Source organism: Hordeum vulgare, chromosome 5H, assembly GCF_904849725.1.
Source record: "Hordeum vulgare subsp. vulgare chromosome 5H, MorexV3_pseudomolecules_assembly, whole genome shotgun sequence".
Classification (NCBI taxonomy): domain Eukaryota; kingdom Viridiplantae; phylum Streptophyta; class Magnoliopsida; order Poales; family Poaceae; genus Hordeum; species Hordeum vulgare.
In genome coordinates, this window is record NC_058522.1 from 529,843,449 (window position 1) to 529,915,537 (window position 72,089).

Below are 72,089 nucleotides of genomic sequence, written 5' to 3' on the forward strand. Positions count from 1 at the left end.
TCCGGTGTCAGTGAGTTATATGATCTCATGGTCATAGGAACAAATACTTGACACGCAGAAAACAGTAGCAACAAAATGACACGATCAACATGCGACGTCTATTAGTTTGGGTCTAGTCCATCACATGATTCTCCTAATGATGTGATCCCGTTATCAAGTGACAACACTTGCCTATGGTCTGGAAACCTTAACCATCTTTGATCAACGAGCTAGTCAACTAGAGGCTTACTAGGGACAGTGTTTTGTCTATGTATCCACACATGCACTGTGTTTCCAATCAATACAATTATAGCATGGATAATAAACGATTATCATGAACAAAGAAATATAATAATAACTAATTTATTATTGCCTCTAGGGCATATTTCCAACACAAGGCCACCCGGTGTGTCGACGAACCCGATAGGAGCCGCGTATCTCGTTCTCAGGACACATCGTGTATGGATAGTGGAGAGTAGACAAACGCTCGAGTTGCCCCGAGGTGGCACCGCCGACTACTAGGTGGGTGGACCAACACTCATGCCGAGCACTGGCCCGGGGGTTGATTAATTATCCTCGGGGTCCGGAAAGTCCCTATGCAATTTTGTTGGGTTATTAGGCAAATGTAAAACCAAAGTTGGGCCTTGCCAGACCAGCTTTAATCTAGAACGAATTATCAAGGGGGTCCACATAAAAACCCCGATCGTGTTAGCAACGCTCAATTATGGAACATAACACCGGTGGCCGAAACTAAGGGAGCAAAGGTGGAACAAAACACCGGGCTAGAAAGGTCGAGCCTTCCACCTTTTACCAAGTACATAGGTGCATTAAATTAAATAGCAATTAATATGGTGATATAACAAGGAACCCATGTTATCACATGGAAGCAACTGCACCTGCAACTAGCAACGCTAACACATTGTTAAGCAAGCAGTAACATAGCCAATCAGTGGTTGCTAGGTTGTGAACAGGTTGAAGGTTTTCATGGCAATGTGGAAAGGCTGATATTTAACATGTGGTAGGCAACGAGACATAGCGACAGAAACGATAATACTAGCATGGCAATGATAGTAATGGTATCTTGGAAAATGGTCATCTTGCCTGAGACCCCGCTTGGAAGAAGAATGACTCCATGAAGCAGACGAACCGATGTAGTCGAACGGGTCCTCACTTTCCGACACGCTTGCGGCACTCTATCGAGACGAAGCAAACCCGGAAACAAGAATCAACACACGATATTCACCACAGTACATGCACGACAAGATGCAATCCACATATGATGCATGATCGATTGAATTTATGCAAGACATGGCATATCAATTCACAACAATCAAACACTACACATTAAGTGAAGTTTGATATGCAACGAGTTGCATATCGACGAAACTCCACATACGGATTATTTTGTTCTATCCCGATTAGGTACACGACACCTCCGCGTTCAACACACGTACGGCTCGATGATGTCTCCTCCTTCTTGATCAAGCAAGAGATGAAGGAGAAGTAGATGCGATCTCAACCAGCACGACAACATGATGGAGAAGATGGTGGAGTAGTGCCAGCAGGGCTTCGCCAAGCGCTACCGGAACCGATGTGAGGAGAAAACAGAGTTATGGAAGAGGTACGGCTGCCACATGGGCGTGGGAATTGGTGTGTTCAGCCCCTCCCTCTCCTGCACTACGTATAGGAGGCAAGGTGGTGGGTTGGGTTGCATACCTAGCCCCTCCTCCAAGGAGGGGCGTGGGCCTAGGGAGGTTTCCTCCCTCTCCAAGGCACCTAGGAGGTGCCTTCCCCTTTAGGGACTCTTCCCTCCCAAAAGCATGGGCCTTGGGGGCTGCCCCAACAAGGCTTGGACGCCCCCTTATAGCCAATGCACATCCTAGGGGCTGAAGGGACCCTTCCGGACTCCTCCAAAAGCCTCTCGAACCTTCCGGAACCTTCCCGATACAATACCGATAAAACCCGAAACTTTTCCGGTAGCCAAAATAGGTCTTCCCATGTATAAATCATTACCCCTAGACCAATATGGAGATCCCCGTTGCATTCGGGATCTCATTCGGGACTTCGAACAACATTTGATCACCTACGTACATATCCCAATACTACTCTAGCATCACCGAACATTAAATGTGCATACCCAGCGGGTTCGAGAACTATGCAGACATGACCGAGACACCTCTACGCTCAATAACCAATAACGGGACCTAGATGCCCATATTGGTTCCTACATATTCTACGAAGATCTTTATCGATCGAACCACGATGTCAACGATTCAATCAATCCCGTATGGAGTTCCCTTTGTCCATCGGTATGTTACTTGACCGAGATTCGATCGTCAATATCTACATACCTAGTTCAATCTCGTTACCGACAAGTCTCTTTACTCGTTCCGTAATACAAGATCATGTGACTAACTCCTTAGTAACATTGCTTGCAAGCTTCTTGTGATGTTGTATTACCGAGTGGGCCCTAAGATACCTCTCCGTCATATGATGTTGTATTACCGAGTGGGCCCTAAGAGACCTCTCCGTCATAGGAGTGACAAATCCCAGTCTTGATCCATGTCAACTCAACAGACACCCTCGGAGATACCTGATATGTCTCCAACGTATCTACAATTTTTGATGGTTCCATGCTATTATCTTGTCAACTTTGGATGTTTTATATGCATGAATATGCTATTTTATATCTTTTTTGGGACTAACCTATTAACTCAGTGCCAAGTGCCAGTTTCTGCTTTTTTCGTGTTTTTGACCCTTTTTCAGACGGAGTCCAAATGGAATAAAACTTTGCGATGATTTTTTTGGACCAAAAGAGACCCCCGAAGGTTTGGAAGAAGGCCAGAAGAGCCACGAGGGAGTCACAAGCCCGGGAGGCGCGACCCCCCTAGGTCGCACCTACCAGGCTTGTGACCTCCTCGTGGGCCCAAATGACGTAATTCCACCGCCATAAATTCCTATAAATACAGAAACCCCCAAAAAGAAACCTAGATCGGGAGTTCCACCGCCGCAAGCCTCTGTAGCCACCGAAAACCAATCTGGAGCCCGTTCCGGCACCCTGCCGGAGGGGGAATCCATCTCCGGTGGCCATCTTCATCATCTTGGCGATCTCCATGAGGAGGAGGGAGTAGTTCTCCCTCGGGGCTGAGGGTATGTACGAGTAGTTATGTGTTTGATCTCTCTCTCTCTCTCTCTCTCTCTCTCTCTCTCGTGTTCTTGAGATGTCTTGATCTCGATGTACCGCGGGCTTTGCTACTATAGTTGGATCTTATGATGTTCTTCCCCCTCTCCCTTCTTGTAATGAATTGAGTTTTCCCTTTGGAGTTATCTTTTCGGATTGAGTCTTTAAGAACACTTGATGTATGTCTTGCACGTGTCTATCTGTGGTGACAATGGGATATTCATGTGAGTACTTGATGTATGTTTTGATGATCAACTTGCGGGTTTCGTGACATCGGGAACCTATGCATATGGGTTGGCACACGTTTCGACTCTCCGGTAGAAACTTTGGGGCACTCTTTGAAGTTCTATGTGTTGGTTGAATAGATGATTCTGAGATTGTGTGATGCATATCCTATAATCATGCCCACGGATACTTGAGGTGACAATGGAGTATCTAGGTGACTTAGGGTCTTGGTTGATGTGTGTCTTAAGGTGTTATTCTAGTACAAACTCTATGATGGATTGAACGGAAAGAATAGCTTCGTGTTATTTTACTACGGACTCTTGAATAGATCGATCAGAAAGAATAACTTTGTGGTGGTTTCGTACCCGACAATAATCTCTTCGTTTGTTCTCCGCTATTAGTGACTTTGGAGTGACTCTTTGTTGCACGTTGAGGGCTAGTTATATGATCCATTTATGTTATCATTGTTGAGAGAACTTCACTAGTGAAAGTATGAACCCTAGGCCTTGTTTCCACGCATTGCAATACCGTTCGTGCTCGCTTTTACTATTTGTTACCTTGCTGTTTTTGTAATTTCAGATTACAAAAACCTATATCTACCATCCATATTGCACTTGTATCACCATCTCTTCGCCGAACTACTGCACCTATACAATTTACCATTGTATTGGGTGTGTTGGGGACACAAGAGACTCTTTGTTATTTGGTTGTAGGGTTGCTTGAGAGAGACCATCTTCATCCTACGCCTCCCACGGATTGATAAACCTTCGGCCACCCACTTGAGGGAAAATTGCTACTGTCCTACAAACCTCTGCACTTGGAGGCCCAACAACGTCTACAAGGAGAAGGTTGTGTAGTAGACATCAATACCTACAAAGCATATTTATAGTCAACCATTTATGTTGCGATGTTTGATACACACAAGGTACTCCTCCAGTGTGAGTGAGTTGCGGGATCTCATGGTCATAGGACCAGATACTTGACATGGAGAAAATAGTAGCAATAAACTAACATGATCATATGCTACGTTCATAGTTTGGGTCTTGTCCACTACATAATTCTCCTAATGATGTGACCCCGTTATCAAATGACAACTCATGTCTATGGCTAGGAAACCTTAGCCATCTTTGATCAACGAGCTAGTCTAGTAGAGGCTCACTAGGGACACAGTGTTGTCTATGTATCCACACATGCATTTGAGTTGCAATCAATACAATTATAACATGGATAATAAACGATTATCACGAACAAGGAAATATGATAATAACTAATTTATTGTTGCCTCTAGGGCATATTTCCAACATACACATTCTAAGAAAACTAGCAACGGCGACAATATGTTGCAGAAGAAAAACCGAGTTGTCTTGAAAGAGGAGTAGTAGATAACTAAGGCACATTTCAGGAGTACCTATTTCAAGGTTTTGGCCCACTCAACCTCGCTATATTCCATCCTTTTTGGCTATGAAGATGATTCAATTGAGTTCTTCTTTAAGCTTTTTTCTGCATGCATATAAGTTAGGTACAATCCCTTTGAAAACGAGGTCATTTATGGTAGTGCAAATGACCTAGGTACCTAGGATGATGATTTCCATGGATAATGGAACATGTAGAAGGTGCTTCGGCTGCTTGATTTCTTCCTGCAAACCGGGGTATGTTGGAGACCAAGTGTGGCAGAGATATGTTCAATATATCTAAGCAACGAGCAATGTAGGAAACATGTGATCCCTAGTTTCGATCACTTGAAGGCCACACATGAGTAATATTGTATAAAAGTGTTTTCTCTGCAAGAGAGCTCTTGTGTTTAACCTGGTATATGCCAGTTGGCAGAAGATCTTAACAAATTGTGTTCTTTGTCTGCTCTCTCGCATTCTTACAATGACGTGAGCCCATCACCACGACTCGAAAAGGGTGACTAGAGTGTTCTTCTTCATTCCTTTCCCATGTAGACTTCTCAGCCACGGTCTAGATCTTAGATCAACGGTTCATGTGTGTTGAATTTATGGGCTACAACTTTTTTTAGGTAAAACCCCCCTCATCTATTGATTCATGATGTTCATACCGCGTTTTGAACCACGAAAGGCTTGGTTTACATTTGGGTTGTAGATGTAACCAACTCGCTATTAGGATAATTACAGTCATGTGGGATGCCAAACGACACATGACGGACAAACTCCAAAGAAATAGCAAATCTAGCTAAAGCATGAGCTTCTTTATTACTCTTTCTACTCTCAAAACGAAAATTGCATGAATCGAAAGCAACTCTTCCAGTTGTGATCTCCCTAACGATAGCTTCATTTCCTCCTCCAGTACCTTCAGCGATATCTTTCATGACTGATTGACAATCAGAGGCAATGATCAGATGATGCTCATCAAGGTCGAGCGCCAAAACCATAACCTCCCTACACGCCAAAGTTTCAAGTATCGGCGGGTCTGTGATTGCAAAGACCATGGCCGAAGCGCCAAGATACTTGCCTGTCTCATCTCTGCACACCACAACAACTAAGCATCTGCCATTGTGGGCAGAAACAACAACATCAACCTTGAGCAGACTTGATATGTGGTTGTTTGGCTTGATTATGCTGGGGCTTCCCGGCCAAAGCCAGCTCCTCGATGAACCTCTTAACGAACAAATGGGTTGTCATCGGAGATGGGAACTCTGCCTCGTGAATTTCCTTGCAGCGTGAAAACCAGATCGCCCAAAGTGTGACCGTCAGCTGAACAAACTCCTCGTGCGATAACGATGCCTGTAGGGAGAATAACCAATTATGGGCATGAACTTCACTTGTATGCAGCATATGCTCCACCATATCTGGGTTTGCCAAAGCCCACACGCAACACGAGGCCGAACACTCCAGCAAAGCATGCTTCGATGAATCCTCCATACCACACAAAGTGCATCTTGGATTATCAGCCATATTATGCCGAGCCCTGACATCATTAGTTGGCAAAGAGTGCAAGGACAACCTCCATAAGAAAATTTTGAGCTTTGCACGCACGAGGGTTCCCCAGAGAGTTGTCCAATCCTTTGCCGTCTCGTCGATAGTTGAGGAGCCCGCTGCTTCCTCAACAGCCACCTCTTGCGAATTTCGTGTGAACCATCATCCTGTACGCAGAGTGAACGATGAAAATGCCCCTTTGCTCCTTGCTCCATGACCAAAAGTTTGGAACCTGGCGCGTGCACAAAGGAATTCCCAGGATGTCCGCAGCATCCATAGGTAAGAAGGTTTGTCGGACCATCTTTTCCTTCCATCTAGTTGATGTCTCATCAATAAGCTCACTAACCATAATAGGTGCCCCATACGGAGGAGAAGTGATGGGCCTCATAGAAGTCTCTCTTGGAAGCCAGTTGTGATGCCAAATATCAGTGCTAGCACCATCACCAATCCTCCGAATAAGTCCTTGGGCCAGCACATCTCTCCCTTCAAGAATTCACCGCCAGATCTGCGATGGGTGACTCCCCAAAGAAGCTTCCAAGATGGATGTTTGAGGGAAGTAAACACTCTTCAAAATTCTGGCGCTTAAAGACACGGGTTCATGAAACACCCTCCAGGCTTGCCGCGCTAGCAATTCTAAGTTAAACAACTCCATATCACGAAAGCCAAGCCCCCCCCATGTGCCTCGGCCAAGACATAACATTCCAACAAACCCAGGTGACCTTGCGAGCTCTATCCTTGCTCCCCCACCAGAACTTGCGAATAATGGTGTTGATATGGGCTACAACTAGACTACCGACAAGACAACACTCCTCCATGCAAAAAGGACTTGGCCCAACAACGACACATCTTCAATTCTTCCAAAGCAATCCGTTAACAAGGTTCTTGCTTTCTTCCAACGTGACTTTTATGCTTTCACATGTTTTAATTGGTTAGTTGTGTTTGATCAAACATGTTGTTTGACTAGTTAGAGCATCTACAGTCGGACATTGCAAATATGACCCTCTAAACGCCCGCGAATGCGTCCGGTCAGTGACCGAACGTGTACCCTATTTGTTCGTCTGTGCAGCCATATTCCTTATTTTCTTCCTTATATGTTCGATCACTTGCACATGATTGGTGGGGAGGAAGAGAGAGAAAGAAAAGAATGAATAAAGAAAAGAAAAAAAGATGGTCCGGGATGGGGCCGCGTCCGATGTGGCGGACTGACCGGGCGCGTCCGTGAGCCCTCATATCCATCTCATATTTGAGATGAATATGAGGGTTCGCGGACAGTCCAGACGTATAGAGATGATATGATGGGTCTGATTGGGTCACTTTTTTCCTTCTCTCTCTTGTCCGGTCACTGAACGGGTGCGTCCGCGGGCGTATGAGAAATCATTTAAGGCGTCCGGCTGTAGATGCTCTTAGGGGACAAAGTTGAGAACGAGACAAAGTGACCATGCCATTTAAACCAAAGCTAAATTTTAATTTTGAAGCTAAAAAACAATAAAAACTTCAGCCTGGATCCAAAAAAGAATCATACACCGCAAATGAGAGAGGAACTAGTTGGCGATCCCTCCTTGGGGAGCCTTCCAACGATTACCCTCATGCACGGGCGCTTGAGATGTTCTCACACACCGCCACGTGTTGCGCTCGAAGCATTTTCTTTTGATTTATTTTTGCGTACCTGTTTTCGGCTTTTTAAGTATGTTTTTTTGGGTTTTTTTCATGTTTCGATTTTTTCGACCGACCTTTCTTAGCTTTTGGATGACTTTTTTAACACACACATATATATATGCACGGGAAAACATGTTTTCTTTTTATTTTGGAAATCACGGTTATCTTTGCACGAGAGGCATAGATTTGCTTCCGCTAGAGGCATGCATGTGCCTCTTGAAAAAAAAAGTTTTTTTCCTTCGCAAGAGGCACGATTTTGCTTTTACCAGAGCCATAACCATGTCTTTCGAAAACGAAAAAAAACGCATTTTTTGTGTTTTTTTTCTTCCGTGACACGCACGATCGTGCCTTTCGAAAATGAAAAAAATTGTTTTTTATTATTTTTTTTCTTTCACAAGAGGTACGATTTATCTTTCGCAAGAGGCATGACAGTATCTCTCGATAACGAAACAACGCATTTTTTTATTTCATTAGAGACACGATTTTGCTTACGTGAAAGACACCACCGTGCCTCTTGAAAACAAACAAAAAAATGTTTTCTTTTTTTTTACGAGCGGCATGTTTTTTTTTACATCTGGGTATTTTCGTCCGTTTTTTTATAATATAATTTGTTAAAATCTATTAACAGAAAATCTAGTTTTGAAGATCTTGACGTGAAAAGTTCAATTATGAAAACGGTTCGAGATTTGGACGATAAAACATTTTTGAAAATACGAATTTACGTAAAAAGTGAAAACTTTCAAATTTCGCGCAAATGAAGGCGGCGGCCGACGGTTACACATCCGGGCCGGCTGTAATAGCGAGAATGCCCATGGACCTAGGCCACCCGACCCTCTCCCGGCTTTCACTTTCTTTCTTGTGGAAGGCGTAAGAGCAGACTGACACAACCAACCCGAACCCGAAGCGGCACTGCGGCAGCCAAACAACTCTGAAACCTCCCAGGACAGACGACCCAACTCAGAAATCGCAAGCCTTTGCTTACTCCCCGGAGCAGCACCAGATGGCCGCGGCAATGGAGGTGGACGCCGGCGGGGAGAAGCCGTCGGAGAAGGACCTCTTCCTGGCCGCGGAGTCCGGGGCCGCCAGCGTCTTCGCCTCCCTCGCCTCCGCCGACCTCGCCGCTGCCCTCTCCCTCCGCAACGAGGACGGCCGCTCCCTCGTCCACGTCGCCGCCGCCTCCGGCCACCCCAAGGCAAGCGCCGCCGCCTCCCCGCGCGATTAGCCCCCGAATCTGCTCGGCCTCCGGGTTTAGGGTTTTGACCCTTTTGGCTCTGGGTGGCCTGTTTGATGTTTTAGGCCGTCACCGCGCTCGTGGCTGCGGGGGGCGACGCCGTGGCGAGCGCCGTGAACGGGAAGGACGAGGAAGGGTGGGCGCCGATTCACTCCGTGGCCAGCAGCGGCAACGCCGAGATCGTCGACATCCTGCTCGATCACGGTATGAGACCCTGCCCTTGTACTTGCGTGAAATTGTGCTATTTGTGCTTACAAGCTCCCACAATTAGTTAGTGAAATTGGTGTAGGATGAATCTTCTAATGGCACTGCTTGCACGGGTTGGGTTATTTCTGTGTAGTGCGATAATTAGCAGGTATTGCTCCTGGAAATGTTTGTTCTTAATAGGGCAATTTGGTCGAATTGTCGTTGCCTGACTGATTTATCCTGGATGACCGATGGTTCCATGATTTTGTTTGGATATGCTCAACTTCCTGTGCAGCTGATAAAGGCAAATTTAACAGGGTCGTCAATTTTGGAACTGTTTATTTCACCATGTTCCATACAGTATTTGGATGCAAAGTAACTTGAACAGCTAGAATGATTGCAGCAGGGTGTTGAACATTACTCGAAGAAATATTGGGTCTTGGGTAGTGATAAGGACTCATTATTTCTGCTGTGCTTTTTTCTCTCAGGCAAACTTTACCATGAATATCACTACAGATCCTGATGTCCTGTTTTTAGTACTTATTCAGTACTTCTCCTATTGTATGACACTCTAGTTTATATATGTGGCAAGATAAAATAAGGCTGATATGCTTGCCATGAATAGAACTGATGTGAAGTAGAATGGTATACATCTTCATTTCTGAATATGTTTCCTATCAGAGTTTAATCCATCTGAAAAACTTGACTCTATCTGATATCTGGCCTAACTAGATACCAGATGTTGCTTGAAAATCCTTTGTGTAAGACAAGCATACGCGCCTTGATTTTTGTTTTTTTTGGGGGGGGGGGGGGGGGGGGGGGTGAAGAAGCCACACTAATTTATCGTTTTTTTCTTGTTCGTTTACCTTTGTGTTCTTTATATGCAGTATATTGTGATGAAATTAGCAGCTATCCTGCTACTTCTGTAAAAAGGTCTCCCTGCTGTAGATATATCTTCTGTTATAACCATTATGCTATGCTTGATGTTTTTAACTGAATTCATACTCCATTCGTCTGTATGAATTTGATATTGCAATATTCTAATCTTCACCTTTTTGCGAGTTCCTGGTAACAGACATAACTATAGTTATAAATTTAATATATGCCAGGTGCAAATGTTGATTTGACTACTGATGCTGGCCGAACTGCTCTTCACTATGCTGCTAGTAAAGGGAGGCTTCTCATTGCTCAAACGCTGATAGCTCATCGTGCAAATGTCAACAAGAAAGATAAGGTTTGTAAACTTCTAATGATCTAGAAGGAATACCATGGATGGACTCTCAAATCTGGTTCCATGTAATTTAAGTGCTTATGGCTGGTTGTACAACCACCTCAAGCCCATAAAGAGAATGAAACGTTTTTATAGGTAGGGTTGTGATATGATCTACGAACATAAAACTACAAATGAAATTGTATGAGAAAGCTGAAATATTTACAGTGTATTTTTTCTATAGAAATTTACTTTAGCAAGACATTGCTGTCCTCTGGATGCCATTCAGGCATAGAAGTTGACTATGATGTAGGCAACCATCTATATCTACAAATATTATGTTAATTTGAAGTATTAACTGTCAAGTACAGTAATTTCCATGAAATACATTTGTCCACTGCTTTCTACACTATCATTGCAGCGTGTTTGAAGTAATCTGGCAGACATGTAAAACATTGAACTACTATCTTGTCAGTTTGGCTGCACACCCCTGCATAGAGCTGCGAGCACTGGAAATGCTGAGCTGTGTGAATACCTGCTTGAAGAAGGCGCAGATATTGATGCAGTTGACAAGCTAGGACAATCACCTATAATGCATGCCGTCATATGCGAGGACAGAGGGGTAATATTTCCTTTGCTTTCATGCACCACCTGATTGTATTCATAGCTTATGTTGATACTTTTTCAAATGGTTAGAGACTTGGAGCTTCTGTATATATTTTTATGTGTTGCATGGTTGGTACACCTTGACTGTACACTTAAGTTGCAGTTGGAAGTTCGGGGCAATGGTAGTATTTTCAGTTTTTCACTGACTTGATGTTCAAGTATGCTACATAGAGTAGTTCATTAGCAGCCCATGTGGTTTCAAAAGTCAAGGAATAATCCTGACATCTCCACGAGTTGATTCGTTTCAAAAATTTCCATCTACACTGGTTCATTGTCCTCTGATATCCTTTGTAAATAGATGTGGGTTATTCGATATTGCTGATTCTTGTGCTATAATTGCTTTTTCTAGGTTGCCCTTCTGCTGATCAGACATGGTGCCGATGTTGACATTGAAGACAAGGAAGGCTACACGGTCCTTGGCCGAGCGTCTGATAGCTTCAGACCTGCACTGATTGATGCAGCCAAGGCAATGCTCGAAGGTTAAGGATGCTTTGCTGCCCTAAGGTAAAAGATAGATGGGAGAATGTCTGGAATAGAAAAGCTGTGGTCGTGTACCTCGTCGTATAAGTACGAAATGTTTCCCTCCAAAATCAGATTGACCAGGCAGACATGATGATGTTGGTGGTTAACGATTCTCGTGTTGACTTTGTGTTCTGCTTTTGCGTTTCTTCAGATGGCTTACGGACGACCATCGTAGTTCAGGACAAAACTGAAAACCCAGTTCTCATTGCCATCTGAACTTTTTAGGCGTTGTTAAACGGATGCGAATTACAGTACTATGTATTGCTGAACGCCTGCATTCAGTAGATGTGAACTTGGTCTGTGTGCGTTCGTTTAGTAGTTCGTGTATGGTTCTGTAGCGTGGGGTCCTTTTGCAGACGAGTTGTGTAGTACTACTATACTAGGTCTAAAACTGTATCCGGAAGTTGGCAATAGCCGCAATCTGACGGCAATTTTGTCATGGGTCCTGATATTGCCCAATAGCCAATAGCCAATGATGGTATCCGATGCCCGTAATCTGCGCAGCACCATGAGAGTCTTGTTCCCCTTTTATTCCCGGTCACATGATTTTATAGTACTCCTATAATAATAATCTTCATTATGGCGTGGCGTGCATAGCTGGTGCCCAGCCGTGCCCACGTTCAATCCCACTCGCATCATCCGCCCTCGGTCTTGTATTGTGAAGCAGTAAAACGCACAATGGTTGTCCTCACGGTGACGGTGAGCTGCTGCCTGGAGAGTGGAGACACGTTCCATGGAGCTCGTTTGGCTGCACATCCCAGTGCTCGTTGTGCTATATCTAGGAAACGCCTCCGCGCTGCGGAATTTCTCCCCCCTTTTGTCCTCCTTTGTCCTCGTTTGGCACAGACGGATTCAGGAGGTCTCGAGAGGAAAATTATCAGGAAGGTCAAAAACCCCATAGAACCTCGGGCGCCCATTTGGTAAGAGGGGTTCCTTCGTTCCCTTTAATCTCTTTCTATTCATGTGTTTCAGGATCCTTTTCGAGGGACTGGTGGAAGCAAAGCCTCGAGGATTTGAGAGGATTGGGTGAAAGAAAAGGATTCATCAAATCCCCTCCTCCCTAAACCTTCCCAATACACTTTTACCAAACAAAGCCTTCCTGTTTCAGATACCCTCGCTTCTTCACATTTCCTAGATATAGGACCATAAACGCAGAGTATGAACCCGCTTTCTAAAACGCATTTCACACATACATCTTTGCAACGCGTGTGCACGGCAGGAAAGGTTTGCGAAACAATCTTTTTTATTTTGCCTCCGCAAAAAAGAAAAACGTTAGTGCTTCTAAATAGGGTTTCATGAGATATACTTTCTTTTTGCACGGGCCAAACAAAAGGTTATTTTTTCATGAAAATTTATGTGCGCACGTAGGATGTGAAGATTTTTTTTTTGAACCGGGCAACCCCTTTCCATTACTCACATATCGGAAATACATTGTCTAAAATTCAAAAGGGAAATCAGAAAAGGGGTGCGAGTTCAAAGCATTCTTGGAAAACCTACACATAGCCACTCATCATCAAGCAGCCTACCGTAGGGCGAAAACCCAAGAACATCCATACTACGCACAAAACCACCCAAACAAGTTTAGGAATCTCCAGAAAAAACAACACAGGTCATCGCCTGAATACACTCCACGCAGGGAGGCAAACTAACAACTGAACATCTCACCAGCACCCAAGACAACCAGAATAAGCTATGCCCACCAGCACCAAATAACCAACCAAGAGAAACCCATCATCAATTCTCCTTCGGGGCCGCGCAGATCCTTAGCAGATTCGAAGCATTTCCTCTTCAACATCTTCGCCCCTCGCTCCAGCACAATTTTGTCCTCCCCTGTCAACAACCCTGCCCAGTACGCCAGGAATCCACAAGGAGAGTAAACAACACCGTGCCATCATATAAGATCTTTTTTACCCAGCCACGCTAGGTTTCTCCAAAACCTCTGTTTCTATGACAATCCAGGAGAAAATCCCAGTAGATCTTATCATAAGCTTTTTCAAAATCCAGTTTCAGCACTATCCCACATTTTTTCCTACGCTGTGTGTGGTGCAAAACTTCATGCAAAGTCAGGATGCCATCCATTATATTTCTATGTTTAATGAAAGCATTTTGATGTCTACTAATTAGAACATCAGAATACAATGCCACCTTGTCATTCAAAACCTTCGTTATCAACTTATATGGACACCATAGCAAATAAATGGGCATGTATTGTTGAATCTTTTTAGCTCCGTTCAGTTTAGGAAGCAAAGTGATCACCCCATAGTTTAAACGAGCCACATCTAAAGAATTGTTATGAAAAGCATCAAACAATCTCATCACATCAAATTTAACAAAATCCCAACGATGCTTATAAAATTCAGCAGGGATATTATCTAGGCCTGGGGATTTATTGCTTTCCATAGAAAACAAGGCCTTTGTCACGCCCAAGATGCGACCCTATCCTCAAGTTGGCACGAGGGCCTCGTCAGGGATAGAAGCGCATCTCGTCGTGTCGCAAGAATGGATATCGTCACAAGTACATGTACTGAAAAGAAGAGATATATATAGAGTTGGCTTACACTTGCCACAAGTTACGTCAGAATCACATCAGTACATTACATAATTATCAAGAGTAAGAGAAGGGTCCGTCTACGGACGAAAACAAACGAAAAAAATAAGAACGACGTCCATCCTTGCTATCCCAGGCTGCCGGCCTGGAACCCATCCTAGATCGATGATGAAGAAGAAGAAGAAGAAGCTCCAAATGAACAATCAACGCGCTCGCGTCAAGTAACCTTTACCTGTACCTGCAACTGATGTTGTAGTAATCTGTGAGCCACACGGGAACTCAGCAATCTCATTTCCAAAGGTATCAAGACTAGCAAAGCTTAATGGGTGAGGCATGGTTAAGTGGTGAGGTTGCAGCAGCGGCTAAGCATATATTTGGTGGCTAACTTACGAGTACGAGAAAACGAGGGGGGAGGGAAAGATCTACGCATAACGGACGTGACTACTGATGATCAAATGAATGATCCTGAACACCTACCTACGTCAGACATAACCCCACCGTGTCCTCGATCGGAGAAGGAACTCACGAAAGAGACAGTCACGGTTACGCACACAGTTGGCATATTTTAATTAAATTAACTTCAAGTTATCTAGAACCAGTGTTAAACAAAGTTTCCACTTTGCCACATAACCGCGGGCACGGCTTTCCGAAAAGATTTAACCCTGCAGGGGTGCTCCAACTAGTCCATCACAAATTACCACAAGCCGCATAGAAATCCTCAATCACGAAGCTCGCGATCTCGTCGGATTCCCTAGTGGAAAACCTCAACTCTGAGATTACCCAAAGCATCACCGGAATCCCGATGCACAAGATATCTCGTCAAAAGTAAAACTAATCCAGCAAGGCCACCCGGTGTGTCGACGAACCCGATAGGAGCCGCGTATCTCGTTCTTAGGACACACCGTCTATGCAAAGTGGACGGGAACCAAACCTCGAGTTGCCCCGTGGTGGCACCGCCGACTGCTAGGTGGGTGGACCAACACTCATGAGGAGCACTGGCCCGGGGGTTGATTAAATATCCTCGGGTTAATTACTCCCTATGCAGTTCATTAGTTATTAGGCAAATGTAGTACCAAAGTTGGGCCCTGCCAGACTAGCTTTAATCTAAAACGAATTATCAAGGGGGTCCCCATAACAACCCCGATCGTGTTAGGAGCGCTCATTTATTGAACATAACACCGGTAGCCGGAAACTAAGGGGGCAAAGGTGGAACAAAACACCAGGCTCGAAAGGCCGAGCCTTCCATCTTTTACCAAGTATATAGGTGCATTAAATTAGATAGCATTAATATGGTGATATGACAAGGAACCCATGTTATCACATGGAAGCAACTGCACCTGCAACTAGCAACGCTATCAACAGGATTAAGCAAGCAGTAACATAGCTAATCAGTGGTTTGCTAGGTCGAACAGGTTGAAGGTTAACATGGCATTGTTGAGAGGCTGATATTTAACAAGTGGTAGGCAACGAGACATAATCGATAGCATCGAACTAACTAGCATGGAAATGATAGTAATGGTATCTGGGGAAATAATCATCTTGCCTGAGATCCTGCTTGGAAGAAGAATGCCTCCGTGAAGCAGACGAACCGACGTAGCCGAACGGGTCCTCACATCCGATACGCTTGCGGAACTCTATCGAGATGAAGCAAACCGGAAACACAAATCAACACACGGAATTCACCACACGATGCACACACAAATGATGCATGAACAACTGAAAACATGCAAGTCACGGCATGTCAATTCACACAATCAAACACTACACATTAAGTGAAGTTCAATATGCAACGAGTTGCAAATTGACGAAACTCCACGTTAATTATTTAGTTCTATCCCGATTAGGTACACAGCTATATTAAATTTGGTTAAAACATGGCAAGACGTGAAGCGCAATTAAACTACCTATCTAGGCATTTTAAATGAGGTCGGAAATGTCATATAGCATCTCCGAGACAACCTCACATGTTAATTTACAATTCTGTCCAGATCTGAACTAATGTATTTAATTGGTTGTTAAACAGAAAAACAAATAGGTTCACGTGATTCTACGTGTCAAGGCAAGCAATCTACACATAAAGAACATCTCCAACGGAGCTACGGATCAAAAGATACAAGCACCGCAAGATATGATGGCATGAATGCAAAATGCGTGCAACGGCGGCTACGAGCACTTCAACATAAGAAAACAGCAAGAGAAAACGAAACTACACGAGATTCTAAGCAAGTTTCATGTAGGACACGATCAAATCGGAGCTACGGTTCAAAAACTACAAGCAAAACAAGAAATGACTACAATCTGCCAAAATCAGCCACATAGCATATTCTACGCCTCACAACTACGGCTACACAACTCCGATATGCTCAAGCAAGGCATGGCACGGAAGAGGGCAATAAACACAACTACAACAACTAACAACAACTAGCATGGCAGCAAGGAGCACTAGGAAAAGAAGACACAAAATGGCATCCCACACACTATTTCAGTCTTAGTGAAAATTACACCTCATGAAAGTGCAGTTTTCGATCTGAAGCTATATTGACAGCAGCAAAGCCTATAGCTACAGGACTCCAAATGGCATGAAAATTTACAGCATGCTAGAGAAACACAAGGGGTACAACTAACTCCATTGAACCAACCTCAAAATAGCTACAGAGCACAAGATGCAAGCAAGACAAGACAGCAACAAAATAATAAAAGATCCCAGACTTAGAAATATTTCAGCTCCTCTAAAACAGCACTATTTCTAGCAACTTGAGGGCAGTCAAACCACACCTAAACATGCATTTCTATTGCAACTAAAAATACCAGGGGCTAAACAAAACATCTAAGAAGAACTCCCTGGTTGACAACTAATTCAAACGAGGCACGGAATAAGTCCTACGAATTAAACAAAAGGGCAACATGTCAAAATATCGCGTGAACTAACTTGCTCAAAAGATAAAACTAATTGCACAGAAAAATCCATGGGATTTTTCTACCCCGGAAACATATAAAATATGTGGCGTTTGCAACACAAAATAATGCCACACATTAATGCGAGATAATCACCTATATACGGGAAAATAAACTACCGGCAAATCTCTACACGCAAAAATACAAATGACTGCTCTAAAATACACGAAGAAATAGTTCCAAAAACGTAGGCATTTTATCTAAGGCACTCGAGCAATCCGGACCGCAAGAAAAATAAATACGGGACGTTCCCCCTATTGGGACAGTACGCTAAACTAGGCGTTTGGCACGTAAAACTACGTCAAATAAATACGCAAGTTGCACTAACATATTTTATGCGTAAAACTACACGAAAACCGTATACTACACGTTCCGATACGACTAACGTAATAAAAGTTACGGTCGTTTTAATATATCTATATTTCCTGAAATTATAATACCGAAAATCCTAAAATAAATAAATACTACCGGGCCGAATATTCTAACAGACCGAAAAAAAAAGTTGGGCGCCATATAGCTAACACACGCGCAGGGCGCCGGTGAAAGGGGCTCACCTTCGGGCCAAAGTAGGCCGGCCTGGGGTGACCCGGGCCTCGCCTGGCGCAGGAGCTGGCTGGCCTGGGCGGAGGGGCGACTGGGCCGGCGGAGTGGCTCTGGGGAGGCCGGCCCACGACGCGAGCGCGGGGAGCGGCCCAAGCGAGCGCCTGGAGGTGAGGCAGTTCCCCGTCGGGCTCCTCCCGAGCGGGAGCCAAAGGCGGCGGCAACGACGAGTTGACTTCGAGGGCTCCGGCAAGGGGGGCCGCCATGGGGTCGCCGGAGGAGCCGAGGAGGCCGCGCAAGGTAGATCAAGGTCGGGGCAACCCATTCCCGGCGGCGGCAGCGAGCTCCGAGGGGAGAGACGGGGCGGCGTTGGCTGCAAGTCGGGGCAGCGGGCGGCGCGGGGGGAGACGTGGTCGAGGCCGACGTTGCGTGGCAGCGGGCGGCGATGCCGGCGGCGGCCGGTGGCCAGTGGGGCGGCGCTGCGTGGGGATCCCTCCAGATCCGCACGTGAGGAGGGCTAGGGCTCGACAGGAGCTCGAGCAAGGTATGGCTCAGGGGCTCCTCCCCTCGAGCTGCCGGCTGGCGGCGGATCCGGGCCGGGAGGGCCGGCTGCGGGCTCGAGCGGGCCCCGGCGGCTGGCAGAAGGGAGGAGAGAGAGAGGTAGGTGGGAGTGGAGGCTAGGGTTAGGAGGGCGCGGAAATCCACGGAGAGAGAGGGTTTGCTGTCTGTATATAGAAAACGAGCTAAGGTTATCCGAATTCAGATCAGTTTTCGACCACGCGATCGCGATCAAACGGCCACGGATGTGGGAATGGTTAGGTGGCTGTGTATAGGGGATATCCGGAGATGAGATGGAGAACGGTCGATGCGGCACGAATTTTTAAAACACCGACACACGTCCGATGGTAGAGCGAATACGGTGCCGCTACGGTCGACCGTTCGGGTACCAGACGGTCTCCGATCGCGACGAAATTCGACAGGCGGCCTAGCTACATCTAATCGCGACCGCGTGCCAAGTTTCACCTTGATCAGAGAAAGTTTTAAACGCACTTTCAAAACAGGGTTTCGACGGTGCCGCGGGCGCGTGCGAGTGCGGTCAGGCTCAGAACGGACGACGACGCGAACCGGCAACTAACAACGGATGCAAGTTTTGAAAACTGGCGGCAACGGAGGTGCCGATGCAATGCTGATGATGCGCATGATGCGATGATGATGCGACAAAACAAAATAAACACACGACGAAAACAGAAAGGAAAAGGGAATCTTCTGGAACGTCGGTCTCGGGCTGTCACAACTCTCCTACACTACAAGAAGATCTCGCCCCGAGATCCAAGAATGAAAGGGGGAGAGGATGAGAAATAGCAAGGTAAAATTTAGTCGCTTCTTGACAAACGAGTGAAACCAACGATCCTTGAAGGTTGCAAAGAGATGAAGAATGATATGAGAAAGAAGCAAGAATTCATGAAAAAATTCGGCAGCACTTCGGTAGGAAAATGGGACAAAAAATTCGATAAGAAGAGAGAATTAGACAATATTCATAACAAACAACTAAATAGAGCCAGGGAACACCAAGATCTTGATAGAACAACAAGATAGACCCAAAAGAGCAACATCACAAAGCCTCCGGAACAAGAGAATATGAACTAGCTCATACGGAAGAAGAGAATAAAGAAAGAAATGACAACTATCATCACGATAGAATTGAAGAGCCTCCGGATAGAGAATTGACGGAGTAGTTGGAAAACCCACAACGAAAAGAACAAGATAGTAGTGGGCTTATGAAAATCGTCTTAACAAATATGAGGTGACAAACAACCACTAAAAGAACCAAGGATAGATTACGAGAAACAAGATATGAACAATTACTTACACCAAGAAGATACATTGAGAACTGGGATTAATGACAAGCACCATGATAGCACAATCCATAGGAAAAGCTTTAGGTGAAATCCAAACCAAGATAGCTCAATGAAGAAACCATGAGTTAAGAATAATCTCATGATCAAAGGATTGGTGGATTTAATTATCTCATTCTTGAAAGGAAAACTCTTCGAGTCTCCTACACTAACAAGAACGCTATAATACCACCCCAAAGGATAAGGAAGAACAAATGCACTTGGAAATGCAAGAGAAAGGATACTTGAGGTTCTCCAACACGAATCTTGAAGAACACTTGAGAATGGATAGAAACCTTGATGAACCACCATGAAGGACCACCGTATACAAATGAATGATGCAAAGATATGAAGGATGAAAGAATAAGATTGAAGCCTTGCAAAGTCTTCGATGAAGCTTCACGAAGAGAAACTTGAGAAAACTTGGAACTCCGGAAAAGAAAAGATAAGAACACTTGAGAAAAAAGGAATTGATATCATGAGCCACTCCGGACGAAGAATTCAGATTACTATGAACAAGAATAAGAATTATGTTATGCTTATCCTTCATCAAGTTTAATTGATGACAAGCAACAGATTTAGCATACCACTTATTCTTCTTGAAAGAATCTTGAAGAGGCAGAGAGATAAGCACCACTTGAGGCAAAATTAAGGAAGCACCGGTGAGAATTCACAACTGAATGGGAACACCACGGATGAATGGAGATACCAGAGAATGAAGAGATCATGAGTCACCTGAGATAAGAAAAAAACTTAAACAAGGCACCGGATAAACGAGAGACGAACGAAGAGACAAAAATTGAGAAGAATTGAGGATGAAAGATGAAAGCTGAGAACGAAGAATCTTCTGAAATGATGGCCTTCGGAGGAACGAGAAATAAAAACAACTCAGAAATGCACCGGATCGCAAGAAAAGGATACTCATGATTGGCAACAAATTCAGGATGATGGCACAAAGCTGAAATGAGGAATATCCAAGAGAATAGACCAAGATTCGAGAGAAACACTCCTTCGAATTGCAAGGTGGGAATGATGACGAGAAACAACACCAAGAATAACTGAGACACTTCGGAATAAAAAAAATTGCAAGGTTGAGCCAAATATGAGAATTAATTCAAATAGATCTTAAAGAATTAATATGACTGATGGAAATCATACTTACATCATAGTTGAAAAGAATTAAAGATCTCCGGAAGATTACAAGAGTTATATAAGATCCTGGGAAAAACCTGTGGGTTATGGGCCCACTCAAAGAAACCACCGTTAGAAAATTGCTAGAAATAGAGATATTGCACCGGTATAAAGAAAACTAGATGAGGTTATCACCTCGAAATAAATGAAAGAATTGAAAACAATAATTTCTGAGATAACTTCAGCACTCCGGATAGACTAGAGAGAAATGAACAACAAGATAGGCTGACAAGAAACTCCAACATGGGAAAGAATTTACAAGGATGAAAAGGATATGATGACCACAAATAACTGAATTAAATTCACCGGGTAAGAGAGAAAGAACAGACAGCGGAAGCACAAAGAAGAGGAAACTCTTGGATGAAAATTGAATCACTGAAGGAAAAGGGCGGGAGGGTGGGAAAAAACAAAGACGACTTGGGCTAAATGAGATGAACTCCGAAATAAAATGAGAGGAAGATCTTGCAAAAATAGATAAGATTGAATTCAGTTGCAGAGAAGCACACCGGTTGAATGGAATTGATACGATGACTCCGGTTGAAAGGAATTGAAAAGACAATTGATAGAGCAAAGAATTAATACTCCCATAAAAATATGAGAACACCTCTTAGAAAAGATCTGAAATCACCACTTGACATCGAAGCAACACGAATTACCATATTCAACAAAACAAAGGATTAGGCTTATGAAACAAGTCAGAACAAACTCATGAGAAAGATTTCATCCGATATTTTCGTGGACAGGATGCACGGGCTCGATTTACAGTAGCCATCAAGTGCAAGGCAGTGCACCCGACATACGAAGCGTCCCCGAGTCGTAGCAAGCTACAAGGACTCTTTAAGACACAACGTGTACCGCTGTAAGTCGACCGTGAACAAACGAATCCACTAGATGTCGAACCCCAACCTAACATCAAGAATTTGTTGGAAGATTGTCCTATAAGCAACTACTTGAGTTCCCACCTATGAATTCCCGAAATATCTCGTCATGCAATCTGGTACACGGATACAAGGAGTAATATCACACAACTCCTATACTAACCCGTCATTTGTATCACATCCGTCAACACACGACCAGAATCTCGGACCTTCATCTACAACAGACCCTCGTGATCACAACGATACAAAGTATGGCAGTACTCCCGAACAATCTGCACCAGTACTGGGGACATCGGGGTTATCTCGCCACTACTAGTATTGAAGAAATTACGAACATCCTTCGTTCTGAGATACTAAGAAATCTGAATGATAACGATGTGCTCAAGAATCCCCTAGAGCTCAACTCCCCGGAAGAAAATCAAGTCAGACAGGAGGCACCAAGACAGAACTCCGTCACATCGGCATCATATAGATCCCAAGAATATCCGCGTGATCCTAAAAAATTTTTGAGTGAGAAGAGGAGTAGAATTAAAATATTACGTCAAGATTCCTCACCAGAGCATAGAAGAGGAGAAAAAATAATTCTACTCTCCGATATATAACTAAGACTCAAATAGTTTTCACTAGACTCGACTCGGCCAAGTTCGATCAATCAAGGGGGCTCCTAGGTCGAACGTGGCTCTGATACCAACTTGTCACGCCCAAGATGCGACCCTATCCTCAAGTTGGCACGAGGGCCTCGTCAGGGATAGAAGCGCATCTCGTCGTGTCGCAAGAATGGATATCGTCACAAGTACATGTACTGAAAAGAAGAGATATATATAGAGTTGGCTTACACTCGCCACAAGTTACGTTAGAGTCACATCAGTACATTACATAATCATCAAGAGTAAGAGCAGGGTCCGTCTACGGACGAAAACAAACGAAAAAAATAAGAACGACGTCCATCCTTGCTATCCCAGGCTGCCGGCCTGGAACCCATCCTAGATCGATGATGAAGAAGAAGAAGAAGAAGAAGAAGCTCCAAATGAACAATCAACGCGCTCGCGTCAAGTAACCTTTACCTGTACCTGCAACTGATGTTGTAGTAATCTGTGAGCCACACGGGAACTCAGCAATCTCATTTCCAAAGGTATCAAGACTAGCAAAGCTTAATGGGTGAGGCATGGTTAAGTGGTGAGGTTGCAGCAGCGGCTAAGCATATATTTGGTGGCTAACTTACGAGTACGAGAAAACGAGGGGGGAGGGGAAGATCTACGCATAACGGACGTGACTACTGATGATCAAATGAATGATCCTGAACACCTACCTACGTCAGACATAACCCCACCGTGTCCTCGATCGGAGAAGGAACTCACGAAAGAGACAGTCACGGTTACGCACACAGTTGGCATATTTTAATTAAATTAACTTCAAGTTATCTAGAACCAGTGTTAAACAAAGTTTCTACTTTGCCTCATAACCGCGGGCACGGCTTTCCGAAAAGATTTAACCCTGCAGGGGTGCTCCAACTAGTCCATCATAAATTACCACAAGCCGCATAGAAATCCTCAATCACGAAGCTCGCGATCTCGTCGGATTCCCTAGTGGAAAACCTCAACTCTGAGATTACCCAAAGCATCACCGGAATCCCGATGCACAAGATATCTCGTCAAAAGTAAAACTAATCCAGCAAGGCCACCCGGTGTGTCGACGAACCCGATAGGAGCCGCGTATCTCGTTCTCAGGACACACCGTCTATGCAAAGTGGACGGGAACCAAACCTCGAGTTGCCCCGTGGTGGCACCGCCGACTGCTAGGTGGGTGGACCAACACTCATGAGGAGCACTGGCCCGGGGGTTGATTAAATATCCTCGGGTTAATTACTCCCTATGCAGTTCATTAGTTATTAGGCAAATGTAGTACCAAAGTTGGGCCCTGCCAGACTAGCTTTAATCTAAAACGAATTATCAAGGGGGTCCCCATAACAACCCCGATCGTGTTAGGAGCGCTCATTTATTGAACATAATACCGGTAGCCGGAAACTAAGGGGGCAAAGGTGGAACAAAACACCAGGCTCGAAAGGCCGAGCCTTCCATCTTTTACCAAGTATATAGGTGCATTAAATTAGATAGCATTAATATGGTGATATGACAAGGAACCCATGTTATCACATGGAAGCAACTGCACCTGCAACTAGCAACGCTATCAACAGGATTAAGCAAGCAGTAACATAGCTAATCAGTGGTTTGCTAGGTCGAACAGGTTGAAGGTTAACATGGCATTGTTGAGAGGCTGATATTTAACAAGTGGTAGGCAACGAGACATAATCGATAGCATCGAACTAACTAGCATGGAAATGATAGTAATGGTATCTGGGGAAATAATCATCTTGCCTGAGATCCTGCTTGGAAGAAGAATGCCTCCGTGAAGCAGACGAACCGACGTAGCCGAACGGGTCCTCACATCCGATACGCTTGCGGAACTCTATCGAGATGAAGCAAACCGGAAACACAAATCAACACACGGAATTCACCACACGATGCACACACAAATGATGCATGAACAACTGAAAACATGCAAGTCACGGCATGTCAATTCACACAATCAAACACTACACATTAAGTGAAGTTCAATATGCAACGAGTTGCAAATTGACGAAACTCCACGTTAATTATTTAGTTCTATCCCGATTAGGTACACAGCTATATTAAATGTGGTTAAAACATGGCAAGACGTGAAGCGCAATTAAACTACCTATCTAGGCATTTTAAATGAGGTCGGAAATGTCATATAGCATCTCCGAGACGACCTCACATGTTAATTTACAATTCTGTCCAGATCTGAACTAATGTATTTAATTGGTTGTTAAACAGCAAAACAAATAGGTTCACGTGATTCTACGTGTCAAGGCAAGCAATCTACACATAAAGAACATCTCCAACGGAGCTACGGATCAAAAGATACAAGCACCGCAAGATATGATGGCATGAATGCAAAATGTGTGCAACGGCGGCTACGAGCACTTCAACATATGCAACCAGCAGGAGAAATGAAACTACACGAGATTCTAAGCAAGTTTCATGTAGGACACGTTCAAATCGGAGCTACGGTTCAAAAACTACAAGCAAAACAAGAAATGACTACAATCTGCCAAAATCAGCCACATAGCATATTCTACGCCCCACAACTACGGCTACACAACTCCGATATGCTCAAGCAAGGCATAGCACGGAAGAGGGCAAGAAGCACTACTACGAACAACTAACAACAACTAGCATGGCAGCAAGGAGCACTAGGAAAAGAAGACACAAAATGACATCCCACACACTATTTCAGACTTGGTGAAAATTACACCTCATGAAAGTGCAGTTTTCGATCTGAAGCTATATTGACAGCAGCAAAGCTTATAGCTACAGGACTCCAAATGGCATGAAAATTTACAGCATGCTAGAGAAGCACAAGGGGTACAGCTAACTCCATTGGACCAACCTCAAAATAGCTACAGAGCACAAGATGCAAGCAAGGCAAGACAGCAACAAAATAATAACAGATCCCAGACTTGGAAATATTTCAGCTCCTCTAAAACAGCACTATTTCTAGCAACTTGAGGGCAGTCAAACCACACCTAAACATGCATTTCTATTGCAACTAAAAATACCAGGGGCTAAACAAAACATCTAAGAAGAACTCCCTCGTTGACAACTAATTCAAACGAGGCACGGAATAAATCCTACGAATTAAACAAAAGGGCAACATGTCAAAATATCGCGCGAATTAACTTGCTCAAAAGATAAAACTTTTCTACCCCGGAAACATATAAAATATGTGGAGTTTGCAACACAAAATAATGCCACACATTAATGCGAGATAATCACCTATATACGGGAAAATAAACTACCAGCAAATCCCTACACGCAAAAATACAAATGACTGCTCTAAAATACACGGAGAAATAGTTCAAAAAACGTAGGCATTTTATCTAAGGCACTCGAGCAATCCGGACCGCAAGAAAAATAAATACGGGACGTTCCCCCTATTGTGACAGCACGTTAAACTAGGTGTTTGGCACGTAAAACTACGTCAAATAAATACGCAAGTTGGACCAACGTATTCTACGCGTAAAACTACACGAAAACCGTATACTACACGTTCCGATACGACTAACGTAATAAAAGTTACGGTCGTTTTAATATATCTATATTTCCTGAAATTATAATACCGAAAATCCTAAAATAAATAAATACTACCGGGCCGAATATTCTACCAGACCGAAAAAAAGCTGGGCGCCATATAGCTAACACACGCGCAGGGCGCCGGTGAAAGGGGCTCACCTTCGGGCCAAAGTAGGCCGGCCTGGGGTGACCCGGGCCTCGCCTGGCGCAGGAGCTGGCTGGCCTGGGCGGAGGGGCGACTGGGCCGGCGGAGTGGCTCTGGGGAGGCCGGCCCACGACGCGAGCGCGGGGAGCGGCCCAAGCGAGCGCCTGGAGGTGAGGCAGTTCCCCGTCGGGCTCCTCCCGAGCGGGAGCCAAAGGCGGCGGCAACGACGAGTTGACTTCGAGGGCTCCGGCAAGGGGGGCCGCCATGGGGTCGCCGGAGGAGCCGAGGAGGCCGCGCAAGGTAGATCAAGGTCGGGGCAACCCATTCCCGGCGGCGGCAGCGAGCTCCGAGGGGAGAGACGGGGCGGCGTTGGCTGCAAGTCGGGGCAGCGGGCGGCGCGGGGGGAGACGTGGTCGAGGCCGACGTTGCGTGGCAGCGGGCGGCGATGCCGGCGGCAGCCGGTGGCCAGTGGGGCGGCGCTGCGTGGGGATCCCTCCAGATCCGCAGGTGAGGAGGGCTAGGGCTCGACAGGAGCTCGAGCACGGGATGGCTCAGGGGCTCCTCCCCTCGAGCTGCCGGCTGGCGGCGGATCCGGGCCGGGAGGGCAGGCTGCGGGCACGAGCAGGCCCCCGGCGGCTGGCAGGAGGGAGGAGAGAGAGAGGTAGGTGGGAGTGGCGGGTAGGGTTAGGAGGGCGCGGAAATCCACGGAGAGAGAGGGTTTGCTGTCTGTATATAGAAAACGGGCTAAGGTTATCCGAATTCAGATCAGTTTTCGACCACGCGATCGCGATCAAACGGCCACGGATGTGGGAATGGTTAGGTGGCTGTGTAGAGGGGATATCCGGAGATGAGAGGGAGAACGGTCGACGCGGCACGAATTTTTAAAACACCGACACACGTCCGATGGTAGAGCGAATACGGTGCCGCTACGGTCGACCGTTCGGGTACCAGACGGTCTCCGATCGCGACGAAATTCGACGGGCGTCCTAGCTACATCTAATCGCGACCGCGTGTCAAGTTTCACCTTGATCAGAGAAAGTTTTAAACGCACTTTAAAAACAGGGTTTCGACGGTGCCACGGGCGCGTGCGAGTGCGGTCGGGCTCAGAACGGACGACGACGCGAACCGTCAACTAACAACGGATGCAAGTTTTGAAAACTGGCGGCAACGGAGATGCCGATGCAATGCTGATGATGCGCATGATGCGATGATGATGCGACAAAAGAAAATAAACACATGACTAAAACGGAAAGGAAAAGGGAATCTTCTGGAACGTCGGTCTCGGGCTGTCACAGCCTTCTTCACCTCCTCCTGTGTGAACTTTCTAGTAATGAAAACATTATCATCCACACTAATCTTTTCCTCCATCGACCAAGTATTAGGGTCCAGGTGAAACATGTTCCCATTAGCAGGTCCAAACAGCTCTTTATAAAAATCAGTTGCATGCTTCAACAAGTTCTTGGTCCCCTCGATTACCACACCCCCATTAACAAAAGAATGAATCGTATTCTTCCTTTTCTTACCATTAGCCACTCTATGAAAAAAAGTTGTGTTTCTGTCCCCCTTCAACAGCCACCTCTCATTAGATTGATGGAGCCAAAAAAGCTCATCATTAGCTAGGATCTCATTATATTCAACACACAACACTGTCCTCTTTTCATACATAGCAGGATCTAAAGGGCCCATTTCCTCCAACCTCTCAATCTCCTCTAGTTCTCTTCTAATCTCTTCTTTCCTCTGCCTACTATGTCCAAACTTGTTGGATCCCCAGCCTTTAAAGTATTTCTTAATGCGCTTCAACTTAATATTTAAAATATCAATAGGGTCTTCTGCCCTCACATATTGTTCCCGAATACTTTTAGCTTTTGGGAAAAAATCTTCATTCTTAAGCCAGGAAAGCTCAAATCTAAATTCCCTATTCACAGGAGCCCTCCTTTCATCCGATCCCATTGACAACAGCAAAGGGTTATGATGTGATACCTCCTGAACCAGCTTACGAACAGAAACCAAAGGATACAAATCTTCCCAGCTAAAGCTCATTAACACCCTATCCAATTTCTCCAAAGTAGGATGATTATATTTATTAGTCCATGTATACTTACCTCCCCCCATATCAATCTCTCTCAGACCTAAGGAATGAATAACATCATTAAAAATTGTAGCAAACTTGAGATTACCAGGTTTCTTATTCTTATCACGCAACCCTCTTATGATATTAAAATCACCCCCAATAATATAAGGGATATCAATATTACGACAGGTAACAAGCATTTCATCAAGGAATTCTTCTTTACGGTCATCATGAGCCGCTCCATAAACTACAATCAAATCCCACATACACTTTTTTTCACATCAAACACATTAGCCTGAACCATAAAGCTCCCTATCATCCAGGAAACCATCTCCAAGCTCTCTTTCTTAATCCCACATAGGATACCCCCCGATCTGAACACGGATGGTAAGTAATTCCACGCAAAACTACCAAAAGGATCCATTCTACTTAAGTACTTAGCAGGAAACTCCTTCTTCTTGGTTTCTTGAATACCAATAAAATCAAGAGAATGATCTTTAATAATGTCTGCAAAACAGGAAGCCATCCCTTTCCTACCTGCTCCCCTACAATTCCAAAAGACCCCTTTCATATTATTCCTTTTGAATTTTTTTCTCTCCTTGGGGACCCTACTAGGAAGCACAGTAGGGGCACCAGCTTTTTTAGCCGAATATGATTCATTTTTCTGGCTTCTAGTAACAGGTCTAGCAATCACAATGGGTTTTTTCAATTTATTTATCTTTCTAGACCGCACTTGCGTAAATTCATCATTCTCAGCATTATTTTCCTCCACCCAGTTTAAATCTAACGGAGTAACTACACCATTAGCATTAATCATCATCATATTATTCACATTCTCCTCTGCCTCCACTATGCCCTCTCTCTCCATATTAGAATTATTATTCCTAAACTTCTCCAACTCCCTAATAACATTGATATTAACAAAATCATTATGAGGAATAATAACCCCCATCTTAGAAGCAGCTAACACCATACTTGGATTAGACAGAGCATCGAAAGAGTTATGTGAGTGCAAAATACCTTCCACATTCCTCTTCTTTACAGCAGCAACAGCCTTCAACTGGACATCATCCATCTTACTCTGCACATTACGAAGACTGAATCTCAAAATTTCCTCAGTAGCCAGGGGAGGAGTAGGAATCACATCCACTCCCACAGCAGTATCACGAGATTCCACCCTATATTCCACCTTTCCAGCATCAAATTCACCCATCTCAGCATCAGCAGACACAACCTGAGGAGTTATCCTCACCATATCAGCAAAGGATTTCTTATTATTTTCAGGAGATATCAATTTTTTTATTTATATCACCTCCCAAACCTTTAATACTTACATGCTTCTCTTCCTCCATAAAATCCATAGCCATAGAATCAATCAACAGTGAGGTATGCAAAGAAACATCAGATTCTATGCTTTCTTGAGATTCTTGGAGTTGTTCTTTTTTTTCCCAGTCTGAATATTATCATTTTTCTCGTCCTCGGTCCCCCTGGGAGTTTCATCAGTTTTAGGTTTCTTACTCACATTAGTATCAACATCATCAAATTTGTCCTTATCATTGCTCCTCACATAACTAAGAAGGAATTCACCCCTATTAGGGTCTTTCACCAAAATCTGGTCCACCTCAAAATAAAAATCATAAAAGTGTTCCCCCAGAACAGCCTGAGCCATAGAAGGAATATCATCAACATTTCTGCACCCAATTTTCACCCTAGGAGAGGCAGGGCGGTGTAAGGTTGCACTATCAATTTCCAAGGGAACACCCACCAAGGAAGCAACATAAGTCATATTTCTCTCACTTCTTTTATTCAGAGGTACATCACTAATCTTAACGCAGGCCACTTCCATCACCCCCTTAGAGCATGGTTAATAGAAGAGCCGACTGTCGGCTCTATGCCGATGTCGTGTCACTCGTAGCCTTCAGAAAAGAATTCTCATACAATAAAGCTAGTTGTAGCAATCAATGTTTACATTCATGGAAGAGAGAAAAATGCCATTGATTGAAGGTGAGGAAGTAGTGCTAGCTTTTAGCCCCTGCATGCAGCTCCTTTCTATCGAACATTGTGCTATAGCCTGGCGCTCCGTGAATCGCCCGCTGCGTTCTCTCTCCTGCCTTCTCTTCCCTCCAGCTAGATTTTAGGTGAGGTGGAACAGCTTATAGCCAGCTGACTAGACACTATTGTACTTGCTCTTAGATCCAACAGCTGAGGACCACTTAGTCACATTAATAACATAACCACTCGTCTTAAGAACAATTCGACGCACATAACAAATCTAAGCTGCAACCCTGGGATTAGGAAACCTCACCACAAAAACACCAAGGCCAATAGCATGAGCCGAACATCGCCATCGTGTGGCCAGATAGTCATTTAGGTCAAGCTCCATTTGCCTAGTAGATGTCTCCCCTTCAATGATATTTACTACAATGTTATTAGATCTCTCCTTCATCTGATTAGCCGAACATGAGTCATGTATATAGTAAAATCCTTGTCCCCTCGATTGAAAAGCACACATAGAGGCAACACAACTCCACGGCAAGAACTCACAACATACAGATGCAAGGTGACCCAATCTACCACATCTTTCACAAGAGGATGTGAAGATGCATGCATAGATAAAAAAAAATTAGAATTTTAAGAAATTAAAAATAGATTTTTTAAAATGAGTTCATATGCCCATGGGTCATCCATGACTACTCCCATAAACGCAAGTCCGTGTCGTAAACGCTCCTCCACAGCCGCCCTCGTTGCCCACAAATGAAAGAATGGGAAAGCACGGGCCACAATGTAAACAAATGTAGAACCTGGCTGGGATCCTCTGTCCCCTGCGATCCGCATTGAGGCGGGGCCGTGTGGAATCGGCCCCACGCGAACGCACGTGATCTCCTCTGCTGCTGCCTTGGCTGGTTCGCGTCGTGCATCCTGCCTTGCCTTCTGCCGATCTGAGGGGAGCTTCTTTATTTAAGACAGGCTGTTAGCGCATGATACGACTATTTATTACTGCACTAGGTACGTTCCTAAATATAAAACCTTTTAAAAATTATACTATAAACTATATACTGATGTACATAGATATATTTTAGAGTATAGATTCATTTATTTTGTTCCGTATGTAGTCTTCTAGTAAAATTCTTAAAAGGTTTTATATTTTGAAACGGAAGGAGTAAATCGCAGGCGTCACATAATCAGTCACCTTTCGCTGCTGGTTCAGTCGTTCAGAGCTGAAATTTCTGCACTGGATGACCGTTCTACTCCTATCCAAATGGGGCAGCGTTTCTCGCACGCCATAGCCAGTTTTGTTTACGCGCGCAAATTCCGGCTGGTGGAACGGTCCAGCCGTGCCGAAATAGGTAAAAGCTAAATCAAATTCTAAACTCCCAATCTCTGAAATTAGCATTAGCATACCAAATCTCGTATCCCGGTCTATTTTGAAACTTGAGAGGATTTAGCTGGGATTCATTGAATTGGACCAGTCATTAATGCAGTCGCTCGCGCTATATAAGACGTTCGGACATTCCGAAATAGTTTACATGTCCCAAATAGTTTACATTTTCAATATTTGTTTGCCCAAAAAATAAATTCAAAGTTCGTTGCTTCAGTACTTTCCAAAACATAAATAATTTACGAATTTACAAAAGCATTATTTGAAAAATGTGACACAATTTTGGAAAAAATCTGTATCGTTTTTCGTAGCATGTGAAAAATTGTTGGAATTCTGAAGTTTTTTTACAAATGACATTTTCTAGATATCACAAACAGTTTTAAAAAATGTGAATAGAGTTTCGAAATGCTAAACTTTTTCTAAAAAAAGAAGGAATTGAGTTTCTACAGAAAAAAGAAAAACATTTTTTAACTTTCGAACAATTTTAGAAATGCGTCAACATTTTTAAACTTGAATTCTTGTTTTGTAAAGTGGACCGGCCCAAATTCTGGGCTCTAGGAGTAGTACGTAATCCCGTGATTGTAGTATTCTAAGGTCTAAAATAGACCGGAATTATAAGTTCAGAGTGCCAATTTTGAAAATTCGAAGTTTAGGGTTTAGTTTAGCTTTCGTCTAACACTTCAAGGTTAGTTTTGGACTTTCTCAAAAAAAAAAAAAAACTTCTCCACAGAACAACTGATGAACACTAAGTTAAACAAATCAGTAGCATAGAAACAGTTTCTCCTCAGTCCAGTGCATTCCTCACACCTGATTAAACAAATCACACCTGATTAAACCAATCCGCCGGCAACCATTTGGCTCCGCAAATCCACACCGCTAGTCAACCAAGAACGTCCGTGGCACCACCACTCTCCTAGCCTAGGCAGTACACGCGCGCGCCCACACACACCAAAGAAATGAAGGCACGGGGAAATCCAAACAAACGAGCTCCAGATCAGGTCCGCTAGACCAGCCTGAGGAGCGAGGCGAGGACGGCGACGGCGGCGTGGAGGGCGACCCCGGCGCGCGGCCCGGCGAGCGCGGCGGAGCGGTGGTGCTGGGCGGAGGGCGGCGGGGACGGCGGCGGCAGGTTCTGGGACTTGATGGCGAGGCGCATCCCGCCGGGGCAGTAGCCGAAGCTGCAGATGAAGTAGTAGGTCTTGGTCTCGTTGAGCTCGAAGGCGAAGCTGCGGCCCTTGCTGTAGTTGTAGATGGCGTTGCTGGCGTCGCACCGGTTGTACCCGGACTCGTTCACCTCCACCACGTCCGCCTGCCCCGCCGTGTAGTAGAACACTGCAATGCATCCCACAGATACATATATAGAGAGTATTACTTATTACGGCGGGCAAAGAAAGGCCTCGCATTTCCGCTCCGTCGACCAGATCTGCCGCCGAAGGCGGAGCTCGAGCTCCAGGGCGTGAATAAAGACTGAAGTAAAGTCACCACTCGCGCGCGCGCACGTACCGAGCCAGTCGCCCTTGTAGAAGGGCCCGTGCTCCTGCTCCCAGCCGGAGTAGTTGGTGTTGGGCAGCCAGTTGACCTTGATCTTGTTCGCCGTCGTCGTCGCCGGCAGCGCCGCGCACGCCGCCACCGCCACCAGCACCGCGGCCCACGCAGCCCGCCGCCGCTCCATCGCCCCCTTCCCCTCTTCCTCCGACGACGGACGAGGGACGGCGAGATGTGCGCGGTGCCGTTTCTTGCTTTCAAAAAACGGAACGAGCTGGGCGGGGGCAGAGGAGGAAGATGGTGGGATGGGACGGTGGCCGCAGGTGTTAAAAAGAGGAGACGGGGCACGTGGGAGCGGGGTCCAGGCAGGGGTCTGGAACTCTGGAGGCGGTGTGCCGGGGAGACGCCATCGCGGCCGTCCATTCGCGGATCCTGCGGTGGCGGGTCGCGGTCGGGTGGTGCCTGCGCGCCGCGCGGCGCGGTCTCGGGGCACGGTCGCCGGGCCGGTGCGTGCGCGTGGTTGAGTGAGGCTGGTTCTAATGGGCAGTACCTCTACTATTAAAAGGATCTGCCGTCGTTGTGATGGTTCAACCAGCGATCCCCTTCAACCAGCGATCTCCTTTAGAATAGGCACCCACGTCACACCCCCTCCCCTTCCGATTTTTACATCCCTTCGAAAACCGAAGTGGTCCACCGAAAACCAAAGCGACAATACACCTAATAAAAAAACCTACATCGCACCTCGAACCACCCTTCGGTCGACCTCCTCCTCCCCCGTACAGAAAAACGGCAAGAGAGAAAAAAATAAAAAATAAACAACCAGAAGCCCACGAACCCACGATCCAATCACCCCCGACCCCGTCGCCCCCGTTCTCTCCCGAGAAGATGACGCCCCGCCCACCCTGACCCCCTCGCCGCCGGCAAACCCAGCCTCGCCGAAACCCACGCCACGCCGCCTACCCCGACCCCCTCGTCGCCGGACATCCCAGCCCCGCCGGCCATCCCAACACCAATCCAGCGCAATCCCGCGCGTAGATCACCGAATCCCGGCGTCGGATCGGCTCCACACACCCCGGATCGTGCGCCTCTTCCACACACACGCCCGCCCCGCGGCGCCATGGCTACACCCATCTGATGCCAACACCCCTCCCGCCATGCTACCCTTCTGCTCCGCCGCGCCCACCCCATGCTTCCCCCTCTGCCCGGTGACCGCGGCCGGCGCGTGGGCGCTGCGGAGGGTCGATGCCAGCGCGCTCAGGTCCTTCGCCGTCGACCTGCTCGTCGCGTAGGTCGTGCCCGACCGCCCGCTCTTCTCCGACTCCGCCATCCTCCCCCCCTACGCCACCGCGCCGGACGACATCGTGCGGGGGTTCGCGTCCGCCGTCGAGCTACCCGACCCCCTCTGGCGCGCCGGGGTCGACCCGCCGCTGATGCCCGTCTCCGCCGACCTCCTCACGCCCACGGTGACCTCAAGCGGTTGCACACTGCATCCAAATTAGACGGGAGCGGTGGATCCAAGCCCTCGCGACCTCATCTGTTCTTTACTGAGTCCATCGGGAGCTCGACGCGGAGAGGGAGACGAGCAGGAGCGCCGCGTCCACGACAGCAATGACAGAGGCCCAAGTAACGCTTTCTCCCTTGCTCAAACCCATCTTCTCCCCGTATCGTGTACTGGACCACTCCCACATTCTCATCTCCCATGGGAGGGAGCGGGGAGTGGCAACGAGTGGTTGTAGACCGGCTGTTCGCGCAACGGACCAGAGAGAAAAGGGGTTCTATGGAGATGAGGAACGAAGCGGTAGTGGGCGTGGCTGGAAGAACGGAGAGGCGGCGGGGCATGCCGGTGGCGAGACAGAGAAGGAGTGTGGAGGTAGCGCGGCTTGCGGCTCATGGTGGACTGGATACAGCGAGGGGGAAGTCAGATTTGTGCTGATGTGAAATCCTATTTTTTGCAGATCGGGGCATGGAAAGACAGTGCTTACAGTCATGCCGAAATGACCACCTAAGGTGGAAGCCGCACCGGGGAGAGCTCCCAAAATATGATGTGACGACGAGACGACATGTGCCATTCACCGCGGAATGAACAAGCCGAGCGGTGACGACGGCAACGATGCTTGTCAGAAAGTAATCACAGGTATACCATATACTCCACTTCTCCATCTGAACACAAGCCATTGATGGTTACCTTGCCTCTGCCAATGAAAAGAAAGTTTTGGTGGCATATCAAGACTGCAAAAAAAATTGATCCATCCGGGATAACTCGAGCAGAGAAAGAGTGCATGTTTCTTCTTGGTGGAGAATAATGGATATTTGAGATATAGTGCTACGTGTTTCCTCTCCATCTTTGTAGGGATTGGAAATTCGGAATATATTGGCAGATTGTTTTACTGTGAATTATCTGAATATTGTTAGTGACTAACTGTTTCTTAATTTGTTTATTTAGGTTGGAGAAAATATCTAAGGCTAATGTTTGGGCAGAATGAGAGTGAAAAGATGCAAGAGTGATACATCCAAGCACTTGACTTGAGTCAAACATGGTTTGTTTGTGAGGATTCCACCGTATTTGTCGACACAAATAGTTCTTGATATTTAGTCATGATTGTTTTTCTCCATAGCTCGGTGTCTATTTCTTCATTCTCCTATTATAGTTATACTGTCCATTTCATAAAGTGCAGATGTACTTTGGCCAATTGATGTTAGTAGAGCTCCTGTTTGTACAGTATGGATGAAAGGTACATTGAAACATCTTGCAAAAGAAAAAAATAGCCTTTTGTGCTGGATGCACATCTATAATCAGTTCTATAACCACATCTATAATCAGTTCTATAACCACATCTCCACATCTCCAACTAAACACAAGCCATTGAATCATGTTTTTTGTACTATATTGAACTAAATTGAAATGAGGTTGAACGCGTAGATTGCAAATATAACCAGTTCTCCCAAAATTGTTATGAACTCATAGGCACCCTCCTACTTATCACGCATTACCCCCACCATGATATTCTTATTTCGAGGGAGGCAAACTGTTTGATGAAATGTGACTACAAAATTTGTTTTCTGTGCTGCTACATGGTCAATTTAGAGTATGTAGAAGATGATATCCTCGGTGTATAGACATGCGTGTGTGGTTTCTTGTGTGACGCACATATATGTTAATTCGTGGCTGGTGTGTGCAGGATGCCAACAGCGACAACGAGTAGAAGGCAAGCGTATTGCGGCGAGCAGCGAGACAATGGTATGAAGCAGGCGAGCATGTTGGTGGGGGCGACTTGTTGTTAAACTAATAGCCTTGACAGAGCACCGGCCGCCGGCTCCCCAGGGCACGCCTCTCGCCGGTGGACGCCCTGGTTGTGCATGATGGAAATGAGCCTAGCTTAGGTTCCATCCATGTCGCCTTCACCGACTTTGCCAGAAGATCATTAGCCATTGCCTCTGCCTACTTCACCGCAGTTATCTGTTTTCTTTGTGCAAGTTATGATGGAGCAATATTTGATTTACAACCAAAGTTTACTGATTATTACAGCATGAAAAAGACATGCATAAAAGTTGCAAGATTTTAAATAGCAATTCCAATGTATATATGAATGCGCTATGGAGGTAAGACAAATTCTTAATCTAATACAAAGCCCTTTGTCCTTTCTATTATTCCCCTGTGTGTGCCTGCTGCTGTTGTGCCCTTTATCCTGGCCGGGCCAGCCTGCAAGCGGCGGCCCCGACCCTGGCGGTGGAGCCGCTGGGTGCCGAGGTGGAGCGGAAGATGGTGCTCGCTAAGGCCGCAGGTGGTGAGCGGCCCTCGTCGCCCTCCGCTCCGGTGGCAGCCGAGGAGCAGCAGCAGAGGGTCATGGAGCAACCGGTGCTGGTGGTGCCGGGGAATCTGCCGCAGGTGTCGAACAAGGCGGAGAAGTTCTCGGCGAGGCCGGGGTTCGGGACCATCGGGAGGAGGTGCCGCGTCCGCGCCAACCATTGTCGTAAGATTATCTTTGAACCCGCTACGCTGCATGCTTTTCGTTCCATTGTCGTAAATAATTTGTGCATTTTTTCGATTGAGATGCATCATGAAGTGGATTGAATTCGTCATAAGTTGTATTTTGAACCATCATCAAGTGGATCTGGATCAAAAGATATATAGGACCAAACACATGTTGATGTCAAAAGCTAATCCAATTGTTTTCGTTCCATCTATTTGTAATTCCATATAGCATGAGATGCTCATGAAATAAGAGAATAATATTAGTTTAATGCCTGGTCATTATCCAAGTTAAGAACCAGACAGATGGAAGTTGTAATTTAGTTATGTGTTAGGAAAGGGGAAGAGGTTTATAAGCTCATAAATGCCAACATAGACATGCACCCTCCTGAATGGAGGTTTCAGGCATAGTATCTAAATGCAGAAGATGGTCCTGCATACCAGTATAACCTCAACTGCTGCCTCATCAAGTGGTGCTGTAAAATGCGCAAACCGGTTAATTCCTTTTCGGTCACCAAGTGTTTGAAGTAACGCCTAAAAGAAAATTCCAAAATAAGTCACCACAATAAATTTATACCTTAAGATAGCAGAACATTATACTTAGCATTGTTTTTAAGGCATCCTGCCTTAGACGCTTAGGCGATAAGGCACCCTGCCAGCGCCTTACAAACATGCCCGCCTTAGGCGCTTAGGCGTCGCCTAGCGCCTAGGCGCTAAGGCGGGTGGTGCTCGCCTTAGGTCGCCTTACCGCCTTATAAACAATGATACTTAGGATAGTTCAGAATCAGGTAAAGAGCAGAAATATAGCGTGTGAATTTAGCAGTGAGGTCAAAATGAATATCCCAACTTCTGGTAAACAATGATCCATATAACTGTTTCTAAAAGTACTTATGCGAAGTTAGAAAATAACAGTAGAAAAGAAAAGAAAATCACCGTTCCAATTGCTAAAGCAATATCCTCATTTGAGTGATGATCATCAATGTGTGTGTCACCCGTCGCCTTCACGTATACATCAAACAATCCATGAGATGCCAGTTGCTGTAAGTTGCAATCTGAAAGTTAATGCCTAGCTTTGACCAGAAGAAAAAACACTCACACGGCAAGAGTTAGAACCTTCTACTGTCAAGCACAAGATATACACAAAACATGATACTGGACCATTCAGAGTGCATCAACCTGCAAACAGAAATACTTCTCAATATTTTATTTCTACTTGTGTTGGGTTTTGCTGTTGGAAATATGCCCTAGAGGCAATAATAAATTAGTTATTATTATATTTCTTAGTTCATGATAATCGTTTATTATCCATGCTATAATTGTATTGATTGGAAACACAATACTTGTGTGGATACATAGACAAAACACTGTCCCTAGTAAGCCTCTAGTTGACTAGCTCGTTGATCAAAGATGGTCAAGGTTTCCTGGCCATAGGCAAGTGTTGTCACTTGATAACGGGATCACATCATTAGGAGAATCATGTGATGGACTAGACCCAAACTAATAGACGTAGCATGTTGATCATGTCATTTTGTTGCTACTGTTTTCTGCGTGTCAAGTATTTATTCCTATGACCATGAGATCATATAACTCACTGACACCGGAGGAATGCTTTGTGTGTATCAAAGGTCGCAACGTAACTGGGTGACTATAAAGATGCTCTACAGGTATGTCCGAAGGTGTTAGTTGAGTTAGTATGGATCAAGACTGGGATTTGTCACTCCGTGTGACGGAGAGGTATCTCGGGGCCCACTCGGTAATACAACATCACACACAAGCCTTGCAAGCAATGTAACTTAATGTAAGTTGCGGGATCTTGTATTACGGAACGAGTAAAGAGACTTGCCGGTAAACGAGATTGAAATAGGTATGCGGATACTAACGATCGAATCTCGGGCAAGTAACATACCGAAGGACAAAGGGAATGACATACGGGATTATATGAATCCTTGGCACTGAGGTTCAAACGATAAGATCTTCGTAGAATATGTAGGATCCAATATGGGCATCCAGGTCCCGCTATTGGATATTGACCGAGGAGTCTCTCGGGTCATGTCTACATAGTTCTCGAACCCGCAGGGTCTGCACACTTAAGGTTCGACGTTGTTTTATGCGTATTTGAGTTATATGGTTGGTTACCGAATGTTGTTCGGAGTCCCGGATGAGATCACGGACGTCACGAGGGTTTCCGGAATGGCCCGGAAACGAAGATTGATATATAGGATGACCTCATTTGGTTACCGGAAGGTTTTCGTGCATTACCGGAAAAGTTTCGGGCTCATCGGTAGTGTACCGGGAGTGCCGGGAGGGGTGCCGGGGACCATCGGGAGGGGTGTCACGCCCCAAGGGGTCTCATGGGCTATGGGAAGAGATAAACCAGCCCCTAGTGGGCTGGAATAAGTTCCCACTAAGGCCCATAAGGTTTGAGAAGGAAAAAACACAAGGTGGAAAGAGTTTCCAAGTGGGAAGGTGGAATCCTACTCCAAGTAGGATTGGAGTAGGACTCCTCCACCTCCAATTTCGGCCAAACCTTTAGGTTTTGAGGCTGCCTCCTCCCCTCCCTCCCACCTATATATACGGAGGTTTTAGGGCTGATTTGAGACGACTTTTCCACGGCAGCCCGACCACATACCTCCATAGTTTTTCCTCTAGATCGTGTTTCTGCGGAGCTCGGGCGAAGCCCTGCTGAGACAAGATCATCACCAACCTCCGGAGCGCCGTCACGCTGCCGGAGAACTCTTCTACCTCTCTGTCTCTCTTGCTGGATCAAGAAGGCCGAGATCATCGTCGAGTTGTACGTGTGCTGAACGCGGAGGTGTCGTCCGTTCGGTACTAGATCGTGGGACTGATCGCGGGATTGTTCGCGGGGCGGATCGAGGGACGTGAGGACGTTCCACTACATCAACCGCGTTCACTAACGCTTCTGCTGTACGATCTACAAGGGTACGTAGATCACTCATCCCCTCTCGTAGATGGACATCACCATGATAGGTCTTCGTGCGCGTAGGAAATTTTTTGTTTCCCTTGCGACGTTCCCCAACATTTGCTACTCTAGCACTTTACTGCAGTTGTGTCTGACGTATTGATTTCAGATGTAAGGGCTTTGTCATTCACAGTGGCCATTGCTGTCAGTTTGTCACTGATGTGGAATAACAAAAGCCTTACATTTCACACATACAAATATTAGTTGATAAGAAGAAGAGTAGTAACAATCTTTGCATGGATCACATCACCCTTGGGGAAGAAAAAACAAATAGGAATTCCCATCCCAATTGCTCAACATCACCTTTAACACGTGCAACTTGAAAGGCAGCAGACTTTTCTACAGCCGGACCCCTTCAGGCTTAGTACACAGGTTGTGTATGCATCACTTTCTCCTAATAATAACAGGATTGTACTAATCATGCTCTTAAACATCTAAAGTTATCATGCCCTCTATGTAGGCTTTGACCAACACAAATTCAGAGCACTACTTGCCATTTTTGTCTGTTTATCCATTTCGTGGGTTCGAGTTAAGGACTTAAGGTATTGTTTCGTCTTGTCTTCTTCACACAGATGCAATAGAAATCGCATTCTTGCTTCCCAAAAAGAGTTGGGCTCCTTTTTCTTGGAACAAAATGGAAGATATATTGTCTACAAAAAATTCTGAATCCACAACTAATGACATGAGGAGTAAACCATACTCACATCAAATCCAAGAAGGGTATCCCTGTGCTGGTGTTGGCAACACCAGTGCCATCCAGGTTGATCTTGACATGCACATCTGTCCCCTTGGTTACCCTCTTGACTTCTTCATCCCCTCCTTCGACTCCTGCATGTGATGCATTAGCTTGAGATAAGCCATTAGCGTATGGTGTGGAGGTGGCTCTGACAGCATGAGGTTGTGGTTTATTGGGCTTATAGTTTCGACTTCATTCAGTAATATGGAATGTATGTTTTGTTTTCTGCTATAGAGTTTTTTTCTACGCACTATGAGCTATGTTATTATTTTTCTTGGCAGCACACACTTCCACACATGTCCACTTCATTATTACTGTAACAAATTTTATGCAGCAGTATAGAAGGAATTACTGTGGGGAATTTTTTTAATACGTATTTGAAGGAGTGACGCATCCAGTTGACTCCCAACAACCAAGGCTTCACAGTAAGCTCAAATGGGAGGGGCTAAAACTCTGATCGTTTCCTAAAAAATTATGTGAACTTCATATGGGCCTGAACTATAGGATTTCTTGCTTTATTGAATTATCTTTCCACATGGATGTTGCGTATTTCTTCATTGTCCTCAACAGGTCTAGAAGAATGTTTTTGACATGGTCAGAATAGTTTGAGCCCCTCGCCTTTGTATTGAAAAGATAGAGCGAAACCTGAAACACTACATCATTAGCTTTTGTAAGAATCAGCGGAAATTCATATTGCATGAGCCCTAAGATAAAGAATGGTCGCAAATATTGATAAGTGGAGAACATTTGTGTCTCTGTTACTAAATTTCTTGGTATGTAGCTATGATTGTATCTACTTGTTTCTTTGATATATGTTATATCTTCCTTCTATTTCATCTGTGTTCTCCATCAGTCTTTAATATGTTGATTTCGTTGTTTTTCCCAGAGAATGGTCAATGGAGGATCAATCAACTATAGGGCATGGCTAACGACATTGGCATGTTTTGCCATGATCTGGCTCGCATGTGCAATAGCATTGGCATGGTAACTTCTTCTTCTGGAATGAACTTCTTCTGCTAGCGCATAAACTTATTGAATAAATCTTCCTACCTAGGAAATGAACATGGATCCATGCGTGAATATCACACAAGCGCGCCGTCAGGACACTGTGGAGTCCGCAATCAGAAACATATATGGGCATTCTGCACAAGTGCTTGCTGAGCAAGGAATAAAAGGGAAGCAACTTGAATTATTGATCACCATATTACCTGATGTTAGTGGTTCTTATGGTATGTTTCTTTAAATTGAATCTGAGCCGATATCTGTCTATTTTAAAATAAAACCAATTTTAATTCCAAGGTTCTGTCATACAATGCAGGGAAGATAAAACGGCTCTGTGAAACCGAGCTTGGAGTAATAACTCAGTGCTGCTTACCCAAAAATGTTCAGAAGGGTGGGAAACAATACCTTGAAAATCTTTCTTTGAAGATCAATGTGAAGGTATGAACAAATTGCTAGCTGCTCGACAATCAGGACCAGAGAATGCTGAGATGAATGCTGTTCTGTGATTAGGTCGGAGGTCGGAATACAGTACTTGAAGATGCTTTGTACAAGAGGATACCCCTTCTGACAGATGTGCCCACGATAGTTTTTGGATCGTGAGGCTACCCACCCAGCTGCTGGAGAAGATGCATCTCCATCTATTGCAGCGGTATGTCATTCTGCTCTCTCACTCATCATGTCCCAGATTGCTAATTTGCAGTGTGTTTATTTAAAAAGAGATGGGTCAGAGTCAGATGCACTAATTAATAGAGCTCAACTTCCATTTCTATTTGTTTTTCTTACTTTTTATCAGTATCATCGGTATAAAAAATATGAGCTCATGAAATTGATGTGGCAAATTCATAGAGCTAAGCTAATATGGCAAATTAAAAGCCCAAAATTCATAGGGTGATTAATATGTTTTGTTTCTGAGCTGTGTTTGTAGAGATTTGCATGTTATTGCGTATCATTGTATATGTTATGTTTACGTTATTAAATTTATTTATTCCAGCCCCTTTAGCCCACCTAAGAATTCTTGATGTGAAGTGTGAGGAAAATTTGTTTGCACATTAGTTCACATTATGAAGTGTTCGTTACAGCATGTTGTAATTGTTATATGTCCTTGATTATCTATTTTTTGAAGTTTCTTGATTGTTTATATTAATGTGTGTGCTATATGTGTAACCACTTTTTGTAGGAAACAACAATACACGGAAGTCGGAGGCACAAATGAAGACCAACCAGAAAAAGAAATAGCTAATGATGAGGAAGATCACTCTCATGCTTTATCTTTTTGTCTTTTGGGTGGGACTTAGGTGTGGAGAAACAAACATGGTGATCACTTTGGAAGGAAAAAGACATCGGAGTTTGTGAACAAGTTTTTAAAATTTCAAGGAAAGATGTATTAGTTCAATGCGTAGTAGGAAAGTTCAATCAATGTTTGTAAATAAATAAGCTAAGTATGTACTTAGATAAAAAGAGAAGGAATAATAACTTTTATCTTGTTAGTCGGGTATGAGAAATAAGATATGTGTGAAACAAAAAATAAAACCAGCAGAGAAGGATGAAACAAAACAATTAAACTAAAGTCATATTGTAATATATTCCCGTAACAACGTACGGGCATTCAACTAGTCATCGAAAATTGCAAACGGTGCACGGGCATCATGGTGTCCGTTTTTAAAAATTATATTTCTACAATGCGAAAAAACTGAAACTTTTTGTGTACACACACAAACATGTATGTTATGTATTTGTAAAATTTCAAATCATTTTACTTTCACACGTGGCATACAAAAAAATGACAAATATGTATTTCTAAATGGGCTTCTTTTTTTTGTTATTGGGCCAAAATTTTGTTATTTTTGTACAGCTTACAAATTACATTTTTTCAAAACAAATTTTCGCTGATTCGTAATGAATACATATAAGTTTCCATAGAATTATTTTTAATTTTTTTGAAACTTTTAAATATGTTTTTTGATTTTTTTAGAAAAAGGGCACCAAGGTGCGTGAGCACACAAACACTAGTATCATGCATATGATACTAGTCTATGATACCACATCCCTAATATATTGTATCATAGGGTAGTTTATTTATTATCATGCAAGACACATAGTAGCACATCATTTAATATGATACTCGACCCTCTCTTTCTTCATTTAATTCTATATCACCTCATCAAAATTGTCTAGTTTGCATGCATGATACTACCTATGATACTCCCATTACGAACAACCTGAGGGGTCGTGCGCCCGCAGGATCTACCATGCCGCGTTCTCCTGTGATGACTGGCTTTCGGGGCGGCAACGTGTGGGCGCGCCGGCGTCGATCTGCAACATCGCAACACAGAGAGTGCGGGTCTGGAGAAGTAATGCTACATCTATAAAGATTACTTAAATTTTTTACATACAAACTGATGTGTAGGAATCTGATTGATAATTGGGGGATGAGGGGCCCCACCCTCGCTCAAAAACAGGAGGAGATAAGAATTAGTTTGGAAGGTTAAGGCTGGCCATAGTGGGGGTATCATAGCTAGTAACATAGTCTTGGGACTAGCAAATATGATGATGTGACAAGTAATTAAAGAAGAGAGAGAGGGTTATAGTAACATAGGTAGATACCGTATCATGTTAAATGTTATGCTAATATGTGTCATGCATGTCAATAAATGAGAACACCTATGATACTAGTTTATGATACTATGCACTATGAAGGTAGTATCATACAATAGTAACATATGCATGATACTACTATATGTTACTCCCCACTATGAGCAGCCTAAGTAAACCTTTATAAGTTTTTGTAGGTCTAATATTATTAGGTCTGGAGTGTGGACATTTTTTTCTTTTTTGAAGATTAATATCGGCGCTTTATTTATTACTACTTCTTCCGTGAGCATCTACAGCCGGATCCTCAAATTCGTTCCTCAAACAAATGACCGTGTCTATGGACGTGTCCGCGCACGTATGCATACGCATCCGAACGGTCCCTCATATTTCGTTTCGTGCATTCACATATCTCATATCTATACTCTAAATCCATGCAAAACATCGATCATTCAATACAAACCGTCTGAATTCAACAGTTTAAAACAAAAATAAATGATAGCATAGTTCAACCAAACGGACATGTCAAAATGAAATCACTGTGTGTCCAGCAAGTAAACCGTCTGAATTCAACAGTTTATAAGTTTTTCAAGTCAAGTACGGAGGGAGCTTCAAGGGTATCAAACCTATTGGAAACATAGTGTAATGCGTCGGGACAACAAGTAAATCATGTCAAGTCATCAATCTTTTTCAGCAAAGGCACTCCTGAGAGCATCATAGATTCTATCAAGAACATTATGCATGTGAGCAATGAGTCGTTGAGTGATAGATATATTGGGTTACTCACAGAGGTCGGCCAGTCCAAGACGGGGACTTCTAAATATATATAAGAGACATCGTGTGGGAGAAGGTTAGAGGTTGGATGGAGAAACTACTATTTGCAGCAAGAAAAGAAGTTCTTATCAAGCCGATGGCTCAATCTATTCCAGTATATTCTATGTCTTGCTTTAGGCTACCACGAGGTCTTTGTGAAAATACCACCTCGACAATTTGACAGTTCTAGTGGGGAAGTAAGCAGGGAATGAGGAAACCCACTTGGGTCTCATGGGACGTTATGAAAAATCCTAAATTCTTGGGTGGAATGGGCTTCAGAGACATGGAGGTTTTCAATTTTGGCTTTGTTGGCACGACAGGCGTGACGGGTCCTCACACAACCGAATTCTCTAAGTGCAAGGCTGTTGAAGAGCTGAACCCGGGAATCATCCTTCGCAAATTTGGAGAGTGATACTCGATGGGAGGGACATCTCGAAGCAAGGGTTGATAAAGAGGATTGGTACGGCTGTACAAGGCAGACTATATATATTTGGAACTCTAATTGGATCCCAAGGACGATACCTATGCGCCCGATCACTGCTTTGAGTGCTAACCCACCAGGTTTGGTTGCCGAGCTTATTGATCATACCACATCTACCTGGCGGGAAGATATCTTCTGCTCCACTTTCACGACCTTTGATGCGGAGGTAATCTTGTCTGTTCCTTTGTGCACTCGGTCTGTTGAGGATTTTTGGGCATGTTGGGGGAACGATCAGGGAGGTTCTCCGTACGTTCGACATATCGCATGGTCATGATTACAAGATAACACAGGGGCAATTAGCTTGAGGAAAGTGCAGGCGCATCTGATGGGGCGGCGAGTAGCAATGTCTTGAACTGCACTATGTAATACAAAGGTTCCTTCAAAGCTCAAGGTTTTCTTATGGAGATTGGCAAGGAACTCAATGCGAGCTGCTGATCTGCTGCATCACCGCAACATGGCTACAACCCACTCGTGTGCATTGTGTGGGTGCGAAGATTCATGGAGACATGCTCTCTTGGAGTGCACCATGTCCAGGTGCATTTGGGCCTTGTCTGGTGAGGACCTTGTGGACAAAATGAGCCAACTCGATGGTCCTAATGCTAAAGATTGGCTCCTCCCGTTGCATGAAAGCTTATCGCAAACACAATATATCCTCTTGGTGGTTACTTTGTGGGTTGTGTGGAGAACAAGGATGAAGGCGATTATGCGGGCATTTTCCAGAGCCCCTAGGCTACTCACCAATTCATCCAAAGCTATATTTCTGAACTAAATGTATTGGTTGAACAGCGACGAAGCCCCGCGGTGATTGCAGTGCCCCGACCTTCGAGGTTGGATCCGGCCACCGGAAAACCGCTTCAAGATCAATGTGGATGCGGCGATGGGAAACAATAGGGGCCGAGGGATGGCATCAGCGATATGCAGGGGAATGGATGGCTCTTTCTAGGGAGCTTCGACAATTATGTTCAGAGGGATTAATGATCCATCTACACTTGAGGCATTTGCCTTTCGTGAGGCTCTAGCGCGGAAGATCTTAATTATGAGAGGATACATATAGCATCACACTGTAAGGTGGTAATTGATGATATCAAGAACAAAAATCCTATTAGATATGGTGCAATCGTGTATGAGATATAGAACATAGCTCTCTTTTCTCGTTCTTTAGTTACGCACATGAGTACAGGAGCTCGAACTTCGAGGCTCACAATTTAACGAAAATGTCTTAAGGCTGGGTGTTAGTTGTCATGTTTGGTTAGGCAACCCTAGTAATCTCTCTTTTATTCCTGTATAAACATTATGATGCAGTAATAAAGCTTTGCAAGATTGTCAAAAAAGAAGAAGAAAAACGTTAGCAAGTTCAAGGACTATTCGTGTGATATTCTCAAAACTAGCGTGCGAGTTTGACATCGGCAGAATTATCGAACGAGAGAGTTGACGCCCGCATCTCACGTCTTCTCTCCCTTTCTCTCGGCCCTTCTATACCAACTCACCCCAATTCCTCCTTAGAACCCTAGAATCGCCATTGCTGCCGCGGGATCCCTGCTGGGGTCTCACAGGGCCGGAGGTTGGATCTTTAGATCTCGATTGCACCGGCGCTGCCCCCCTCTGCCGTGGGCTGTGGTGCAGTAAGCCGCCTCGCCGGGGCACGATGCAGAGCGCGACGCAGCTGACTCTGCTGCTGTGCGCGGCGTGGGCGGCCGCGCTGCTCTACGGCGAGATGGGCACCTACTGGGCCGCCCACCTCTCCTGCTCTTGGCCATCCGCATCCTCTTCCTCCCCATCGCCGGTCAGTAATAAATGCCGTCGATTCGGTCTGGACATTCAGTTGCTTTTTTGACAGTCTGGATTGGGACGGGGTAAGAGCATCTATAGCAGCTTGGAGCCCTCCCGATCCCGACGAAAATGCTAATTCGGCCTTCATCTCGTCCAAGTCATGCTAGGCAGTGAAACTTCCATTTCTACCGCTTATTATTTGACACCAGCCCAAAGTTTGCAGCTTTACCTTATTATTATCGTATTCCGTTTGTTGGGCAGAGTAACCATGTCAAGGTTGCCGTCATTGCTGATCCACAGGTCAGTTTCCCTGCTAACATTACATCATGTAATGTAATTGTGCCGATAAACCCAAAGTAGTACATGGTACAAAATATATTCGGTTATATGTTAGTCCCTTCTAAAAGGTTTTCCCTTGTAGCTTATGGACAGCACCTCCCTTAGTCTACCACGAGGGTCACTTGCGCTGCAAGCTGCAGAGTTCTTCACAGATTTGAACATGAGAAGATCCTTCCAGTCTGTGGTATTGCCATTCAAGCCTGATGTCGTCTTATTTCTCGGTGACTATTTTGATGGGGGCGCATATATTTCGGATGAAGAGTAAGGCACGCGTGCTGAATTCTTTTTTGCCTTCTGTAAATGATGCAACAAGTTGTTCCGTGCCTTGTTGGTTAGAAACCACAATTGTTTGTTTGTTCGAATGTGCTTTAGAGGATGATGGTGTTATATAAACTGATACGACTGAATATGCAATAAGATATATCAACAGGAAAATAAATTTGCAAGACACCTTATTGGTCCTATATCTGTGATCATTATATTTCATCTTAAGTGTCCTTATTGCTTCTTCTCATAAATGAATAAATATAAACCTCCAGTCCTCATTCTCTGCTTTCTGGTTCATTGTTTTTACCACTTTACCGTTGCTGTTGCCATTGTGGTTTACAAGTCATGCCATATTTCCCACACAATCATCAAAAGGTTCTAGGTTCCACTTTATCTTTTTTTTTTCTTTCCTAATTTATGTTAAAAACCTTTCAGGTGGCAGGATTCTCTATTTCGATTTAAGCATATATTCAGCATGAGCGAACAAAGAACAAATCCACACGTACCAATCTACTATCTCTCAGGAAATCATGATATTGGTTACTCAGCATTTCATTCGGTTCATCCAAAGGTGATTGATTATCATTGCCTCCTTCTCATGATTTCCATTTGTATATTTACATTTTTCTCAAATCTGAAGCCGTTGTTCCCTTTATAAAAATATTGTTTCCATGGATGAGCTGCTTGCCATTGCCAGCTAATAATTCTCTGCCTTGTTCACGAATTCAATTCTCCGATGTGAAAATTCCAACTTTTTTCCCCAAGCTGCTGAACGGAAGTTTTGGTGCGCTGCATGTCTCCCAAAATTATTGAGGGATGCCTTCTTTCCCGACTCGTTGTCCACTTTATTGTGTTTACTACAAGGTGCAGCTACGTCATGTAATGTCTTCAGTTTGGTGCTTCCTTGGACTGTAAACGTGGCCACCTCCTAGCAGCTCAAGGATGAGCTGCATGCCAAGAAGGGGTGTGATGTTATGTACGGAAGCACATAGCCCCACCATGGAAGCTTCCATTTATGGGACGCGGTCCCCAATCTCTACGTTAGGTAGTCTATCTGTAAAACTAGGAAGATATCTTTTAGCCTTGGCCTTAATCTAATTAGTGATAAGATCTATGATTTGTTACTTAGATTCATTGGATTTCTAGCCCCCTACATAAGGAGGACCCCATATGAGGAATGAGCAAGCAAGAATTAGAAGAAAAGTTATTCTATCTTCCCTCCAGGGGTGAGAGCCTCTCCTTGGCCCTAGTACACAACAGAAATAAATTAAACAAATCATGAATTGAATCTGTTTTCATATCGGGGATTGGCAAAGTAAGTTCATGTTGTTTGTTCTTACTTTTAGAGACATATACATATTCGTATTTTGGTGGCAGTGCTACAGAGCATAAACAACAGCTTAAATAAAGAGCCTTAGATCGCTGCTTTGAACAAGGAAAATAATCAGGCAACCGTGAAGAATTTTAGCTGTTTCACGGTTCATGTGTGTGTGTGCGTGTTCCCTGTGCGTGCACAGAGGGATTACAAGTACCCACACTATTGTGGTTTTGTGTAATTTACTCAGGTTATCAATGCATGGTTATGATGTTCTTTTACCGGATAGCCCCGTAACAAGCCGTGCACTGATATACCTCTAGATAAAACTAGCCCACCTCAAGATGAAGATTATTTTCACACTGTTCTCATTTTTTGGTTACCCACATCCTTCCAGACGTGGTGCAACCTTTTGCTTTCACTGATTTTTGGCATGAATTTGCGCTCTCATCAAGGACATAGCCAATCATCCGGATTTTTTTTAGTTTGATAGGAGTTGTGAGCTTGTGGTATTAGATCTTCATTTTCCAGTAATTGCTCTTGGTGGGTTTCTGGTCTTGTTGAATTGGTGTTCATAACAATAACATGCTATTGCACCCTATTCATGTTTGTGCTCTCTGCTCTTAGTGTCTTTGCTGTATAATTACTTAAAGGCATTTACATTTGAAATATTTTTTTTGCTTTTTTAAACTTCCAATTATTTGTCAAATTTGGATTTACTGTCCACATCCATAACTGGAACTACATAGATAAACAGATTTGATATACAATATATTCGACCTGATATAGTAGATTGACGAGCTTCAAGAAATGCTATGAGCGTACTTTTCGAAACACTTAGCCTGCCCCATTTGACTTGGAATTATTTCTCAAATTTAGGTTTACAGACCACATGTCTTGACTGAAATTACAGATAAACATATTTTGTATACAATACTTTCCACCTGATATTTATAGTTATGAAGAAGCTTGACAAGCTTCAAGAAATACCAATTGGAAAGTCTGGCAAAGGCGCATATCTTTTGCAACTCAGCCGACCCCCTACCTGCGATGATATGGAAATGCAAGTGCATTCTGAAGCTGGAAGTTTTTTCTTTGTTACTTAAGTGATCGTCTAACACCAGAGACATCCTCATCTGAAGAATATCAACATTTTTGTAGACTCTTCTTGCATCGTTCGCAACAACACATTTCTGAATGCTCATTTAAACATCCGAGATGTACTCATCCAAAGGAAACATCGACATATTGAAAGACTCTTTCTGCGCTATTAGCAACAATGGCACGCATGAAAAGTGAGTTCACCTATTCTTTGATTGCCTTTCAGCCTTGACTGCGAGCATAAGGGTGACTTATAGTGGGGGTGACAGTTACAATTCTAGAGTCGAAAATGATTCATGGGCGTAATACTTTTCAAAACGACCTTCATGGATATTTTCATCATGTCAAACATGGCACATTTGGAAACAATGGAATGCTCAAACTTTTGAGAATGTCCCTAGCCTTAGTCTTGGGTTCATCTCTATTAAAAAGAAGTCCCACTTTTTATCTTTTGGATTTAAGTAGTAGTATGTGAATTTTCTTTGAAACTACGCGGGCTCTCTTTCATAAACTTCGGTTTGCCTAGATTGCTGGCTTGTAAATAGTCGTCTGTACATTTCCGATCTCTGTCTCTTGTAAATGTTGTTTCTATATTAATAATATTATATCTTGGGCCTACAGTTTTTTCCTCAAATTTATGTAGTAATATTACTGTGGTTGCATAGAATATATGAGAACATAAATTGGTGACGCACTACAACGTACAAGTTTGCTACTCTTTTCTTGTAGGTTATCAGTCGATATGAAAAAGAATTTGGACCAAGAAACTTCCATTTTTTGTCTGGGAAGGTGGACTTTGTTGTTGTTGATGCTCAAACTCTTGATGGTATGCTACAATGCCTCCAAAGTTTTACATTGTACAGTGTGTGCTACAGTGAACTGCACTACAAAGGAATCGTACATCAGTAGTGCAATAGAATCCAGATTTTGGTTTCTGAATAAGAGTAAATTGTTTTGTAGTTTCCTTTCACTCTTCTGCTTTGTATAGCTAAAGAACTGTTAGTATCTGTTCAGGAGGAGCCAAACAGAGCAAAGAAAGATCCTCTTCTTGGGAGTTCATCAAAACACTATCAGCTGGTATGGCACTGAATAGACGATTATGCATAGTGTTACAGTTACTATCAGATAATTGACTATTTTTACATCTTCTTTAAGGCAATGAATCAAATCCAAAAATTCTACTAACGCACATTCCCCTGTACCGACCTGACAATACTCCGTGTGGCCCACATCGTTCTTCACCTGCTATAAATCAGGTATGTTCTCTCAAAAGTGTTTTTCCTCTGCTAATTAAAAGTAAAAAGGAATTTCTATACCTTCTCTATGATTTTTTGTTCATATACAATGAAGATAAGTCTGTTTCATATGTAGCTTCAGTGCCCCAGTCTATCCACTAATTTATTCTGCAAGTTGCAACGCGTTTGTGTTTGAATTTCTGCAAGCAATTCGACCAACCACATATTTTTCAAGCTGATTGATTCTATTCTCTTCCATTTCCAGAGGATATATAGTGCTGCTATGGACCAAGGAATCAAGTATGTCCTTCCTCAAGTATTGTTGTTTCCTGCTTTTGACTAACATAGCATGTAAACATTGTAATAATTTGACTGGTAAACTTAGGATCATTGAACTCTCTCTGGACTCTCTCAAGTATATGTCACTGAACTCTCTCAAGTATTAGTTTGTTTTGGGAACTCCTTGTCGATATTCTTCTTGGTAAAAGAATTGCTAATGTGATTAGCTGTGCACCCAAAGTTCTTTCAAATTTCTTGGTTGAGTGTTTCCCTACGTGTTCTCTTGAAAATTACTTTTGGTTAAACCAGTCCAAATAGCTGCCTAACCGAAGTTTCTCCATATGTTAACATAGGGCAAAGCCATATACAATTAACATAAGTTTATTTTTACGCAGGTATCAGAATTATCTAAGCAAACAGACTTCTGATCTTTTGCTAGGGTTGCTGAAGCCGGTAAGCTTGTTTTGCAATTTCTGGAGATTTTTGAGTCACATCTGAAAATATCTTGACTGGTCTGCAGATTCTTGTGCTCTCAGGGCATGACCACGACCAGTGCACAGTTGCCCACTCCACTCCTTTTGGGCCAGTAACAGAGGTAACAAAAATAAATAAGTTATCTTGTTGCTGCATGTTCCTCGCATTACATCTAATGGCGCTGTTAATGCCACAACAGCACACCCTTGGGACAATAAGCTGGCAGCAGGGAAATCTCTATCCATCTTTTATGCTGCTATCTGCTGGGCCCCGAAATTCAACTGATTCTAGTCAGGAGGTTCTGACGAATCTTTGCTTCCTGCCTAAACAAACTCATATTTATATCTGGTAATGCTTCTATCATGTACCTGCTGATTCTTTTGCTTATATTGCAATAGATGTACAACTGAATTGCCTGACAAGTTTGTTTGTGTCTGCTATTTCTGCAGGTATATCTTTCAGTTTGTGGTTACCGTCCTTCTGTTGATGTTTTGGCCAACAAATGGTCTAAGCTCTCTTCCTTACGTGAATGCATTTGTGAGCTTCATGAGGTCGGCCGGTGCTGACATGTTTCCAAGAAGCAAAGAAAAAGATGATGCGGAAGATGGCGACTATGAAATGGTTTGGGATGCAGAGGGATCCATGCACCTGGTTAAAAAGGCAGCCACAAGCCCCCCCACCGCTAACTCAGACTCCAGAACCACAGGACGGTACGCGTATTTTTATTTTGAGTGATGCTTTTAGGTACTTTGCCGAACGGAAAGTTGCCTGGTGCTTCTGCTATACTAACTGAAATATCTCTAATATTCATGGCAGAGGAAATGTTGTGGCAAGGCCAACTGCAAGAAAGCACCAACCGGAACCTGATTCATCTGTTCACGTTGAGATGGGATCTGAAACAGCGCCAGAAGATGGAGGGAAGGCGCCTCGCCCGAGCAAATGGAAAATAAGGACGGCCCTCCAGAGGCTGTTCCGTGTCGTTCAGTCGGTTGCCGTTATTGCCGTGCTGAATGTTCCTCTATACATGATGCTTCTGTTCAAGGATTGGGTCGACCGTTGAGTAGCTTCTCATAGCCTTAGCCCCCTTGCTGCGATTTACTCGTAGACTATTATACGCTGGATCTGCTCTTGCAAAGCCTATATGAAGCGCCAAAATGTGCATCGAATAATTGATCACTGCCACTCTCTGCGTCATGTTTTTGTTGCGTTCCTGAACCCTAAGGCAGCACAGCACACCAGGTCGAATTCAGGAGAGCATCTCTCTGCTTCACATGTTCAGGTTTACCCATCGGCCACCAGCGGCATACGATTTGGATCGAACTCAATTTATTGGTCGCTCAGTTCATCTTTTGCACCAGTTCGTTGCTGAGATTGTGACGGCGAAATCGTTTGGCGTGCCTGGTTTTGACACGGTTTGCCTGGGTGTGATCCAAATAACCGACCTTTCTTTCCATGCTTCTTGTCAGCCTTGCCAGCGATTGCGTCCACCTAATGTTTCTTTGTCGTGATATTCACCTCCGGTTGGGAGACAACTTTGTCCCCAAGCTGCTGCTGTAGGATGGCGAATACTCAGGCCCTTGCTAGTTCTCCCATGTCTGCCATATCTTTTCACTTTTGATTTTTTGAGGGCTTTTCCACTTTTGATTTGGACCCATTTTTAGGACATCATTTTGTTTACATGTGATTTATAAATAGCTTCGACACAAAAGACAAAACAGTCTCTCCATAGCATAAATGGTTGTGAGTTTACGTTTTCATCATCTTTGATAAAATCAAGTCCACTACGAATCATAAGGCAAAAGGGTGAAAAATTCAAAATCACTGTTCCTCCGGATCTTCTTTTCGCACTAGGATAGTCAAATGGGCGGACCTATCCACAAGGTCAGGCCGCAGCCTAGGCTAGCCCGTGTGTGGCGCTGTCTTGGATCCAACCCCGACTCCATTTTTTTTTGTCCTTCTCTAGAGGAAACGGACAGAAATCAACAAGTTCCATATTGGTTTCACATTATGGTGGATTATATGACAACCAATCAGCCTTTCCACATATGTTTTTTGACTGACCAATCTTTTTCAGTTTTCATGGCTATTTTTCATAAGAAATGATAATTATGTTAGGGATACAATGATTTAGAAAATTGCAAGCTAGGCCCTAATCTGGACCTCAAAACAATTTTCTCCATTTTTAGGGTCGAGAGGAAATTTGTTCAGGAGCATTTGTGATATCACATTTTTCTTGAAATAAAGGAACATCTGCTCATAGAAAGTGTTTTCTGTACAAGCTAATATGTGCACACAAAAGATGTTCGAAAGATCAACATTTTGCACGGTGGCTACAGATTCTTTCAGAAAAAAATATATATTCTCTGTAAGAGGATTAGATGGGAGAATTGGTGGAGTTGATGTTTATTGGTGAGCCTTGTGGGCGTATATATATAGATTGTATGACCTTCTTGGAATAATAGACAATCTAGAATTGATCCCTTCGTGTCAAAACGGTAGCGACACAAATGATGGGACTCGAAAAGAATCAGATGATTGTCATCCGACAAAGACCCCCACCCTCCATAGTCATAACGGTCGATGCATCACGGATATTATGGCTTGAGTGAAAACCGATGATGTTGCTCAAGCAAGACGGTAGCCCTTTATGCCAATGTTGAGGTAGCCGAGAGCGTGGGATGGTGTAGCCAGGGTCGAGGTAGCTGTGCGAGGGACGCCGTGGTCGAGGTCGAGTCGGGGCCAATGTCGATGGCGTCGTTGTCGACCTGCCGACGCACGGAAACACCGTGAAGCCAGGGACATAATGGTGAACCAAGAAGCCGGTGTTGATGATGCGTCACACTGGGTTTGCCAAGCCCGGGGTCGTGGACGAAGGCACGCGTCGGTGTTGCTAGCACCGGGCATGCGTAGATAGGGACTAGCACGAACTGCACGCCATGTTGAAGGGAGCAACAAAGGAGGACTCAACGATGGTTGCGGCGCAAATCAACGTGGGGTAAAAGATGACAATGTTGCCCACGGTTGTCCGAATGGACGATGTGGTCGCGGAAGACAACGTCAATGTTGGTGATGAGCTGGTGTTGTACGAAGACGAAGATGTGACGGCGGAGCCAGAGGTAGCCCGAAATGGCCATGCTGGTCGCTTGCACAAGAGCGACGATGGTGCTCGAAGTAGGTCAGAAAGAACCCAACAATGTGATAAACACCGTGCTTGCACGGTGGAGATTCCGTGCCTAGGGAGGCGGTGCAGTGCATATCACAGTAGACGTCAACACACGTACACGACAACGTGGATCACGTGTCATGACGCTACGTCTCGAAGGGGCAACGCAACAACAGCACACATGTCGCTGCGATGGCGAGGTAGACCTCGGAGCGGCGGCATGGACCGCGTACCGTGATACTACGACCCGAAGAGACGACACAACGACAACTCGCGTGTCAGTGCTACTGCACGGGAAAGACCTCTGGACGGCGGTGTGGACCGTGTGCTACCTGCTACTCCCTCCGTTCCTAAATATAAGTCTTTTTAAAGGTTTAACTAATGGACTACATACGGATGTATATAGACACACTTTAGAGTATAGATTCATTCATTTTGTTCCGTATGTAGACATCTAGTGAAATATCTTCAAAGACTTATATTTAGGTACGGAGGGAGTACGTCCCAAAGGGGCGACCAGCGGCAGCATGCCTGCCGGTGCAATCGTGGGGAAGACCTTAGAGAGGCGCACCGCGGTCCGAAAGGACAACACATCGGCAATCCGTTGCTCGATCGATGAAGGGGCATGCATACTCGGTAACGATCTTCATGAGAATCCCCGAGGTGTGGACAAACGATTGATCAGGTTGGTCGTGCGACGCAGATAAAGCGGATTGCTGGCGGTCAGGTGATCTATCCGATGGCTCGCGAGGTCGGAGTGGGTGCTCGGCCGATAGTGGAGCCACTCAGCCACACAAGGCAGGTAGGCTGATCCGATACGTACACACAACCGGGCCATGAGGGCTAGTGTGTTGCACGTCGTGCAGAAGACACGTCTTCCTGCGTGAAGTACGGCCGCCGGCCGTGCAACCGGGATGAATGGAGGCGGGTTGTTGGTGGAGGATCGCGATCGGATCAAGGTGTCGACGCCGACGCAGAGCGATGTGCAGATGGACCCGCAGAAGGTAGGCGTTCCGGCCCGCTGCGTGTTGCACGAGGCCTGCCAAGTCGAGGAAGAGGCCGGTGTAGTCGATGTCGAAGTCGGAGTAGAAGCATGAGAGGGTCGACGAACGGTAGACGACGCAAACTGGTCTTAGATAAAAATAAAAAAAAACATGACCAAACAACTAGCAAGAGAGAAAAACCCGAATTAATGGATCAGAAAACACTCTACGACAGTCGCTCAACAGGATGACAGACAAACTCTAGCTACGGGTTGTGCAGTCCCCGATTGAGGTCATAGAGATCGACCTCTCCGGGGACGACGCGATGTTGAAGCGATGGCGGTGGCAGGGTTTAAGATCGAGATACGACTGATACCACATAAGAGAATCACAGGAGAGAATTAGTGAAATTAATATTTATTGCTGAGTATATAGAGTACATAACCTTTTAAAATACAAGACAAGGTACAATAAATCTACACTATCCTATATTTTTAAATAACCATGATACTCAACATTTTCAAACAGAACATTTTATCACTTCCTAAATAACTCATTTTGTAAACTATAGGCCACCATTCTCACGAGCTACTCACAAAAAACATTTCTGAAAATGGTGTTAATTTATAATTTTCATTCTAATAAAAGAGGTGAAGTATTTCATGCGCACTCTTAAGTCTCAACTATGTATTAAAAGTGTCAAAATATTTTTCCATGCACTCTCATTTTTTTCTCTTATCATCTTATACTGAAGGGTTCGACGTGCTTAGTTGCGTTGTTGGTATTGTTGGATTTCTCAAAAATACATGCTCTGTTTTAAAATATAAGACGTATTACTATTTTTTGAAAATTCAAACCTTTTAGATTTGATTAAATTTGTAGAAAATATATCAAAATTCATAATATTAAATCGGCATGATTAAATTTATCATGAAATGAATTTTCATATTTTTTTGTTTAATATTTTGGATATTGATATTTTTTGCTCTGGACTTGGTCAGAGTTACAAGAATGTGACTTCGTAAAAAACTAATACCGTTTATATTTTGGAATGATTGAATATTTATTTTGGCGGGTGAGGGAGATGATGGAGTGTTATTCTTCTTCTTCTTCTTCTTCTTCTTCTTCTTCTTCTTCTTCTTCTTCTTCTTATTATTATTATTATTATTATCATTATTATTATTATTATTATTATTATTATTTATAATGCTATAATTTGCTGGTCCTTTTGTGATGTGGTTATGTATTATCCTCTAACCAACGTATATTTTTATGAAAAAATTTCTGCATCAGTGGCTGCATATACTAAGATGATGCTACAATATTGCCTGACGACATTTCTTTTTTTAGGTGGCTCATTCAAAATCGTAAAGCAAATCTAAATTTCGGTGGCTCGATCAAAATCGTCAACTAAATCTAAAATGTAATACCTCAATTGAATAAAAGAGCTTCAAAATGGGAACACCGGAAATGAAAAAGAATTGAATGCGAGAGCCCTTAAGAAATTATTGACCCAGTCAAAATCGGATTGATCCAATTTTAAATTAAATATTTTAATTAATTGTAAGTCCTTAAATATTAGAAAGAATAGTGTATACTAGAAGGGTTGGGCGTGCTATGTTGCGCGGTTGGTGTTGTTAGGTTAGAAAAAAATACCCACTTTGTTTCAAAACATAAGATGTACACTGTTTCTAAAAGTTAAAACCTTTTATGTTTGCTCAAATTTGTAGATAAATATATGAAAATCCATAATATCAATTTGATATGGTAAGATTCTTCATGAAATGAATTTTCATACTTTTATGTTTAATATTGTGGATGCCGGTATTTTTCTTCTTGCCCTAATAGCCTTTATATTTTGAAACTGATGGAATATATAATTTGCCGGTGGGGGAGATGACGGTGTGTGTTTTTATCTATATTTATAATGTGATTATTTGATGGGTCTTTCGTGGTGTGATCCTATGTTATGCCCTAACCAATCTATATTTATGTGGGGGCATTTTTGCATCGGTTGCTGCATGTACTATATCGATGCATAATCACACGGTGGCACTTTTTTTTCAGGTGGTGGGAGGGTGCACGAAATTAATATGTTTTTATATGCTAATTGCTGCTGATTGATTTGGAAAACTGTTGGCACAATCAAAATCGTAAACCAAATCCAAAACATGGACCACAATTGATGAATTAAAAGAATTAAATGGGAGAACACCACAAAAAATTGTTGACCCGGTCAAAATAGAGTGATGTAATTTTAAATTGAAGACCCAATTGTCTTAAAAATAGGAAGCATAGTGTATTTTTTTTTCAAATAAGAGAGCTTGCAAAAATTGTTGAGCCAGTCAAAATCGGATGACCCACTTTTAATTGAAGACCTGAATTGAATGGGGCCTCTTTAAAACTAAAGATCATAGTGTTATAGAGAATAGTATAAGAAAATTGAATGAGATAGCTTTGAAAAGTTGTTGTTTGGTTCAAAATCAGGTAGCCCAATCCCCATTCAAGACCTGAATTAAATGTACTCTTTAAGCATTAGTGCTATAGAGGATTTGTTGCTCTGATGAAACAGTTTGCATATTCATTTTGAAATTATCTTTCTGTCTCACAAAATGAGTTAGCAACATAAAACAATCCATTTTGCACTTTTAATTTCTTCTCTTATTTTTAATTGGTCTAATTTTTTTCATAACATCATCTGGTCCATATGAGTTTGACCCCATGTTTCCTTAATGTTACATTCTCCGGTCCAAACGAACAGAATAGTCGCTTCCTCCTGCCCGCCCCTCTCCCTCGATCTCCGAGCTCGCTCGGGGTCCAGGCGCCGGCGAGGCGACGCCGCTCTCCACCATCGCGGCGCCGGACGTGTCGTTGCGCGCGGAGGCCGGCGTCCGCGGCGTATCACGGACCTCGATGGCGAGGCGCATCCCGTCGGGGCAGTACCTGCCGACGCTGCAGATGAAGTAGTAGACCTTGGCCTCGCTGAGCAGGATGGGGATGTCACGGCCGCCGGAGGAGCGGTAGATGGGGTTGCTGGGGTCGCACCTGTCGAAGCCGCGCTCGTCCACCTCCACCACGTCCAGCCTCTTCTCCGGCGTGTAGAACACTGCATGCGCACGATGAACACGAAGCCAGCGGGTCAGCCGGAGAAGAAAAAGAAATTAACGTCGAATCCTTCTGCGTACCGAGATAGTCTCCCTTGGAGAAGGGCCCATGCATCTTGGCTCAGTCATTGTAGTTGGCGTGGGCCAGCCAGTTGATGTAGATCCTGTGCCCCGCCGTCGCCGGCGTCGCCGCACACGCGGCCAGCACCGCCGCCAGCAGCAGCGCGGCCACCACTGTCTGCCGGCAGGCCATCGTTCCCTCCTCCGAGTCAGAGAGCGGCGCCGGTGCGTGCTGTTGCTTGCTTCCAACGAAAGGTGCTGATGAGCGGAGCGTGGATGGGCTGTGGCTGTGGTTGTGACTATATAGGACAAACTAAAGATCATATATACTCCCTCCATTTCTAAATATAAATCTTTGAAAAGATTTCATTAAAAAGACTACATACGAATGTATATAGACAAACTTTAGAATGTACATTCATTCATTTTACTCCGTATGTAGTTATTTAGTGAAATCTTTAAAAAGACTTATATTTAGGAATGGAGGGAGTATGTTGTAGATATATAAACGAAAAGCAATCTATCTTGTAGACAGATCGACGTTGGTGAAGAGAAGATATAATATACTGAGGCTGACCTTCTAGAAATGATTTAGATGTTATTGATGGAATATGTGGCTATTCCTCCACCGCTTGATTAATTTAATTTAATGCAACGCCCGGTTAATCCCCCGAGCGATTGATTTAATTTAATGCAGCGTATGTATTGCATCTTCTACTCTATATAACTATACTCTCTAATCTTAAAGAGTTCATATTTAATTGAGATCTTCAATTTAAATTGGACCATCCAATTTTAACCGGATCAACAATCTCAAAGCTATTTTATTTAATATTTTATATGCTATATACCATGTTATGTATTTTTTTATGCCTCACAGTTAATTGAGGCCTTTAATTTAGAATTACGTTAGTTCGATTTTGATCTGGTCAATAATTTCTTGTGGGCACCCCCATTCAATTCTTTTAATTCATTACGTTTCCACATTGAAACTCTTTCATTCAATTTAGGTATTAAATTTTGGATTATGTTACCATTTTGACCAGGCAAATGATTTTTTAAATTAGTGAGTAGCAGCTGGACTATAAGAACATATCATTCCGACGCCCTTCAACCACCTAGAAAAAAGAAACACCACCATGTGATTTTGTAGCACTAATAGAGCATATGTAGTCACAGACGTAGACATTTTTCCACATAAATGTACATTGGTTAAAACCACACCACGAAAGGCCCATCAAATCACCACATTATGTATAAAATAGAACACACTCCATCATCTTCCCACCCGTCAAACTAAATGTTTTATCAGTTTCAAAATATAATGTTATAAGTTTTTGAAAGTCAAAATTCTTGAACTTTGAGCAAGTTCAAAGAAAAAAAAATACCGACATCCATAATACTAAAAAAAAGTATGGAAATTCATTTCATGATAAATCTAATCATGCCGATTTGATATTATGAACTTTGATACTTTTCTCTACAAATTTAATCAAACTTAAAAGGTTTGATTTTTCAAAAAATTAATACACCTTATATTTTAAAGCAAAGTGACTAGTTTTGTAAGAAACCCAACAACACCTATGCAAGCACGCCCAACCTTGTAGTGATGTATCATGTAAGAGCATCTATAACCGAACCCATGTCTGCCACACTCTATGGACAAAATATTGCTACCTAACGGACCTGGCTAATCCAGTCTAAACTCTTGGACTGACCGACACTCTCCATACCCGACCTATATTTGGACGGATATGGAGATTCCCACACGCACCCGCCACATAGCACTAACTGCAAGGCCCCACATCAATTCGCCCATATTTATTCCTCCCTAGTTGCCCAACCGTAATCGTTGCTCCATTGTCATCCCCAACCCAGGGCTTCGCCACCAGCGGCCCCAACCCACAACATCGTCGACCATGCCACAATCGGTCAAGGTCACCACCACAGGATGCTGCTCCGGTACGTCCAACTCCCCTATGTATTTACCTCGCGCTCTGTGTGTTCGATGAAATGTCCGAGAAGGTTTTTATTCTTTTGGTCACTACTTCCATGTCACCGATGGATTCGTCCTCGAATGATGGCTATGGGAACCCTGACCTTGACGAATTCATATTCAACATGTTTACCGCCTCGTCAGATTCAGATGATGGATATGTTGAAATGATGATGATGAGGAGCATCCAAGAGGAGATAGAGGGGGCAGAGGAGCACGTCCTAAACTTCAAGGGTTCCATAAAAGGGTCGTAGAGTCATTCCTGTTGGAAATATGAGCAATTTACCAAAGGATTTTATTAAAAGAAAAGCTATGGTAAACCTAATCATCATAACTAAGATGGAAGAAGGCATGCAATATAGAGATGAAAACACAGAAGACAGGTGCACATATGATCTAGAAAAGAACATATGCATAACCGTTCTATATAGGCAAGGTACCATAGGAAGTGATGAGCAGACACGGTACATATCTAGAAGAGATATTATAGCAAAAAGTTGTGATAGAAACTGAAAGAAGAAGAACATGAGTACGTACTGAGTTGCAGCACCAGGATTGGTGTTGGCGTTGTCGTTGGCCATGTTATCAGAGAGGTGGTCGACGTCAGGGAAGTAGTCGTCGTCCGGGAAGAAATCGTAGGTGTCCGTGATGGAAGGCAGTAGTCGCGCTGAGTGCTTCCCAAAAACCTTATCGCCCTTCTCCCGTACATGACTCGAAGAGACGGAGTTTCGGAGGCCTACTGTCCCGACGAACGGTGCACGCCGCAAGACGAGATGAGGAAGAACGTAGCAGCTGTTGGAATTATGCCCTAGAGGCAACAATAAATATAGTTATTATTATAATTTCTGTATCAAGATAATAGTTTATTATCCATGCTATAATTGTATTGAATGAAGACTCATTTACATGTGTGGATACATAGACAAAACACCGTCCCTAGCATGCCTCTAGTTGGCTAGCCAGTTGATCAATGATAGTCAGTGTCTTCTGATTATGAACAAGGTGTTGTTGCTTGATAACTGGATCACGTCATTGGGAGAATCACGTGATGGACTAGACCCAAACTAATAGACGTAGCATGTTGATCGTGTCATTTTGTTGCTACTGTTTTCTGCGTGTCAAGTATTTATTCCTATGACCATGAGATCATATAACTCACTGACACCGGAGGAATGCTTTGTGTGTATCAAACGTCGCAACGTAACTGGGTGACTATAAAGATGCTCTACAGGTATCTCCGAAGGTGTTAGTTGAGTTAGTATGGATCAAGACTGGGATTTGTCACTCCGTGTGACGGAGAGGTATCTCGGGGCCCACTCGGTAATACAACATCACACACAAGCCTTGCAAGCAATGTAACTTAGTGTAAGTTGCGGGATCTTGTATTACGGAACGAGTAAAGAGACTTTCCGGTAAACGAGGTTGAAATAGGTATGCGGATACTGACGATCGAATCTCGGGCAAGTAACATACCGAAGGACAAAGGGAATGACATACGGGATTATACGAATCCTTGGCACTGAGGTTCAAACGATAAGATCTTCGTAGAATATGTAGGATCCAATATGGGCATCCAGGTCCCGCTATTGGATATTGACCGAGGAGTCTCTCGGGTCATGTCTACATAGTTCTCGAACCCGCAGGGTCTGCACACTTAAGGTTCGACGTTGTTTTATGCGTATATGAGTTATATGGTTGGTTACCGACTGTTGTTCGGAGTCCCGGATGAGATCACAGACGTCACGAGGGTTTCCGGAATGGTCCGGAAACGAAGATTGATATATAGGATGACCTCATTTGATTACCGAAGGTTTTCGGAGTTACCGGGAATGTACCGGGAATGACGAATGGGTTCCGGGAGTTCACCGGGGGGGGGGGGGGGCAACCCATCCCAGGGAAGCCCATAGGCCTTTGGGGAGACACACCAGCCCTTAGTGGGCTGGTGGGACAGCCCACAAGTGGTCTATGCGCCAAGAGAAGAAAAATCAAGAGAAAAAAAAGGGGAGGAGGTGGGAAGGGAAGAGGACTCCCTCCCACCAAACCTAGTCCAACTCGGTTTGGGGGGGGGGGGGGAGAGTCCTCCCCCTTGGCTCGGCCGACCCCTTGAGGGTCCTTGGACCCCAAGGCAAGGCCCCCCTCCCTCCTCCTATATATATGGAGCAATTAGGGCTGATTTGAGACGACTTTCCCACAGCAGCCCGACCACATACCTCCATAGTTTTTCCTCTAGATCGCGTTTCTGCGGAGCTCGGGCGGAGCCCTGCTAAGACAAGATCATCACCAACCTCCGGAGCGCCGTCACGTTGCCGGAGAACTCTTCTACCTCTCCGTCTCTCTTGCTGGATCAAGAAGGCCGAGATCATCGTCGAGCTGTACGTGTGCTGAACGCGGAGGTGCCGTCCGTTCGGTACTAGATCGTGGGACTGATCGCGGGATTGATCGCGGGGCGGATCGAGGGACGTGAGGACGTTCCACTACATCAACCGCGTTCTCTAACGCTTCTGCTGTACGGTCTACAAGGGTACGTAGATCACTCATCCCCTCTCGTAGATGGACATCACCATGATAGGTCTTCGTGCGCGTAGGAAATTTTTTGTTTCCCATGCGACGTTACCCAACAGTGGCATCATGAGCTAGGTTCATGCGTAGATGTCTTCTCGAGTAGAACACAAAAGTTTTTGTGGGCGGTGATGTGCGTTTTTCTGCCCTCCTTAGTCTTTTCTTGATTCCGCGGTATTGTTGGATTGAAGCGGCTTGGACCGACATTACTCGTACGCTTACGAGAGACTGGTTTCATCGTTACGAGTAACCCCCTTTGCTCAAAGATGACTGGCAAGTGACGGTTTCTCCAACTTTAGTTGAATCGGATTTGACCGAGGAGGTCCTTGGATGAGGTTAAATAGCAACTCATATATCTCCGTTGTGGTGTTTGCGTAAGTAAGATGCGATCCTACTAGATGCCCTTGGTCACCACGTAAAACATGCAACAACAAAATTAGAGGACGTCTAACTTGTTTTTGCAGGGTATGATTGTGATGTGATATGGCCAACGATGTGATGTGATATATTGGATGTATGAGATGATCATGTTGTAATAGAAATATCGACTTGCATGTCGATGGTACGGCAACCGGCAGGAGCCATAGGGTTGTCTTTATACTAACGTTTGTGCTTGCAGATGCGTTTACTATTTTGCTAGGATGTAGCTTTAGTAGTAATAGCATAAGTAGCACGACAACCCCGATGGCAATACGTTGATGGATGATCATGGTGTGGCGCCGGTGACAAGAAGATCGTGCCGGTGCTTTGGTGATGGAGATCAAGAAGCACGTGATGATGGCCATATCATGTCACTTATGAATTGCATGTGATGTTAATCCTTTTATGCACCTTGTTTTGCTTAGAACGACGGTAGCATTATGAGGTGATCTCTCACTAAAATTTCAAGACGAAATTGTGTTCTCCCCGACTGTGCACCGTTGCTACAGTTCGTCGTTTCGAGACACCACGTGATGATCGGGTGTGATAGACTCAACGTTCACATACAACGGGTGCAAAACAGTTGCACACGCGGAACACTCGGGTTAAGCTTGACGAGCCTAGCATGTGCAGACATGGCCTCGGAACACATGAGACCGAAAGGTCGATCATGAATCATATAGTTGATATGATTAGCATAGGGATGCTTACCACTGAAACTATACTCAACTCACGTGATGATCGGACTTGGGATAGTGTAAGTGGATCATGAACCACTCAAATGACTAGAGAGATGTACTTTTTGAGTGGGAGTTTAGCATAAAATTTGGTTAAGTTGAACTCTAATTATCTTGAACATAGTCTAAGTCCACTTTGAATATATTTGTGTTGTAGATCATGGCTCACGCGACAGTCATCCTGAATTTTAATACGTTCCTAGAGAAAGCTAAGTTGAAAGATGATGGAAGCAACTTTGTAGACTGGGCTCGTAATCTTAAGCTAATCTTACAAGCTGGGAAGAAGGATTATGTCCTTAATGCCGCGCTAGGAGATGAACGACCCGCTACGGCTGATCAGGATGTTAAGAACGCTTGGTTAGCACGTAAGGAGGACTACTCAATAGTTCAATGTGCAGTCTTGTATGGCTTAGAACCGGGACTTCAACGTCGCTTTGAGCGTCATGGAGCATTTGAGATGTTCCAGTAGTTGGAGTTTATCTTTCAGAAGAACGCCCGGATCGAGAGGTATGAGACCTCTGATAAATTCTATGCTTGCAAGATGGAGGAAAACTCATCTGTCAGTGAACATGTGCTCAAAATGTCTGGGTACTCAAACCGTCTAGCTGAGCTGGGGATTGAACTCCCGCAAGAAGCTATCACTGACATAATCCTTCAATCACTGCCGCCAAGCTATAAAGGCTTTGTGTTGAACTACAACATGCAAGGGATGAACAAGTCTCCCGGCGAGTTGTTTGCGATGCTAAAAGTCGCAGAGTCTGAACTCCGTAAAGAGCATCAAGTGTTTATGGTGAATAAGACCACTAGTTTCAAGAGAAACGGCAAAGGCAAGAAGGGCAATTCGAAGAAGAGCGGCAAGCCTGTTGCCAATCCGCCGAAGAAACCCAAGGCTGGACCTAAGCCTGAAACAGAGTGCTACTATTGCAAGGGTATGGGTCACTGGAAGCGCAATTGCCCCAAGTATCTGGAAGATAAGAAGGCGGGCAAAGAAAAATCAGGTATATTTGATATACATGTTATTGATGTGTACTTAACCGGCTCTCGTAGTAGTGCCTGGGTATTCGATACCGGTTCTGTTGCTCACATTTGCAACTCGAAGCAGGAACTGCGGAATAGACGAAGGCTGGCGAAAGACGAAGTGAGGATGCGCGTAGGAAATGGTTCCAAGGTTGATGCAATCGCCGTCGGCACAGTGTCACTTCAATTACCATCGTGATTAGTAATGAACTTAGATCATTGTTATTTAGTGCTTGCGTTGAGCATGAACACTATATCTGGATCTTGTTTATTGCGAGACGGTTACTCTTTTAAGTCTGAGAATAATGGTTGTTCTATTTCTATGAGTAACATCTTTTATGGTCATGCACCGAATATGAGAGGATTGTTCATATTGAATCTTGATAGCGATACGCATATACATAACATTGAGACCAAAAGAGTTAGAGTAAACAATGATAGCACCATATTTTTGTGGCACTGCCGCTTGGGTCATATTGGTGTAAAGCGTATGAAGAAACTCCATGCTGATGGACTTTTGGAGTCACTTGACTTTGATTCACTTGACACGTGCGAACCATGCCTCATGGGCAAGATGACTAAGACTCCGTTCTCCGGAACAATGGAGCGTGCAAGTGACTTGTTGGAAATCATACATACCGATGTGTGTGGTCCGATGAGCGTGGAGGCACGCGGCGGATATCGTTATTTTCTCACCTTCACTGACGATTTGAGTAGATATGGTTATGTCTACTTGATGAAGCACAAGTCTGAAACATTTGAAAAGTTCAAGCAATTTCAGAGTGAAGTGGAAAACCATCGTAACAAGAAGATCAAGTTCCTACGGTCTGATCGTGGGGGTGAATATCTGAGTTTCGAGTTTGGTGCTCACTTAAGACAATGTGGAATTGTTTCACAGTTGACACCGCCTGGAACACCGCAGCGTAATGGTGTGTCCGAACGTCGTAATCGTACTTTATTAGAGATGGTGCGATCTATGATGTCTCTTACTGATTTGCCGTTATCGTTTTGGGGTTATGCATTAGAAACAGTTGCATTCACTTTAAATAGGGCACCATCAAAATCCGTTGAGACGACACCATACAAACTGTGGTATGGGAAAAGGCCAAAGTTGTCATTTCTTAAAGTTTGGGGATGTGATGCTTATGTCAAAAAGCTTCAACCTGAAAAGCTGGAACCCAAAGCGGAAAAGTGTGTCTTCATAGGTTACCCAAAAGAGACAGTTGGGTACACCTTCTATCTCAAATCCGAGGGCAAAGTGTTTGTTGCTAAAAACGGAGCTTTTCTCGAGAAGGAGTTTCTCTCGAGAGAATTGAGTGGGAGGAAGATAGAACTTGACGAGGTTGTCGAACCTATCATCCCTCTGGATGGTGGCGCAGGGCAAGGGGAAACCTCTGTCGTTGCGACGCCGGTTGAGGAGGAAGTTAATGATGATGATCATGAAACTCCAGTTCAAGTTTCTGTTGAACCACGCAGGTCGACGAGATCACGCGCCGCTCCAGAGTGGTACGGTAATCCCGTCTTGTCAATCATGTTGTTAGACAACAATGAACCTGCAAATTATGAAGAAGCAATGGTGGGCCCAGATTCCAACAAATGGCTAGAAGCCATGAAATCCGAGATAGGATCCATGTATGAGAACAAAGTGTGGACTTTGGAGATACTGCCTGAGGGCCGCAAGGCAATTCAGAACAAATGGATCTTTAAGAAGAAGACGGACGCTGACGGCAATGTGACCGTTTATAAAGCTCGACTTGTGGCAAAGGGTTTTTCACAAGTTCCAGGAGTTGACTACGATGAGACTTTCTCACCCGTAGCGATGCTTAAGTCCGTCAGAGTCATGTTAGCAATAGCTGCATTTTTCGATTATGAAATCTGGCAGATGGATTACAAAACGGCGTTCCTTAACGGATTCCTTAAGGAAGAATTGTATATGATGCAAACCGAAGGTTTTGTCGATCCTAAAAATGCTGACAAGGTGTGCAAGCTCGAGCGATCCATTTATGGACTGGTGCAAGCATCTCGGAGTTGGAACAAACGCTTTGATGAGGTGATCAAAGCATTTGGGTTTATAGAAGTGGTTGGAGAATCTTGTATTTACAAGAAAGTGAGTGGGAGCTCTGTGGCGTTTGTAATATTATATGTGGATGACATATTACTGATTGGAAACAACGTAGAGCTTTTGGAGAGCATAAAAGGTTACTTGAATAAAAGTTTCTCTATGAAGGACCTAGGAGAAGCTGCTTACATTCTAGGCATTAAGATCTATAGGGATAGATCAAAACGCCTGATAGGACTTTCACAAAGCACATACCTTGATAAAGTTTTGAAGAGGTTCAAAATGGAATAGTCCAATAAAGGGTTCTTGCCAGTTTTACAAGGTACGAGATTGAGTAAGACTCAGTGCCCAGCAACTGATGAAGATAGAGAGCATATGCGCTCCGTCCCCTATGCTTCAGCCATAGGTTCTATCATGTATGCGATGCTGTGCACTAGACCGGATGTTAGCCTGGCCATAAGTATGGCAGGTAGGTTCCAGAGTAATCCAGGAGTGGATCACTGGACAGCGGTCAAGAATATCCTGAAGTACCTGAAAAGGACTAAGGAGATGTTTCTCGTGTATGGAGGTGACGAAGAGCTCGCCGTAAAAGGTTACGTCGATGCAAGCTTTGACACAGATCCGGACGACTCTAAGTCGCAAACCGGATACGTATTTATTCTTAATGGGGGTGCAGTAAGCTGGTGCAGTTCCAAGCAAAGCGTCGTAGCAGATTCTACATGTGAAGCGGAGTACATGGCTGCCTCGGAGGCGGCTAAGGAGGGTGTCTGGATGAAGCAGTTCATGACGGATCTTGGAGTGGTGCCAAGTGCACTGGATCCAATAACCTTGTTCTGTGACAACACGGGTGCCATTGCCTTAGCAAAGGAACCGCGTTTTCACAAGAAGACCAGACACATCAAACGACGCTTCAACCTCATCCGCGACTACGTCGAGGAAGAGGACGTAAATATATGCAAAGTGCACACGGATCGAAATGTAGCAGACCCGCTGACTAAACCTCTTCCACGGCCAAAACATGATCGACACCAGAACTGTATGGGTGTTAGATTTATTACAATGTAATTCACATGGTGATGTGAGGGCTAGATTATTGACTCTAGTGCAAGTGGGAGACTGTTGGAATTATGCCCTAGAGGCAATAATAAATATAGTTATTATTATAATTCCTGTATCAAGATAATAGTTTATTATCCATGCTATAATTGTATTGAATGAAGACTCATTTACATGTATGGATACATAGACAAAACACCATCCCTAGCATGCCTCTAGTTGGCTAGCCAGTTGATCAATGATAGTCAGTGTCTTCTGATTATGAACAAGGTGTTGTTGCTTGATAACTGGATCACGTCATTGTGAGAATCACGTGATGGACTAGACCCAAACTAATAGACGTAGCATGTTGATCGTGTCATTTTGTTGCTACTGTTTTCTGCGTGTCAAGTATTTATTCCTATGACCATGAGATCATATAACTCACTGACACCGGAGGAATTCTTTGTGTGTATCAAACGTCGCAACGTAACTGGGTGACTATAAAGATGCTCTACAGGTATCTCCGAAGGTGTTAGTTGAGTTAGTATGGATCAAGACTGGGATTTGTCACTCCGTGTGACGGAGAGGTATCTCGGGGCCCACTCGGTAATACAACATCACACACAAGCCTTGCAAGCAATGTAACTTAGTGTAAGTTGCGGGATCTTGTATTACAGAACGAGTAAAGAGACTTGCCGGTAAACGAGGTTGAAATAGGTATGCGGATACTGACGATCGAATCTCGGGCAAGTAACATACCGAAGGACAAAGGGAATGACATACGGGATTATACGAATCCTTGGCACTGAGGTTCAAACGATAAGATCTTCGTAGAATATGTAGGATCCAATATGGGCATCCAGGTCCCGCTATTGGATATTGACCGAGGAGTCTCTCGGGTCATGTCTACATAGTTCTCGAACCCGCAGGGTCTGCACACTTAAGGTTCGACGTTGTTTTATGCGTATATGAGTTATATGGTTGGTTACCGAATGTTGTTCGGAGTCCCGGATGAGATCACGGACGTCACGAGGGTTTCCGGAATGGTCCGGAAATGAAGATTGATATATAGGATGACCTCATTTGATTACCGGAAGGTTTACGGAGTTACCGGGAATGTACCGGGAATGCCGAATGGGTTCCGGGAGTTCACCGGGGGGGGGGGGGGCAACCCATCCCAGGGAAGCCCATAGGCCTTTGGGGAGACACACCAGCCCTTAGTGGGCTGGTGGGACAGCCCACAAGTGGTCTATGCGCCAAGAGAAGAAAAATCAAGAGAAAGAAAAAAAAGGGGAGGAGGTGGGAAGGGAAGAGGACTCCCTCCCGCCAAACCTAGTCCAACTCGGTTTGGGGGGGGGGAGAGTCCTCCCCCTTGGCTCGGCCGACCCCTTGAGGGTCCTTGGACCCCAAGGCAAGGCCCCCTCCCTCCTCCTATATATATGGAGCAATTAGGGCTGATTTGAGACGACTTTCCCACAGCAGCCCGACCACATACCTCCATAGTTTTTCCTCTAGATCGCGTTTCTGCGGAGCTCGGGCGGAGCCCTGCTGAGACAAGATCATCACCAACCTCCGGAGCGCCGTCACGCTGCCGGAGAACTCTTCTACCTCTCCGTCTCTCTTGCTGGATCAAGAAGGCCGAGATCATCGTCGAGCTGTACGTGTGCTGAACGCGGAGGTGCCGTCCGTTCGGTACTAGATCGTGGGACTGATCGCGGGATTGATCGCGGGGCGGATCGAGGGACGTGAGGACGTTCCACTACATCAACCGCGTTCTCTAACGCTTCTGCTGTACGGTCTACAAGGGTACGTAGATCACTCATCCCCTCTCGTAGATGGACATCACCATGATAGGTCTTCGTGCGCGTAGGAGTTTTTTGTTTCCCATGCGACGTTCCCCAACAGCAGCATCTCAGAGAAAGGAACCGGTGGCGAGAGGAACTTCTGATGCGTTCTTCTGGAGAGGAGCGATCTCTCTTTTATAGGCGCAGGAGAAGGAGTCGAGAGGCCAGCAACTTCTCCGAGTGGACTTTCGTATACCAGTCGTGCATGACAAAAATTTAGTTCGGCTCGGCTCATTCCCGCAACCCGCGGTGCGTCGTGACGAGGCGGGCGGCAGAGGAGGAGCGCGCGTGTATGTCTCTCTTGTTCTCAAGCTCATACATGTGTGGAAACATCCTCCCTTATAACGAAGTCCAACTCCCACTAAACTAGCAATGTGGGACTAAACATTTCCACCTCTTGCCTTGCACAAATGGGCTGCATGGGCCTCTAGGATTTATTAGGAATTATATATTGGGCTGACCCAAATAATTAGACAAAAGTCCAGCAATCCCCCAGTAGATCCCAGAGGCACACAAAATTTGCCTTTGGTTCCAAAACACTGTTTTATATACCGATACTACAGTGGAGACTGTTAAGTTGAACTTCCACCTAGAACTCTATGCTACACTAGTAAGCAACTTGAACAGTGGACTAGGCCTTGAACTGCAAGTTTTCTGCAAAACTAGATTCACATAGAGGTTTGATCGATACTAGGCTACCGTGGGACTTCCCCGCGGGTGTAGCT

The 72,089-nt window shown here is 44.4% G+C and overlaps 4 protein-coding genes and 1 long non-coding RNA gene across 5 annotated transcripts; 3 read left to right on the plus strand and 2 right to left on the minus strand.

The window, feature by feature from the left end:
- Positions 1-8,865: 8,865 nt before the first annotated feature.
- Positions 8,866-12,061, plus strand: LOC123452314 (26S proteasome non-ATPase regulatory subunit 10). Its single transcript, XM_045128957.1, has 5 exons — positions 8,866-9,169; positions 9,274-9,412; positions 10,504-10,628; positions 11,080-11,226; positions 11,620-12,061. Exons 1-5 carry the CDS (start codon positions 8,978-8,980, stop codon positions 11,752-11,754), a joined length of 738 nt encoding a protein of 245 aa, XP_044984892.1. The 5' UTR covers positions 8,866-8,977; the 3' UTR covers positions 11,755-12,061.
- Positions 12,062-32,298: 20,237 nt separating this feature from the next.
- LOC123398406 (lamin-like protein) lies at positions 32,299-33,324 on the minus strand. Its single transcript, XM_045092879.1, has 2 exons — positions 33,052-33,324; positions 32,299-32,880 (listed from the first exon to the last, which is right to left on the minus strand). The coding sequence occupies exons 1-2, from the start codon at positions 33,218-33,220 to the stop codon at positions 32,552-32,554; spliced, it is 498 nt and encodes a 165-aa protein (XP_044948814.1). The 5' UTR covers positions 33,221-33,324; the 3' UTR covers positions 32,299-32,551.
- Positions 33,325-41,920: 8,596 nt separating this feature from the next.
- On the plus strand, positions 41,921-42,299 carry LOC123398802. The gene is made up of 3 exons (XR_006610261.1): positions 41,921-41,948; positions 42,038-42,159; positions 42,232-42,299. It is a non-coding gene; the product is annotated as an uncharacterized LOC123398802 (long non-coding RNA).
- A 4,719-nt stretch (positions 42,300-47,018) lies between these two features.
- On the plus strand, positions 47,019-53,566 carry LOC123452315 (uncharacterized protein C630.12). Its single transcript, XM_045128958.1, has 13 exons — positions 47,019-47,387; positions 47,636-47,674; positions 47,796-47,974; positions 48,416-48,551; positions 51,126-51,222; positions 51,411-51,473; positions 51,552-51,652; positions 51,897-51,931; positions 52,306-52,363; positions 52,431-52,505; positions 52,584-52,732; positions 52,834-53,094; positions 53,201-53,566. The coding sequence occupies exons 1-13, from the start codon at positions 47,250-47,252 to the stop codon at positions 53,442-53,444; spliced, it is 1,575 nt and encodes a 524-aa protein (XP_044984893.1). The 5' UTR covers positions 47,019-47,249; the 3' UTR covers positions 53,445-53,566.
- Positions 53,567-59,155: 5,589 nt separating this feature from the next.
- On the minus strand, positions 59,156-60,009 carry LOC123398598 (mavicyanin-like). The gene is made up of 2 exons (XM_045093053.1): positions 59,716-60,009; positions 59,156-59,636 (listed from the first exon to the last, which is right to left on the minus strand). Exons 1-2 carry the CDS (start codon positions 59,747-59,749, stop codon positions 59,266-59,268), a joined length of 405 nt encoding a protein of 134 aa, XP_044948988.1. The 5' UTR covers positions 59,750-60,009; the 3' UTR covers positions 59,156-59,265.
- Positions 60,010-72,089: the final 12,080 nt, after the last annotated feature.

Excerpts from the sequence above, each read along its gene's own strand:
- LOC123452314 (XM_045128957.1), top strand. The coding sequence starts at position 8,978 with ATGGCCGCGGCAATGGAGGTGGACGCCGGCGGGGAGAAGCCGTCGGAG. Across the intron at positions 9,413-10,503 it reads CGACATCCTGCTCGATCACG|GTGCAAATGTTGATTTGACT; the intron begins GTATGAGACCCT and ends AATATATGCCAG. Across the intron at positions 10,629-11,079 it reads ATGTCAACAAGAAAGATAAG|TTTGGCTGCACACCCCTGCA; the intron begins GTTTGTAAACTT and ends CTATCTTGTCAG.
- LOC123398406 (XM_045092879.1), bottom strand. The coding sequence starts at position 33,220 with ATGGAGCGGCGGCGGGCTGCGTGGGCCGCGGTGCTGGTGGCGGTGGCG. Across the intron at positions 32,881-33,051 it reads CTACAAGGGCGACTGGCTCG|TGTTCTACTACACGGCGGGG; the intron begins GTACGTGCGCGC and ends GATGCATTGCAG.
- LOC123452315 (XM_045128958.1), top strand. The coding sequence starts at position 47,250 with ATGCAGAGCGCGACGCAGCTGACTCTGCTGCTGTGCGCGGCGTGGGCG. Across the intron at positions 51,474-51,551 it reads CATCAAAACACTATCAGCTG|GCAATGAATCAAATCCAAAA; the intron begins GTATGGCACTGA and ends ATCTTCTTTAAG. Across the intron at positions 52,364-52,430 it reads TGCTAGGGTTGCTGAAGCCG|ATTCTTGTGCTCTCAGGGCA; the intron begins GTAAGCTTGTTT and ends ACTGGTCTGCAG.
- LOC123398598 (XM_045093053.1), bottom strand. The coding sequence starts at position 59,749 with ATGCATGGGCCCTTCTCCAAGGGAGACTATCTCG. Across the intron at positions 59,637-59,715 it reads CTCCAAGGGAGACTATCTCG|TGTTCTACACGCCGGAGAAG; the intron begins GTACGCAGAAGG and ends GTGCGCATGCAG.